Source organism: Dendrobium catenatum, unplaced genomic scaffold, assembly GCF_001605985.2.
Source record: "Dendrobium catenatum unplaced genomic scaffold, ASM160598v2 fragScaff_scaffold_231, whole genome shotgun sequence".
NCBI classification, from domain to species: domain Eukaryota; kingdom Viridiplantae; phylum Streptophyta; class Magnoliopsida; order Asparagales; family Orchidaceae; genus Dendrobium; species Dendrobium catenatum.
This window is the reverse complement of record NW_021318693.1, coordinates 3,976,058-4,047,278: the sequence shown is the minus strand read 5'-3', so window position 1 is coordinate 4,047,278 and position 71,221 is coordinate 3,976,058. Positions and strand designations below refer to the sequence as shown.

The 71,221-nt window shown below is 36.4% G+C and overlaps 2 protein-coding genes across 4 annotated transcripts; one reads left to right on the top strand and one right to left on the bottom strand.

Moving 5' to 3' along the window:
* Positions 1-1,758: 1,758 nt before the first annotated feature.
* LOC110098012 (U-box domain-containing protein 44) lies at positions 1,759-23,779 on the bottom strand. 3 transcript variants are annotated; one of them, XM_020824720.2, is made up of 6 exons: positions 23,284-23,425; positions 23,086-23,218; positions 22,424-22,990; positions 12,390-12,696; positions 10,741-11,205; positions 1,759-3,575 (listed from the first exon to the last, which is right to left on the bottom strand). In XM_020824720.2, the coding sequence occupies exons 2-6, from the start codon at positions 23,206-23,208 to the stop codon at positions 2,482-2,484; spliced, it is 2,556 nt and encodes an 851-aa protein (XP_020680379.1). In that variant the 5' UTR covers positions 23,209-23,218; positions 23,284-23,425; the 3' UTR covers positions 1,759-2,481. The 3 variants fall into 3 exon arrangements, with proteins under 3 accessions (XP_020680379.1, XP_020680366.1, XP_028548950.1); XM_020824707.2 differs by having other exon boundaries at positions 22,424-23,218; positions 23,284-23,779; XM_028693117.1 differs by having other exon boundaries at positions 22,424-23,198.
* A 7,007-nt stretch (positions 23,780-30,786) lies between these two features.
* On the top strand, positions 30,787-68,528 carry LOC110098029 (clathrin heavy chain 1). The gene is made up of 30 exons (XM_020824731.2): positions 30,787-31,054; positions 31,300-31,504; positions 45,684-45,772; positions 45,907-45,985; positions 46,093-46,220; positions 47,017-47,115; positions 47,223-47,331; positions 47,841-47,920; positions 57,650-57,877; positions 57,952-58,017; positions 59,794-59,910; positions 60,598-60,795; positions 61,013-61,129; positions 61,248-61,307; positions 61,819-61,905; positions 62,080-62,163; positions 62,242-62,376; positions 62,458-62,520; positions 62,595-62,699; positions 62,776-62,888; positions 62,977-63,229; positions 63,352-63,488; positions 63,605-63,883; positions 64,001-65,003; positions 65,092-65,577; positions 65,867-66,037; positions 66,117-66,302; positions 67,616-67,738; positions 67,818-67,928; positions 68,016-68,528. Exons 1-30 carry the CDS (start codon positions 31,010-31,012, stop codon positions 68,181-68,183), a joined length of 5,124 nt encoding a protein of 1,707 aa, XP_020680390.1. The 5' UTR covers positions 30,787-31,009; the 3' UTR covers positions 68,184-68,528.
* Positions 68,529-71,221: the final 2,693 nt, after the last annotated feature.

The window sequence follows — 71,221 nt, the reverse complement described above, 5'->3', positions numbered from 1 at the left end:
ACAATTACAAATCTTTCTCTTGTTGAATCAGAGTTGAAAGCAGTGATATTCAATGATGATGATATTGAAGGCCAAAAACAAACCTCTAAAGCTAATCCTAGTAGTTGAAGCTTGAATGCTTGATGTTGTAGTAAGTGATTATTTGCTTATATTTTTGTGATTGTATTAGATACTTTGTACTAAATATTTCATATTATAAGTTAGACAAGTTATCATGTCATTCATTTATTATTGTTTGTCATTTTTAATATGATATTACATTAATATATATACACTATATAAAAAATGTATCGCCGTGTCCGTGCCGTATCCGTGTCCTATATTTTAAAAAAAAAGCCGTGTCCCGTGTATGTGTCGTGTCGTGTCCGTGTTGCCGTGTCCGTGTCCATGCATCATAGTGGAGAATTCATGACTTTACAGATTAAATATATTGATACATCAAGCATATGATAATATTATATATATAGCATATTGATACGACACATGTACTCGCATGATTCATCAAAATAGCATAATGATAATATAGAATAATTGTTACAATTTTCTAGATTTTTTTATGGATTTTAGTGATATATTATTCCTAACTTTTCATTATTTACTTATCATGTTGACTTATGTCATTCATTGATTGAATGGTAGATAGCATATTGATTTCATTGCCTTGCATTGAATATTTTGATAGATTTGAGTAACCTATCGGGCTTTGAAGTTCATTATTATGGATTTCATATATTTCAGGTTAGGGAATGAGTTAGAACTTTGTGGAGTGTGATTGCATGGAAATTCAAGTCTTTCTTTTGATTTCTTATATTTTGTTTTATTCTTTTATAGTCAAGAGCTTATGAATCAATGATATAAATGATCACATGGCTATTGTAAATCAGATTTTGATGAAACAATATATATTGAAAGATTTTGATGTAGATGATTCTTAGTTGCTTCCGTTAGACTGATTTATAATGAATAAATTTATAGAAGCTCTGATAGATTAATCAAAGGTAAAATAGACAATTCTTCCTATTTAGATCTTAAGACGTCACATTAACATATTTTGATATCAACCCAAATAATTACTTGTTGATTGCATTTCTTGTTACAAGTTTATGTATTATTATAGCTAGCTAAGATCATGTTAATTTTACTCATTCATTGATCAATCATTTATTAGCATCATATATATTGCACATCTACATTCATGTAAGGTAATACTCTTGTCTATGACTTTTCTTATCTATTGTTCATATTATATAGAATTGTAGTATAAGAGTTTCCAATTATTACTTTTGAATGACACTTGCTTGTGATATTTACCAACTATATTTAAATATTGAGGCACACCCATTTTCTTATTGTTTATTTATTGATACCATTTAGATAACTAAAACATTATTCATATAATTATAAAATTGGGGAGATTGCAAAGAATGCTTCATTTGAGATAATTTTTTTTGTTTTCAACGATATTTTTTAATACAAGTTTTTTTAGGAGCAAAAAAACAATTATCAGAAGCTATTCCAAACGAAATCATAATTCGTTGACCATTCAAATCTGATCCAAAATAATCAAATTTGAAGCGCAAATGCCTAAATTGAATAATTAAAAATAATCCCATATTAATAATCCAAAACCTTTTTGTTATTTTTCTCAATCAACAATCATAAAATGACCTATTTTTCTATCTTTAAAGTGCAATAAGCTTATAAACCCAACACACAAAGAATTAGAAAGAACAAATAAAAAGTTAGATGAGAGAAGCAGAATTGTAATCACAATATATTATAAAGAAGAATTTCTTATAGGAACTTTTAACTGCTAACAGATTGAAAATGATAGCTGGGCTACTTTCTTACAGGTAAGAATCTTTACAATTGCCAGCAACGCCATATTAGCAATGAAACAAGATTAGTCTCTCCATGGACTCCTCAAATTAAGGGCAAATTATTACGTCCGGTGTCCGGATTCATCCGGACATCCAATCAAGACGTGCCACGTCACCCAAATACACCGGGCCCCGGTGTATTTGGGTGACGTGGCGCGTCTGGATTGGATGTCCGGACGTCCGGTGACCAGAAGTAATAATTCGCCCAAATTGAGAGCTTCTCTCTCAAACTTATTAATATTCCTAAACATTGTTTATTTCAGATGAACAAAAATATACAAATTAAATACTAAACTGCACCATAAAATAATCTTCTCCATCCTTACATCTCTACCCAGCAGAAAATCAGATATCTACTTTTGAGCAAAATCTTCACACATTGCTGCAACCAGACGCCATTATCATTTTCATTTTTAGTTCTGAACTGAGACTGAGGTTTCGTTTGAGACGGCTTTCTTACTGCTTCTTAAAATAGCTTTATAGTACAAAATTTTTAATTTTTGTATTAAAGAGCTGCTTTAAGAAGAAGCAGCAAGAAAGCCGTCCCAAACGAGGACTGAGAGTGCAAAATTTACATCTTGTTGGCTTTACTTTGATGGCTTCATCTTGAGAATCTATCCCCAATGCCTGATATTTGATTTAAATTTTGAAGGGCATCCTGAGCATAGGCTCTTGTGTTTGCAGTTCCATGCTTGAGTGCTTCTACCAATGCCTTGACCAGATCTGAATCCGTAAAGCACAGTTCAGCCAGTTTCTTCTTTTGCAAAAATCTGTCCAACATCAACGCCACTCTTTCCTGAAGCTCTCCTGGAGCAAGTCCTTTGAAAAGAAGAATTGCCTCCTTGAAAAGGCCAAGCTCCTTTAGCTTTTCAGCGGCTTTTTCAGAAGTCTGAGTGTTTGGAATAAGTGTTAAAAGCGCTTCAACAGCTGCTAACTGCACGTCAACGTTGTCATCATCCATCAGATCAATCAGCTCCTTGATTGCATTTGCTTTCAGAAGGCAGAAAGAACTACCATCAGTGCACACCACACTATGAAACGGGCATTGGGTAGGAACCATAGGAGGCTTGCCACAAAGCAAGACAAAGTGAGCGAAGCACCCAGTAGGAGCTTGAAGTTCTGAGTCTCTACTTGCAGATGAAAGGCTAGCTGATTCAGATAGGTACTTCAAACCAAGAGCTCCAAGACGTTTTGCTCTGTGACTTGAATGGTTATTGAGTTGTTCCAGGAAAATGGCCATGAAGTGAGTTTCTTGAATTAGGGATATTATTTTTGGGTCATGATTCCTTGCATAGTGTAGAAGGAGACTGAGAAGACCTTCTATCATGTTTCTAGAGTCCTTGGAGTTTTTTCCAAGAGAATTGGAACTCTGCATCTTAACCTGACTGGCTGACCATATCAGAAGATCTGGACCTAAGATGTTTATCACCTCACTGTCCGAAACTGGAAGGTTTGAAAGGATACAAGCAATATCAGTTTTTTCACCAAGTGGGCATTGAGCATTCAGTAATATTTCTTTGAGAAATGAAAGTTTTCCTGAAGCCCTGAACTCTTCAAGAGTAAATTGCCCCATTTTTTCTGATAATAGACTCAGAAGCTTATAAGAATGAGCTCTACATGGCTCATCAGAATGCTCAAGAAATTGCAGGACTGTTTTTATGCCATTGCCACTTTTTATATGTGTGGCTGCCGTATCTGCACTAAGAAAAAATTCAATATGAAAAGGACAAAAAATGATAGAAAGCCAAAGCGGTAATTAAAAAAAAATCATTACGTGGACATTACATCAATATAAGTAGCTTGCCAAAAAGTCAAGTCAATAGAAATTAATGAAAAACATGTAACAAAGTTTGAATGATATGAGGGCTCATTTGGGCTTGGAGATCGAGAGCACAGTTTAAATTTTGAGATTATTTTGACTTATTTTGTGCAAGAATATCATTATACACAGGAGGTTTCTGTAGTTTCAAAACCCATTGTGATTAACAATCACATCCATGAAAAAAAAAAGAAATCTAACATTTTATCAGCTAATGCATCCAAAAAAGTGATTTAGGACGAATTAATTCTCAATGCTCATAATCCCATGGAGCCCTGGATCCTAAACTAGAGAGACAATTTCCGCTCCAGCACATATTAAGAGATCACGTGATTGTTTGTTTTGTTGAAAAATAAATACATAGTAAATGGATAGAGTGTGAAAGAAATATAATATATTTGAAATATTTAGAATTATTTGAATGAGTGTATAACAAATGCATGTGATTCCTTATTTTTGTTTGATTTGAAGTAAATGAATGTAATATAAAGCAAAACAATAGTGGTGGTCAATGGACTGCGAAAATGGGGAGGGCAACAATGGCAAACGGAAAGCAACAGACTGTGAGCTGCTGCTACGGTCAACAGCGAGCGGCAGTGGCAAGCGACGGCGACCATGGGGAACCGATGGTGGCGGTAGCAGCAGTGGCGGTAGCAGCAATGGCGGCTTGTGGAAAAAGTGAAGCCATCTTATAATGTGTTGGAATTCAACAAAAAATGTGTGAGTTTTGAATATTAAAAAATAAATAAACTACGGAGTGAATTTAGATTCGCCCAAATTTTATTCTGCATTCCTTTTTCATCAAACCAAACATAAAAATTATTAAAACCCCTGCATTTGAAATACTTTATGCTTATTTTTAATCAAACCAAACAACCTCTATGCCTCCTTACTCTACAGGAAACTGAAAAATAATTTAGAAATCAATAATCTTTAATTCAAAACCACCAATAAAAACAAATGGAATCTTCACAAAATTAGACATTTTAGGCTTAGAGAGGATTTTGATCTCCATTATATAACCTGATGAAAGAAGGAAGTAAGTCTTCCTTTAATAATTTCACTTGAAAGGTAATCGAGAGTACCATGGTGATAACAAATGGCAGGAAAATGCTAGACTATATATACTTATGGCATTAAGAACAAAAGAAAAAACAACATACTCGAACATTCATACGCATGGCATCAAAGGTTAGAGCATGAGTAAGAGAAGTACGAGGATTCAACATTTAAATTTGATATATTTGGATTTTGATTTTTATGAGCATGGTAACTTGGGAAAGTAAATGTTTGGTTTTAAAAAGATGGAAAAGAACCTAAAATTCCAAAATTGAAGCTTATAAAATTGGCATATGGGGACCGTTCCATATGGCATACCTTATTAGATCACTTAACCATATTACCTTCATTGATAACTCCACTAAAAAGGTATATGATTTATTTTCTAAAAAATTAACTTTTTTATCGTTAAACTTCTAAAAGGTGGAAGAGCGTGGTAGAAAAAGAATCTCTTACAAAAATCAAATTCCTAAATACAGTCAATGTAGAAGAGCATGATCAAAGAGTTTTTGCGTGGCTAATGAGAACCATATGGAGGGAAAAGTTCCGAGAACACCACAGCATAATGAGATTTTTTTAGAACATGAACATGATTCTAAATGAAAAAGAGTTAGCAGAATGTGCTTATATGAAAGATAGCGTAGTACAATTGGGAAGATGACATAAGAACTATTGCTTATCCAATTAAAGGACCATAATTCACATGTACTATGAGCAACCTAAAGAAGCTTGGAGTAGCAAAAGGATAAACCTTTTTCGTTAAAGTTTTTTATGACTTTCTTATGCATATATCAATAAGCTAAATCCTAAATTTTAAAAATATTATCTCATTGGATATTTCGTTGGCAATTTTGATTAAAGATTTTGGAATGTTCAAAATCATAAGATCGCCAAAAACAACAATGATATATTTAAAGAACTAATAATGTAAAAATGCCATACAAAGTTAATTTCTATATTCTTACATTAAAGTTCTATATCCAACTGAGAGATTACCAGGTTGGAGCCTACTTTTCTACAAATACTTACTATAACTAATCCCTAATATTAGGCAAATCAATTCATATTTCTAAGAATGTGTTAGCATTTCATCATTTGATGCCAAGGATTATAAAAGATGAAAAGATTTCAAAAAAAATAAAGAAAAAATGGGAACTAAGAAATAAAGGCCATAGAGAAGGAAAAAAAGTGATTCCACACAAAGATAACATTTCTATGTCATGGATTATAAAAATAGTCACTATACCACCGCCAAAAGGTGTTAGAGACAAGCAAAGTGATGTTAAATGCAAATATGATGGTCCTAAAGAATACGATGTAGTGTTGAAGGTAAGCATGGTAATACAAAAAAATATTTTTATTGATATAAATAATAATATGAGTTAAGGTTATGAAATACTAAAAAATACATGAGTGTTGAGCCACTCATCCTCATGGCTCATGTAAGGCATTGCACTTCATTGATTGCAGAGATATTTCGCTTCTTCACTTCTTGGTTCTTTAGGGTCGAGTGATCCGTGCAGGGATACATCTTGCCTCGCACCCCTAGGCAAGACTCCAATGCTTCCTAATCTCCAATAACCTACCTCTAATGGTTGTAATCAAATCATCTAGGGTTGCGGACCGACTCTCCTTTCACTCAAAGACCGTCACCCTCCCCTCCTGACAACATTCACATTTCCTTTATTCTAGGTCTACTCTACTCATGACCTCGCCTCCATTGGGCTACACTGCTTAGGTATCTCTCCTTACTCCCAACTCCTCCTTAGCAGTCTCCCTTCTTGGCTGATCCTAGGGATTTTGTTGTTCCCTTGGAGACACTATCACCGCCCCCCGCTCCAGTCTATCAAGTCATCACACAACTCCTCATATTACTTGCACCTCTCATTCTTTTGCATATGTGGCAAGTAGTTTATCGAATTCATAATTCTTCTTCCCAATTCCCATTATTTTTTCACCAAGTCTCAAATACACATTTACACAAGCAAGCTTCTACTTTCCAAGGCAAAATTATGCTAATTTTCACTAATGTTGAGATATATGAATTTGCTCCACCATTTTTCTCTATTATGAGCAAATTCAAGGTTGGTCAACCCAATAGGACATCATTCTCAAACTCATATTAGATTTAAGTTACTTAGTGAATATTTAGCTGGTCATATTGAACATTTTAATATCATTATAAGACTTTCTTTTAATCAAATTAAATTAGACTCTTCTCTCGCCATACCTACTGTCAATGACTTTATAATGTGAATGCTAAAGTGGTTTTCCCATTTTTGACACTTCCAAGGAACCACCTATCACCCCTATATGGATAGCTTTTCCTAGGTTACATTATCATTAATTTAATCAATCCGCTTTACACTATTTGATATATATATATATATAGACATTTATGAGTGAAAGCTGCCTAAACGTCCTTTTAGGCCACAGTGATCAAAATCCTCATAGAAATAGAGGTTGTTTTTCACTTCAAAAGAATGTGTGGATTGGCACACAATCTTGTGGTTATTATTAAAAGATTAAATTTGTAAGCATCTCTCACTACTGCTCCTTCAACAAGATCTTTAGTCACAATTATTCTGATTACTTCAATGTTCATTCAAATTTAAGGAAAATAAACGTTTAGGCTCGAGGTACACCAAGATGGTCACATCATTCATTCTCCCAATGGTTGTTGCCCCTTCTTCAGCTTAGGTTTGCATTCAAAATTAGGGATCAATTGATTTTTCTTTGGAAGCTGAAACTACTGTGCCTATCATTGCTAGTCATACAATTATATTTTCTACATCACTTGCTAATAATATAATGGATACTAATTGATGTAAAACTTACATGCAAGGATGATCCAAGTAATCAGAAAATACGGAGTTCCCGTGACTGTAGGAAGGCTTGGGAGGAAGTATGTGGCATTTAAGAACCTTCCTGAACATGTGATCAGCAACCTAGAACGTCCGGGCAGCATTTGAAGTCCTTCCAAATGGCTGGACAGCAAGAAAACATGTGCAAACTTCCCTGGACAGCGAACCAAAACCTTCAAGCAGCTGGTACGAAAGTTTGGACAGCACGCCTTGACCTTATGAACCTTGGCAGCAGCTCTAGGGGTGATCGGATCTCAGGACAGTGCATAAAATCTGTCCAGAAAATTCTGGACAGCAGTTTGGCATGAAGAACTACTGCGTTCCGGCTTTCTGGATACAGAAATTGAAAGAGTATAGCAGGAAAATTTGGGAATAACAATGGGAAATAGACTTGAGATTAATTTACTTGCCTAAGTGACAAGATTAATTAAATCCCAAATCAATTTGGGGGAGAGAGAATGAAAATTTGAAATTAATTTTCAGATTAAGTGGAATTGGCGGGATGAATTTGAATTTAAATTCAAATTCAAATTTTAATGGGGATAATTAAATTGGATGAGAGGGAATTGTGGGAGGTACTTAGGGAGGCTTAATGAGGGGGATATTAATGAAATTGGAGAGAGAAAGCTCATGGAGAGGGGCCGGCCATAGAGAGAGAGGGGAGAGGGGAATTATGGCAAACTAAGTGGGGCCCACACATTATTCAAAGCATTAAAAAAATCTGAATTAAAATTCAGATTTTATTTCAAAGAGGGGTTTCCTAATTTAAGTGATAGTATTTGGAAAGCTTTTGTATTTCAAATTTGAATTTGAAATTCAATTAATAGCTTTCTTAATTACTTGGCCTTATTTTAGGGAAGCAATTAATGCCCTTTTGAAATTTGAATTTCAAACATGTGGGTTGGGTGAGGGAGGGGGGTAGAGGAGTTTCCAAACATGTAGTGAATATTAGGAAAGAAAAATAATAACTCCAATTTGATTTATGTTGAAATTGGATTCATAAAAAAAACTTTCCTAATTTGGGATTCCCTATATGGAAAGAATTTGAAATTCGAAATTTGAATTTCAAATATGATGGAGTGATGGAGAAAGGGCCGGCGGGTGGAGGGTTGGAGGCGGGTGGAGGGTTGGAGTCCCAAGGAGGCTGGCGGAGCTGCCGGTGGCGGGATCGGCCTGGGGTGGCCGGCGGTGGAATTATGGGGGCCGGTGGAAGGGAATTTGGGAGGAAGAGAGTTTGGTTAGGTAGAGAAGAAATAAATTGGGTTTAGGAAAAAGAAAATCCGGAGCTACACACCTCGAGCAACACCTCCAATATAACTCACAAAGAGATCTACAAGCGCCACTTCCTCAAGAACTCACAAAGAGATCTTGGTAATCTCTGAACTCACAAAGAGATCCTTCTCCTCTCATGAACTCACTAAGAGATCAAACAAGTAGAATAAAATTTCATTAACAATTCATCATCCCATTACACAAGAAAGAGCCTCTATATATAGGCCTAAGAAACTAAAATAAGACACATATGCCTCTATGGCTTACATAGGACGACCCTCTTAAGTGAGGGTAAAAGCGAAAAATTTATAATAAAAATTTAAAAATTACAAATAAAATATAAGATAACGTGGGACGATGACAGCCGTTGATCTTCAGCTCCTCGGATAGACATGGTCGGTTAAATGTCCGCATCACTAATCCTACTAATCTGAACTTGCTCATCACCTACCTATTGACGAAGCTAGTGGATCTATAGCTAATCATAATTTATAGCATCCTTTCAAGTATGATGGGAACATTCTAAATGATGACGCGCTAGTGGATATAAGAGTTCATATCTTGTTCAACAGACGGTGTCAAAATAATAAAGAAATTTAAAGTCACTCTCTTATTTTCATAAGGCTTCGAATAAGGCGGTCCAAATGAGCATTTTTAAAATTATAATGCATGCTTGTGATCCATGCTATCTTTATTTTATGTTAAATATTTTTTTTTCCTCTGATAATTTTCGTTAATTGCCCATGTTGCGCTGATATCATTTTCTAATTATAAAATTACGTTTTAAAATTATTAAAAAAAACTTAACTATTTATCATTTCACTCATAACTCCCTAGTATAAAACAAAATAGAACACCTGATTAAAACAAAAATACAAAGCTAATCTTCTTATTAGGTCATGAACACCAAACTAGCGCCATTCCAACTTGATGATTATTATAAATTTTTGTCTACTGTGTGCTACAATTCTCGTGGTTCATTAAACAATTTACCCTTAGTACAATGCAGCTTTAATTTTCCTCCTTAAACAACACGAATTGAATAGCCCTTCAGGCTTGTTTTATATATTTCCACTTATGTTATAAAGCTTTTTTCAACCATTTTTGTAATTTAGTTATCTTTCGCATGCTTATGTGTGTTTCAGGCGCTGCACATCAAAACATTTCCTCCAGTACCTTCATATTATTGTTTCTAAGTTCTTAAGTAGTTAACAGTCAGGCTTACCTTAAGTTTGTTTATTACTTCAGTTACGTTTGCATTAACTGGCTTGTAATTTATACATTTCCGCTATTGGTATAAAGTTCTTTCCATTATTTTTCAATGTGGTTTTCCTTTCAAGCTAATCAAGCCTTTGGTAAAGCAGAGTTCTTCAATAGCACTAACTTGGTTTGGCAATGTCTTTTGCTTGAAATTATCCATCTGAGTTCATTGAAACCAATGAACCTTAAGGCCATTCAGATTGAAGCCCTTGATAATGGCATTTTTGTGGAGGTTTGGCAATTTTATATCAGGTGGAGTGGGAGATTCTAGGCATCTTGGAGAGGGACCTCTAAACTTTCATCTTTATAATTCAGAACCAATTACAATAATAAACTTGGGAATATAAAGTCATCATATTTATACTTTTTTGCGTAAAATTAAGCTCATGATTTTGAGAATATTATGCAGGCCATATTCATTAATTAAATGTCTAATAGCCTAGCTCAAGTATCCACCAAAGTTTTTGAGAGGAAGAACATGGAACCAGATTTACTTCTTAAACTAAAAACAGTCTATGAATATGTCAAAACACATTTAATGTCTAAAGAATTTTCAAGACATTAACTACTTAGCGATCAAGCATACCTGAGGCTTTTGGAGAAGTTGTGACTCCACAAAGCGTAAGAAGAATAGCAGCTTGAAATTTGCTTGACACAAGGTCTAAAAGTCCCAGAAGTTTATGGATGATGAAAGCTGACTGCATTTCATGACCTTCATTGTCAGCAAATGATGACTCCCAGTGCCCAGGATTCGATACAATTTTGGCAATTGTTAATGCTGCCAACTCCTTCGAAGAATCACCCAACTGTTTTGTAAAGAGAATATTTGTAAGTGCTGGGAGCAGACCCTGACTGACAAGGACGGCAGCATTATCACCAAGTGATGCTAGATTGCAAAGCGCTTGCAAGTTTGGTTCCATTCCTTCAACATCGGAATAAAGCATGCCTACCAAAACTCTACCTCCTTTCCTAGCAATGTAGTTTTTGCCGCTGTTTGTCAAATTCATCTTCCCCAAAAGTTTCACAACCTCCATTTTAACATCTTCAGAACCTATATTTCAAACAAAAGGGTTAGGAGATTTGATCAAGCCCTTAGCCCAAAGATGCTAAAAAGAGATGCAGCTAAACTAGTAGGGTTCAAATCTGAAGAAGGTTTTTATCAAACCCAGCCCACAAGTTGTTACAAAACTTAGCCATGATAATGATGGCGCATAGGAATCGATTGAAGCCAATAAATAAATAAATTAATTAATAATAAATACTTAAAAATCTATCTGAAAAGTTAAATTCCTTGAACTTTGTTGCTAGGATGACACCTACTTTTTTAGTTGTTTACAAAGTGTACAACTGCCCATGCCAATCATAGCAGGTTAATAAGGGAAAGGTTGAGTTTTTAAGTGATTATTGCAGCAATAGTTAAGAAAATGTTTTGATTTCTTCTGAAAGTTTAACAGTTGAAACAAAATTAAATATAAATGTTTATTCATCCATGGCTCAAATGAACAGAAAGGTTACATGAATTTCAAACTTAAACATTTGAACCAATCATTGAGGCAAGAATCAAGCAAATAAAAAAAAACAAATTGCAAATGATGTTCAAGGACATGAAAATGACTCAATGATTTTGAATCCTTAAACTATATGCTACAGCTTAATGTAATAAAGAAAATTGAAAAATCCATCATTCCTAATGATTTTCTTGGCGCAAAAATTACTGGTGGTTATAAAGGGTTAATAAACCACTTTAAGAAATTGTACTATCTCGAATACTGCTTAATTATGCAAGATTTTAACCGAAAGAATAGGACAGGCCTTAAGAAATACTTTCATTGCCAGTGAGGCTTTAAGAAGATTTTTATTGCTGTAATCGAAGCCTTAAGCAAAGCTTTTGTTCCCTTTAAAGTCAAGAAAGCAGGAGAAAGTAGCGTTCTATTCCATTGTAATCTATTCACACAAAAAGTAAGGAATGCCACGAATCCTTTTTTCAAGCTTTTTGTTTTCAGTGAATGGGGATTTCCCTAAAATATGGGAGGAGCTCAAACCTCCTTTATGAAATTAAATGTATTCTTTTAATATAAATGATGAATCACACATAATTGCTAAAAAATAATGAATCGATTCAAGGATAGATCTTATTTCCTACTGAATTCAACTTTATATTCTACATTACAAATGAACACGTTCCAATACATGTAAAACCTTAAAAGACAAATTACTAGAAATTTTAGGGCATACCTTCACAAAGTCGACTAAGCAATGGTTGATATCTTCCTTCTTTAGATAGATATTCAATATTTCCTTCAACTTTTTCCATGTTTTTGAGCACATCCTCAGCTAAATTAGACAATGCAGGTTGATTTGAATTTCCAGCGATGCTCGTGAGAAGATATAAAGCCCCTTTCTCTAAAGCCAAGTTTGATGAAAATTCCTCATCAACTGAGAAGTCAAGCAATATTCTTAATGCGAACTCTCTTTCCTTCTCAGAAGTTTCGCTAAGGCTCCGTATAGCCAAACGAGTGATACCTTCTTTAAGCATTATAAGCTAGATGAAAAGTATGATTATCAGTTTTGATATCATCTAAACTTCTAATTATGAATAAAATTAAAATAACCTGAATTACAGAGAGAAGTAAAAGACAAAATATGTACGTTCAAAAAAAAACGTGTGGATTTGGGGATATCTAAGCATGCAACTTCACCCCTTTTTTTTGCTTAGGGCTCATTTGTATGCTTGTAGATAAAAAAAATTGATTTAGGAGGATTTTTTTGTTTTTTTTTTAGTGCAAAATAAAAGTTCTCACTTTTAATGATATTTTAAAGAGGTTAGTGAAGTTGAAATTTCATCCAACCAAATTATAGATTTAACAAAATTATGTTTTAAACATGATTTCTAGCTTCAAGCAGCTAAATGAGCTCTTAATTCAATTTCATTTTTGTCAAAAGGCAAATAATTAATAGAAGGATTGTCATTAGTGTAACAATGAAAGAATGCACAGTAATATGCATGCATTAAAAATAGTAATAATAACAAGTTTCAGTAATAACCAAACAATGTCAAGTAATAGATTAGTTTTATCATCTTTTTTTTTTTTTCCAATTTGACTCTTTTCTTTGTTTTTGTTTATGGATAACGTCTTAAGAGTTTTAGAAACCTTTGATAGATAGAAGAATAATTTAGCAATGGTTACTGGTTGAATATGGAAAGCCATACATTTTAGTTAACTTTAGTCACTAGTTTCTTATTCAATAACATGATTTCAAATAAGGAAATAAAAATTAAAATATTAAGGAATGCCACAGCTTTTAAAGGCGCGCTGAGTTTGACTCCAGATGTGGTGATAGTACAAATTTTATTCATGCCTGATTTAGAGGATGGGTGTATTAGATATTAGCAGTGAATCAATAAGTGGTTTTCCTCAAAGATTTTACTCCTAGAACACTGGATGATCCCATTGGTCACAGCAAAAAAAAATTTTAAGAAAAAGAAGATAAAGAAAATAAAGAAATCAGTCTCTATAATATTGAGAAAGTGATGTACCAAGCATATCTCTCATTAACATGCTTCGGAGATATGAGAATGGTGTTGACCTCGATTTTCGTTCGAGTGCTCTCGAGCACCTTCGATCGACTTAATTAGACCTCGTCGAGCCCAATTCGAACTCGAATCGATCCGAATTGATTTAAATTAGCCTCGATCATGTTCAATCAAACTTGAGTAATTTGTTTTGACTGCGACGAGTTCAATTCGACCCGAATCGTCCCTTAATTTGAGTTTAATTTGATTTAATCAAATTGATCGAGCCTAGTCCCCTTGTAAATCAAGCCAATTTGAATCAAGTTCTGATGCGGACATCGGCACGAAGATTTGGCGCATCTATCACAGGAGGCGTCGTAAATCGACGGCTCTAATTTAAATTCTCATTTATGAGTTATTTTATGAATTTTAGCTTTTATTTTATGTTATTTCCTGTTTTACCCCTAGGTTAGTTTATTTGAGTGTTGTGGCCCAAGGAGCAATTTTATAATTTTGATTATTCTCATGTTGTGGCCTATATATAAGGCCTTAAGCTATTGTAAAAGGATGATGAATGATGGATATGAAAAATTGTTTTCCACACTTGTGTTCTTCTTGTGAGAGAGTGTTAGTGGGATTCCTATGAGAGGAATCGAAGTCTTCACCAGCCGCAGGATGGATCCGGGCTCGTGATTTGAGATCCCTTGTAGAGGGAAATCGTATCACCCACCAACCTTGGAGACGGCCAGGTTTGTGGTTTTCTCGTTGTTTTTTCATCTTCACTCACCACCCTCATTCTTCTTCGTCACATTCAATTCATCCACCAAATTTCCCCGCTCTTCCCCCACAACAAGCTCCACTAAAATCCTCACCATAGCCGCCGGATCTCACCCCACCCGAGCTTCACCCGATCCCACCCTCTTGGCCGCCGACCACCTTCCCCCATTAGCTCCTCCACCGCCGGCCACTCTTGTTTGTCTCCATGAATGAGGAGTCAATGTCACCTTAATGCTTGCCTAAAGAGTGCAAATAATTTAGGAAATTATTTTCATCCTTTGAAATTCGAATTTTGAATTTCAAATAGTTTCCTAAATTAGAAAGCTATTTTAGGAAAGTATTGAATCTCATTCATGATGTAATTCAAACTTAATTTGGGTGATTTAATTTTGGGCGATTTTCAAATTTTCAAATTCCGGAAATCTTTCCATATGGCAATATCTATTTTTGGAAGAGTTTAAAACCCGTAACTTGCTGCCAGAAGAAATTTCCAAAGGCTCATGCATTGATTTTCCTCCCTCCTAACCGAAATTGTTCAAGGCTCAAGCTCTAATTTATTTCCTAAACCTGTAATTAGATTTTGGAAATAAATTCTTCCCTAGTCGTTAATTCCCTTCCCAAAACTGAGAGCATATTCGGGAATTAAATCCCTATTTTCCCTCCACATCCACCTTAATTAACATTTATTTCCTTTTCTCCCCACTTTGATCATAGCCGAATTCCCTGAGCTTTATTTCCAATTTTTATTTCCCAAATCAAGTCTCTGATTTGGAAAATAAAAATTCCTTAACCCACCCTGTCATCCCGCCGTTCCCTCTCCATATTAACTTGCCTCCCAGTTGCTGTTTTACCCACAGAAAATTGTTGTCCAGCAATTCCTGCTGTATCCTGTCCACAGATTCCTGCAGCCACCAACTGCTGTCCTGCACCCCGGGAGGTCTGAAATTGCTGTTCAAAAGCCTCCAGCAGCCTTATAACAGCTGCCCAAGGTTTATTCAAGCATTGGAGATTGCTGTCCAGAATTTTCTAAGAGTCAAAGTTGCTGTTTAGACCCCTTGGTTTGCACTTCAAGACATTTAGGATCCAAGCAGCCTACCCGTTTCTACATCAGTTTGGTATCAGAGCATGGACTCGGATCAACTTGGACGGACTTTAGATTAGTTGGTAGGTCAACTGGGCGCCGTTAGTCAACAACTCAAGAAGGATCAAACGGACTAGCCGACCTCCACCGTCAAACAATCGAACGATTCGATCACCTAGAGCGAAGCAGGACTAACCCACCGTTTTATGCAAAAACCCCTTGATCAAAGGATCGAAAGAAGGCACTAAGAGACAAAGAGATAGTGGATAGAGTGGACAAATGGATGGACGCCAATGAAGCCTTCAATTTCCCACTCACTGTGCAAATCAAAGAGAAATCTAAGGTGATCAAGGAAGAATTAGAAGAAGAAGATGAATTGGTTGATTCCATTACAACTCCTACAGAAACAATGGTTTCTTCCAACCACGTTAAAACTCCTACAACGGAGAATGTTGATGAAGCTCTAGAAGTGACTTCCATAGAACTCACGATTGCTCCTATTGCGAGTGAAGCCACCTATGAGAGTGAACAAGTTCCTGCATGCGAAAAGAAGTGCGACAGTCTGGAAGGTGATCCCTTGACTATGGATAAGGAACTTGGCGAGCTAAAGTGCAACAAGCAAGTTAACCTTGTGGACAACCGCGGTGGTTTGAAAATATTTGCAAATAACAGTCCGGAGTTGTACATGAGCAGTTGTGATGATAACTCGACGGAGTCGAGTATTCTCCCACCTGGGGAGAATGATGCGGACATCGGCACGAAGATTTGACACATCTATCACAGGAGGCGTCGTAAATCGACGGCTCTAATTTAAATTGTCATTTATGAGTTATTTTATGAATTTTAGCTTTTATTTTATGTTATTTCATGTTTTACCCCTAGGTTAGTTTATTTGAGTGTTGTGGCCCAAGCGGCAATTTTGTAATTTTAATTTTTCTCATGTTGTGGCCCATATATAGGGCCTTAAGCTATTGTAAAAGGATGATGAATGATGGATATGAAAAATTGTTTTCCACACTTGTGTTCTTCTTGTGAGAGAGCGTTAGTGGGATTCCTATGAGAGGAATCGAAGTCTTCACCAGCCGCAGGATGGGTCCGGGCTCGTGATTTGAGATCCCTTGGAAAGGGAAATCGTATCACCCACCAACCTTGGAGATGGCCGGGTTCGTGGTTTTCTCGTTGTATTTTCGTCTTCACTCACCACCCTCATTCTTCTTTGTCACATCTAATTCATCCACCAAATTTCCCCGCTTTTCCCCCACAACAAGCTCCACTAAAATCCTCACCATAGCAGCCGAATCTCACCCCACCCGAGCTTCACCCAATCCCACCCTCTTGGCCGCCGACCACCTTCCCCCATTAGCTCCTCCACCACCGGCCACTCTTGTTTGTCTCCATGAATGAGGAGTCAATGTCACATTAATGCTTGCCTAAAGAGTGCAAATAATTTAGGAAAATATTTTCATCCTTTGAAATTCGAATTTTGAATTTCAAATAGTTTCCTAAATTAGAAAGTTATTTTAGAAAAGTATTGAATCTCATTCATGATGAAATTTAAACTTAATTTGGGTGATTTAATTTTGGGCGGTTTTCAAATTTTCAAATTCTACTAATTTGAAATTTGAATTCGTTCCTAATTTAGTTCATCTATTTTTGGAAAGTGCTTACTTGAAATCAATTTGAAATTTAAATTCAAAATATGATTTATTGTTAATTTAAATCAATTTGAATTTTAAATTCAAATTGGATTTGGTTAATTACTTTCCTATTCATAAATTTACATTTATGCAAGCATGACACCTCACCCCAAATTCCCTCTTGCCCATTAATGCCGCCGGCCCCTTCATTGGGCCTGGATTTAGATTTATTTCCTTAAGCTAAGTCTCTCTTTTGGAAATATTTCAAAACCCCTAAATCTCCTCCCTCTCTCCTATTACTGTCGCCCCCCTTAGATTTATTCTGGAAATCTTTCCATATGGCAATATCTATTTTTGGAAGAGTTTAAAACTCGTAACTTGCTGCCAGAAGAAATTTCCCGAGGCTCATGCATTGATTTTCCTCCCTCCTAATCGAAATTGTTCAAGGCTCAAGCTCTAATTTATTTCCTAAACCTGCAATTAGATTTTGGAAATAAATTCTTCCCAAGTCGTTAATTCCCTTCCCAAAACTGAGAGCATATTCAGGAATTAAATCCCTATTTTCCCTCCACATCCACCTTGGCAGTAATTAACGTTTATTTCCTTTTCTCCCCACTTTGCTCATAGCCGAATTCCCTGAGCTTTATTTCCAATTTTTATTTCCCAAATCAAGTCTCTGATTTGGAAAATAAAAATTCCTTAACCCACCCTGTCATCCCACCGTTCCCTCTCCATATTAACTTGCCTCCCAGTTGCTGTTTTACCCACAGCAAATTGCTGTCTAGCAATTCCTGCTATATACTATGTGTTGTCCACAGATTCCTGCAGCCACCAACTGCTGTCCTACACCCCGGGAGGTCTGAAATTGTTGTTCAAAAGCCTCCAGCAGCCTTATAACAGCTGCCCAAGGTTTATTCAAGCATTGAAGATTGTTGTCCATAATTTTCTAAGAGTCAAAGTTGTTGTTTAGACCCCTTTGTTTGCTCTTTAAGACATTTAGGATTCAAGCCGCCTACCCGTTCTACATCAAGTTCACATCCAAACTGACCCAAATTTGGCCTAATTCAGCGCAATCTAATCCTGCTAAAATCTATTTGACTTTCTAAACAATTTGAATCCATTTACTATATCAGGAAATAGTTTCGACAGTGCTGATCTCCCTGAAATTGGAATCTGCCATCATCGCAGTGTTTCAGTCGCGTGCCATCTCCGTTTAGACAAATGCTCAGCTGAATCTTAGTGGCGCAGAGCGAGCATAGCCCATTTTTGCGTCTGAGAGAAGCTGGGGAGCGGTCCTTGAGCAGCAGGATACGACTTCTCTCCGTTTTTCTTGGGTGGGACGGGTGAAGACAAGGGATTCGAAGCCCTTGCTCCCTCTCCCTCCCCCTCTCGGTCGCCCTCTCTTCCAAGGCCGACGCTCCCACTCTCTCTCCTTCGAGGCATTCGCTCCCTTTCCCTCCCCCTCTATGTTCTCTCTCTGGTTCGCAGAAGCACGAAGAAGCCCAACCTCCCGCTCCCTCTCCCTCTCTCGCGTAAGTCAGGGGAGACCGAACCCAAGGCACGTCCGATCTCCCGACGGTAGCCAACCGATCGTCCCCGGATTCGCACACCCGGACCACGCCCGACGCCGCCTGGACCGAACCTAGCACCTGGACCGCTCCTCCCTTCTCCTCTTTGCAAGGTACATCGGGTCTTGCACGGTCAAGAATCAAGCGACATTATTTGTTTAAGAGCTTTTAAGTGGCAGCGCCACAGTCAGAATCAAGCGACATCATTTGCTTAAGAGCTTTTAAGTGGCAGCACCACAGTCAGGTATAATTTCTGCAACTTGTAAAGTAAACTCCTAATTATATATCGAATCTGCTACACATCACACACATCTTGTTAATAGGTATTTTAACATGTTTAGGTAGCTGACCGTAGATTAGTGCACTAACGAAGCTTTGGCCCTATAGCTCCCCCCCCCCCCCCCCCCCCCCCCCCCACCCCCCCCGTGAGCCCTAGAAACCCTTCTGGTCACCTTAGGCCTGTAGTGTAGGCCCACCCATTTGTGCTATATGCATCGTTATTTTTCCCACACAAAGTGGGCACTGCTAGGATGTTCCATTTTCTTCCGGTTTTGGGTATGATACCCCCCACCTTCTGTGAGCTTTAGATACCATTAGGGTCATTTAGGCCTATAGTGTAGGCCACCTATTTGTGTCATGGGCATCGTTGTTTACCCACATGAAGTGGGCATCGTTGTTTTCCCACACGAAGTGGGCACCGCTAGGATGATTTTTTATTGTCGTGTGATGCGGATAACTTGCCTGGAGGGTACCCTTGGTGTGTTTATTTACTTTTTCTGTACTCCGGATGTCATGCATGCATTTTGCACACTTTGTTTTACATTGTACCTTACTTACATACATGCAGTACATCAGTAGACCTAAGGATATTCTTACTTATGCATCTGCTTCATGCATCATACACAGCGCTAGGTACATTCTTTTGCATATTATAATCCCTGATTGAAACCTTTTAAACTACAAATCCTTGATTCCTTAGGATAGTCTTCCTATCTCGTACGCATATAGGACGATTGGTTCTGTTTAGGATATTAGCCGGCTTCCTTTTTCAAGCAAGATATAAGTTTATGTTGCATTAGTTAGGCCGTAAATGTTAGTGTCGTGTGTACGATACTACATCTTTTATAGATTTAAGATCTAAGGCTAGTGGTGCAAGTGTACCACTGTACGCCTTATCGGTGGGTAAGCTTTCTTCCCTTTCAGAAGCTATAAATCCTACTCATCCGCGTCACACAGATGACGCCACCTCCCTCTTCCCTCATGCATGTTTGAGGTGCAGCGTCCTTTCTTTTTTTCCAATTTTCGCTTCCTTAGACCGGCCAAATGATGATTGAACCACGTATGGATGATTAAGCTAAATTGGGCATCTCTTCCCCTTTGATTAGGAAAGCCAAGATTTTTCTCTTCGTGCTAAACCCATTCAAGAAGATAATCTAACATCCTTAATCGAGAGTTTTCTTAAACCAAGGTCTAAGATGTAATTAACTACGGGGGCTTACGCCTGTAGGAAACCGATCCCCACAATCAAATAAACCTCATTCGAGCTGATGTATTGAATGGGGAAAATCTCGTGAAATTTTGGGTTATATATATTATTATCCATCGAGGTGTGTAGGTGAAAGTCACTATCCTCCATGGCTAATTGTATGTATAACTCTATCTGCTCTTCCATTGGCCTGCTTATGTCGAGTATAAAGGCCTATGATCATTTTGTCCTACGGGATAGTGCGGTCGTACCCTTTGCATTCGAACCCCATAAGCAAAATCCTTTCGGAGACCCACAAATGGGCCTGAAGTAGTGGAGCGTTGCCTAAATCGTGACCTGGAGGTCATCGTTCATGGATTTGAGGGTGGGCCGGAGCACTGGTGTGTTGCATTAATTATGACCAAGAGATCATCGATCTATTCATGAAAACAACCTTTTTTTGCAATGCAAGCTGAAGTCCATATGCATCAACCTCAAAATCCTATATTAATGGGAGCTTCATAGGCTGGCTACACCCTTCTTTTATCTTTACCATATAGATATCTCTATAGCAGAAAAACTCAAAAAAAAAACTCAAATTTTATGCTAAGACATTTTTCTATATGTTAAAGTCAAATTTTGTAATGTTTGATTATGATCAAACGGCCCATCTCTTTCTTCTTTATCATAGAGGAATGGATTATAATTATATTTTAATTCGATTGCATGATATCCTGATTTCAGCAAGTTCAGAAAGAATTACTAAAGAAAAGCTTTTTGACGTTAAATTTTGATTTTTATTTTTAATTATTTGGTGGGACCAACATCCTCTTATGGCACCATTTTGTATGAGATTAATGGTTTCAGGTAAAAATAAAAGTTTCATGGTATCATTCATTGAAAAGTAACAAAACATAAATAAGTATCAAAATAATAATAACCTCCAACTAAAAATGACCTTTGGTTGTATCCGAGCACGCCACATTATTCCTACACTTTGCATTGCAGCAAGTATAAGAATATATCTCTATAATACATATCCCCGAAGTTTAATTAAACTTAAGAAACTACCGCGATATATCTTCTTAAAAACCTCCGATGCTTAATAAATTGAGCTTAAGTTGTTATTGGATCAGTAAAGGAAGATTTAAGGTTTCATTTCAGGAAAATCAGGGCTTAATTTACGTTCAAAAAGTGGGAAGAATTGGTCATTGGTGTTAACTGGCATAATGTATGGTTTTGGATGATGCAACGTGAAAGCTAACTTCTTCACCGTCTGTTTCGACCAGAGAACTGGATGTAATGTCTAAAAATTAAGTTATGAATTACATTTGAGAGCTCTCATAGTCAAGAGACGCATTTACCTAAATTATGCAGCAAGCAAGCGAGTCAAATCATTCTGGTTAGTCAAAGACATGATGAACTACAAAATGTTGCAATTTCTCTTCTCTAGCACGGAACGGTAACAAAAAAATGGGTTTTTAAGCAATTCAACCGAAGGAACTTGTGAAGGCAGACCAATGCAAACAGCAAATCACCATTACAAAATTTCAAATCACCAACGAAAATAGAAAATCTTATTGCTCCAAATGACTAATAAAGCAACTGAGTTGAAAACTCCTTTCCTCCAAATCAAATAATGGATAGTCAAAGATTAAGGCCTCTTTTGTTTCGGCATTTTTATTTTATTTTTTTCCTTTTCTGTTTATAAATGGAGAAATTATTTTTTTTTCGCTGTTTGGATGGGACGCTTCTATAGAAATACTTTTTAGAGAACTTCATTTTTCTACTATTTTGATAAGCTTTTTAATGTGTGCTTCTCCATTTGAAAACTCCATTCTCTAAACCATTATTTCTAAAATTACCTTTTACAAAAGGAGAGGAAGAACCAAACGCAGCCTAAATAACTATAATATAAATGGTCCAAAGGAAGGATAATTTCAACCATCATATCACATTATTTAGCATGTACTGATTTGAAGAACAAGAACGCGATATCAAACCAAGTGTTTGTGAGTTCTCATACGTTCAGATTTTTCTTATAAAAACAGGCAGAAAATACATCAACACCAGATGAAGGGCCAACATTAATGCAAAGTATAAGTAACAATATCATATGAGAAGCTTCTAAGGAGGTGATTAAAATGGAGTGATGGCATAGGGAAATTTTGAAAGAAAAAAAAATAGTAATGCAGACTATGATCACAAGTATTACTATGCTGCATACCTTGCTCTCTTCATCCCTTGCCATGCTATGCAATGCCATGAGTGCTTTCCACCGCAAGTGTGACCCCATCATCTTCGATTGTTCCTTCAGCATTTGAATCACAAGATTAACAATACTAGCATTTCTCACCCTATACCTACTTTCAGGATGCTCCTCCGAGATTCTGTATATACTATCCAACACCTTCTCCACACTCTCCGCTGAACTAAGCCCTCCTTCACCAAGGTATTGCAATGCAACTTTTATCTGCACTTCAATATTTCGATTAATCCACTCCTCAATAGCCCCAGCAAGCCCAATATTCCGCTTGAACTCCAATGAGACCTGCTCCTGGCCGGTCATAGGGCAGGTTGGAACTCTTCCATCCTCCCTGCACCTCTCAAACCATTTAAGAATGGCGGAACGATCATAGTTCTGCGAGGACTCCAGCACCACAGGATCCTTCATAACCTCCTTAGTAAGAGGGCAAATGAAGCTCTTGAAGGGAGGGATCTGAGCATTCTCTTCAAAATCCTCGTCCACAGATGCGGTCGTGAGGCAGGTCTCAGTCGACCAACTATCAAAGATCTTCTCAAGAGACATCAGGATCTTGCGCTCAGTGACCGAGCTCAAGCCAGATGAAATAACAGATCTAAGCTGCCGGATATGCTCGGAGAGCTTACCGTGGTCGCAGAGGTCAATTCCCAGCGCTCGGGCGATGTCCATGATGATGGCGCTCTGCACCGCTTTACTGCTCGACCGCACCTCCGCCTCCTTCTGCAATGTCCGGTAAACCCTGTCCTCATTCTCCGTCAGCTGTGCAAAAACTACTATGAGAACAAGAAAACAAAAAGGAGAGGAGTCAATAGCGAGAGTTTTACTCTTATATCCGAGCAGGCAAAATCGCGGGAGAGATCGGCGGCCTTCTTGCGGAGGTCCGGGAAGGGAGAGAGAGGGGAATCGAAGAGGTTGAGGGAGGAAGAAATGGAAGAAGCAAGGGAGCGGAGGGAGGCGCAGAGGGGTTCGCAGTTGATAAGGATTAGGATGCGGCTTGGACGACCATAGGCGAAGAGTGGGGCGCGGGAGGCTTCGAGGTCGCCGGCGATTCCGCGGATGGCTGTAATGACCGGCGGGGACGAGAGGTCCGCGAAGGCGGCGACCTGTTGGAAGAGCAGTTGTAGACGACGGACGAGAGCAAAGAAGCGGCGGGGAGGGTCACACGTGAAGTCGTCATCGTAGGAGCATATCTCAGCGAGCGTGCGGTTGATGAAATCGAGGGAAGCCGCCCCCTCAGGCGGCGGTCGAGCTGGCGGCCGGGGGTTGCTAGCGGCTGATTTCATAGGATATCACGACGCTGGAGTCGTGGTTGGCGAGGGGTTGGGTCTCCTAAGATGGACGAGTAGGTGCGGCGTCTTTCTTTGACTTGAGTCTGGAGACGTACCATTTGCTGACAGTGTTACTCCAACGGGTCAGTGTGGAACTGATTTTGGGAAAGTTTTGAAATTAATCAATTATTTTATTTATTTAGTTTTTTTTTTTTAGATTTTGAGTTCATTTATTTTTAATATTTATTATTATTATTGTTATTATATTTAAATATAATTTAAAAAGATAAAAAATAATAACATAATAAAATTTAATGAATAAAAGATACTTTATTTAAATTTGAATTTATTAATTATAGATGATTGTTAGTAATGACCATCGATTTGATGCTTTATTTTTAGATGATGACAGCCCGAATGAAGTTGTGAAAAAACTTCAGCAATAGTCTGGCGAGTGCATTTTCTTCAATCGATATTATTAAATGATATATTATCATCAAGATATATTTATTTCGTCCATTCACGAGAAAGAAAGGGTCAATTAAGTTTATCCCCCAAATAATAAAATATCATAAACTTGAGATCTATTGTAACTTATGAGAGGGTTGGAGTTTTACATGTGCACTTTCTTTTTACATGGAATTTACATTTATTAGAATTCTTCTTTATATTTTCTTAGTGAAACCATTACCTCTTGTTGCGTCCAGGAGTATTCGCGGCGGTAGAGAAATATCATATTTAACGTCTTAGCATTGTACGAAAATCCGGCACGCAATCAGATAATGAGAGAGGGTCTAGCATTTATGAGGCACCAAGATTTTTACGTGGAAAACCCCTGTAAAAAGGGGGAAAACCACTGGGCCTAGCCCAGTTTGAATGAATCCACTAGTATTGCAGTCAATTACAAATGAGGCCCTTCCTTGGTGAAAGGTCTTAACTTGATGTACATCTTATGGAGTACATTACATTATGTAAATACAAAGAGCTACTATCGACGTATTCGCTTTGTTAGAAGGACTGCAGTCGGCGTGCGACGTAGGTCAGGAGGACCGTAGTCAAATGGCGACGGAGGACTGTAGTCGGCGGGCGACGGAGGTCAGGAGGATCGTAGTCGGCGGGCGACGGAGGTCGGAAAGACTATAGTCGGCAGGCGACATAAGTTAGGAGGGACCGTAGGTCCGTATTCAACGGGCGACGGATGTCGGAAAGACTGTAGTCGGCGGGCGACGTAAGTCAGGAGGACCGTAGTCGGCTGGCGAAGGAGGTCGGAATGACTGTAGTCTAACGACGAGATCAGTAGGACAATAGTCAGGTAGAGTCCAGCAATGGAAAAGATGCATCTTTCGCATAGACGATCCAACGAAGTCCGAATAACCGGTAGAAGTTCGGCGTCGGGTAGAACTTGGCGAGAGCGAGGTCTGACGTCGGTAGAAGTCCGACGTCTTTGGTGGCAGAGGAGAAACTCCAGCTTCACTTGGGCGAGTTCGGCGTCAGGAGGGAACTCTCTTGTAAATTGGGAAGAATTTCAGCATCCCTAGAAGTTGGCGGAATTTCTGGCATTCTCCCGAAAATCCGGCAGAGTTCTGGCGTCTTCAGGCGGCAGGAAGAGCTCCGGCGGTGGTCGAGAAGGTGAGGAATCTCCTTTTCCCTTTCTCCTCTTCTTTCTCTCTTCTTCTTGGTCCCTTTGGTGTAGAATGAGGCATCTATTTTTAGTTTTTTTGGAGTGGCAAGCCGTAAATAGCGTGAGATTATGGGCGAATTGGAGAGTGTTTGAAGTGCGGCCGATATTGAATCCTTTCATCATGCACCGTTCGTGGCATTTGAACCTTATTCAGAATGTAGTCTTAATTCAAATCAGTTATTCTATCATTATTAAGGGTCAAAGTGACTTTTTCATTGAAGGAGTTTTCTATAAGTTAATATTTTATTAAATACTAGACCTTAACAATAGTTAGGACTATAAGTACGCTGATATTGGATTTTTCTGGATTTAGTTATGAAGGTTTGAAGTTTTGACCAGATTTTGACTTAAAGTTGACCATTTTGTTGACTTTTTGATTTTAACTGATTTTTGAAGGTTTAAAATTTTTAATAAATACTAGACTTAATTATGAGTTGAATGCAATTGAGTTTGATCAATTTTGAGTTTTCTTGAATTTGTTATGAAATTTTGAAGTCCTTGTATTATTGAATTTATAAAATTACTTAATTAGAGGGTTTTTCTTGATTTTGCTCCAAATGAATTCCAAACTCCTTGAAATCCACTCCAAAGGCCAGGAATGACCCAAGAAGAGATTCCCAAGTGTTTGGGAAAATTTTGGAATTTTTAATATTTTTTAATTAATTAAATTAATTAAATATTGAATTTCACTTAAAATTAAATTAAAGCCAGATTTGCTGTCAAAGTGAGTTGGTTTCAATTTTCATTGATTAAAAGTTTAATTCTGGTCAGTTAGAGGGATTTTTTATATTTTTTGAATTTAAACTTGATTTATTAGAAGTTTTGGCAATTTTAAAGCTTAATTAAGGGGTTAACTTTGACTGGTTTAATTTTCTGACTTATTGAACTCCAAATTTGATGAGATTTGAACCTAAGGTTTATAATGTCATTAAGTTTAATGTTCTCAAGTTTCACCCCTATTGGTGTGTGTAGAATTTCTTAAGATTTTTCTAAGTTGACTAGACATTATCCTTAATTATTTTTCCTAGGTGACACTGGTGTTCAATTGGGCTTAAAACTTTGGTCATCTAACCCTGACACTATATTACATATACCACAATGAAATGCAAGCCTAGTCCTTAGTAGTGTGTGAGTTATAAATTTTCAAAGTTTTGGTTCAAAATCTGGCCAAAAAACTTTGAAAATTTAATTCACCAAAATCCAGCCATTAAATTGCATTAAGAAATTTTATGGCATATGGGTAACACACTATAGTGTGTGCTGTCCAAATTTGAGAACAATCAAATCACTTTATTCAGAGTTATCAAAGAAATTCAATTTTCATTAACACCTTAATAACTCTGTATATAGTGGTCAAATTTAGTTAAAATAAATTTTAAAATAAACTTGGGATCAAAACGGTTCTAATGAACCCAAGAACATCAAATTTAGACCTAAAATGGATTTTTTTTGTGAATTTTTAAAGTTCTGAGCATTTTAAATGATTTTTAAATTAATTTTTAATCAATTTTAATCATTGGGTGGCGTTCTGATAGGTGGCAGACATGCGGCGCGCATCGGCGCGCCACTTAAACACGTCGGACGGTCAGATCGACTGTCCGATTCACCGCGGCATGATCTGACGGCTACGATCGTGCCATGTAGACGCGCCTCTTCTCAAGTGACCCGAGTTCGAATCCCGCTGGAGACGCGTAATCTGAACCTGGTGATGTGGCCGATTATGGGCCATCCGATCGCGCAGAACGTGCGATCGGACGGCTCTGATCGAACCAGAGCCACTCTAGTTCAAAATGAACTAGAAACTTCAAATGCCCATAACTTTCGATCCAACCGTTGCAATTTGATGAAATTTGAAATGTAAGATCTAGATATCCTAATCTTGCAATCCATGGATTTTCAAGGCTCCATGCATTGAGGATATGGAGATATCAAGGTTTGATCATAGAAATTAAAACACAAATAACTTTCTAACCAATGGTTGGATTTTGACGTTCTTGGGCTTGATGGAAATCTGCTGCAATCCTCTACAACATTGTAGAAGACATTGAGAGTTGATTCTTGTCGGATTAGAAGTTATTCTCGAAAAGCTTCTTTCTCTCTCCACCTTCTTCTCTCTTCACCAATGGGGCTTTGGAGGCTTGGATTCGGTGGAGGAAGGCTTGGAAGTGCTAGAGGAATATCTGTAGAAGATTTTTGGAGAGCTTTGAGGGTTGGAATAGCTCTGGATCAGAGAGAGAGCTAGGGTGAGAATATCAAGCAATTTAGTCCTTTTCCTCATATTCAAGATATCTTGGCTATAGGGGATGGATCTGATCGACTTGGAAGCCTCCTTGATGCATGCCATCTGTCTCCAGGGCACTTAGAAGCAAGGAATAAAAAAGGACAAAGTACACTTATGTGGAAAGGTGAAAACGTCCTTTGAGCACAAGGGATAATTTAGATTTGATCTAATCCTAATCTAAGGATTAAAGTTAGCTTAAGAATACTCTATAAGCTATTTGAAACTGCTGGAGTGAAGTGGATTTGAGGTGGCATGTTCATTAGGGCAAGATTGACCGTCTAAGCCTTTTAAAGCTTTATATTGACTGTTTGACTAGTCAATATGGTCAATAATGCTGAGGTGGCAGCCAAGAATAGTTGAGGAGCTGATTAAAATAACTTGAAGAGGGTTTGAGTGTTTGACACTTAAGAATTAAGGCTTGAATATTTTGGAAATGATTTGAGGTGGTTTGACCAAAGGTTAATGGGTTAACTTGGTCAAAAAGGCCATAACTTAATTCATATTAGATTCAGAGAAGTTCAAAGCATATGATTGAAAGGACTTGGAAATTTGACAGGCTTTATTGAATTGGGATTAAACATAGACCTAAATGGGCCAAGTTTGACTAAATATGGGCATAGTTGACCAAATCAACTAGTGATTGGGTCGAACAAGTATTGTTTGATATTTGAAAATTGTTGGAAGTGGTTCCAAACAATTTGGAGGTCGTTTGGTTTGAAATGGATATTTGAATCCTATAGGGGTACTTTGGTCATTTTGACACCTGGTCAACTGGGGGTCAAAATGGGTCCACCAAAGTACATTTTAATGTTCAATGGGTCATGATTAAGGGTTTAGAAGTGATTGGAGGCTTTGGAGAAGACTCTAAGGTCAGGATCTACTGGGTGACAGGTCCAGTGACATAGGCCGTAAATATTTGAAGGTTTTACAGCCTTTGAATTTTGATTTAGTTTATGGGGTTAGAGACTTCAAAATGGGTTCAAATTTGGAGGGTTACCTCCAGAGATATGTCTTATCACTTTACAAGTGATAGACTCTGAATCAGAGGTCATTTGACTGAGTTTTGAAGTGTTTGAAAAATCTCTGAAAAAGGTCTTTAGGGCAGGGCCTTTGGACTTAGGATTTGGGTTTGAATTTTGGATTTGATCTAGATTTTGAGTTTGTTTAATTAAGTTAGAGTTATCTAAATCATTTATGATTATTTGGAGGATCATAATTGATTGGATAAGGTTGAAGTTTGATTAGAAACAAGATTAAGGTTTGAACTGGATATTAAGATCTTGAACTGGACTAGAGTCTGGATTTTGATTGAGGTTTGATTTGAATTGAGATCTGGGTTAGCTTAAGGCCAGGATTGGTTTGAAGTCTAGATTGATCCTAGAATCTAAAGGGATTCTAGGGTCTAGGACTTAGAGGAGTCATAGGTTCTAGATAGGTCCTATGATCTAGGCTCCTGAAGAATCCTAAGACCTAAATACATCTTAAGGTCTGGATCTAGGAGAATCCTAGAATTTAAATTGACTTGAAATAATCCTAGAGGCTAGGATAAATCTTAAAGTCTGAAATCTAAAAGAGTCCTAAGATATGAAATAAATCTTAAGATATAGATTTATCTGGAGGAATCCTAGGATCTATCATAGAACTTAGGATCTAAAATCTAGAAGGATCTTAGGATTCAGGAAAATCCTAGGGTTTGGATTAATCTGGGATCAGGATTAATCTAGGGCCAAGATTGGCCTAAGTGACCTCATACAAAAATGAGGTCAACAACCCGCAATGGAGTCACAATCGGTAATGACAAATATGAGGTTGCAGTTTCCTTTCAACACGACATTCATTGCATTGTTCTTCATTACATACTTTCCCATCAAGGGGAGGAGTTGTCAATCTCCTCTGATCATTATAAGTTATTCTCTTAGCTTCTTGAATCATACAGAGACTATTGTAGTATTTGGAAAATCGCTTAAATTTTCTTTCGATATGGATTATATCATTTTTATTGGATGCTATAGATGCGCAAGCCTCCATATTTTATCTTTCAGCATTTTTGTGTTTGTTTGTGAGTTTAGGCAATTCGGTAAATATATTTGGTTGTTTTGGGCAAGTTTGTACCAAAAAAGTCCCTCTTGTAAACCTTAGGAGATAGCAGTTTAAGTGATGATTGGCTCCACATCCTTCACATCAAGCACCTCCTTTTAAAATTGAGTAATGAAACTCCTTAATAAATCATTCTGTTCTTGCCTCATTCATTGTAAGGCTTGAAATTTTTGCAACAACATTTGCAAATTAGTGAATTACATAATTAATAATTTTTAAGTTTGGTGAAGGAAGTAATGACACAGAGTGACATATATAGTAACCAACTCAGTGGCAATTTGTTGAAGGTAGAAAAGAAGAGCCTATATTTCAATGCATCGTTGATATCCAAAGAGAGATAGTTGACTCAAAGTAGGTAACATGGTCAATAAGATTTATACTTCTTTTTACAAATTTAGATAAGGGATTTTAAATTTTGTAGGAGCCTTAGCCTCAACAATCTTCCTCAACTAGGCATTGACAAATGAACTCCTCATCTTGATTTTCTTTTTGGCATGGTTCGACTCGATGAATTCGTCACTCAATCTTTGAAGAAGCTATTGACTTGAATTCCAGATAAACGAGTAGTCGATCATTATGTCATCTTAAGAAGTAATCCTTCATTGAATAGTTGTTACACTCGACTTTATAGATGGTAATTGACGTTAGAATCAATTGTTAGCTATTTATTCATTGAGGTAGATTCTTTGATCATTTGTTATAATCATTTGTATAAGACTAGTTCTTTGATAAACCACAAGTATACCATAATACATATATTTATATTTATGTTCATAATTAATTAAAAAGTAATTTAAAATAATTATAATGAATCGGGTGGACCCCAGTCAAAATAATTTCCATTTCTCTATACTATTTCTTTTTCTTTGGGAGAAATATATTCCCACATTCTGCACTCAGATGCGGATTGCGTCGTGATTCGTGAACAATATACACCGTCCGATCATTCAAATCTCTCATTCTCTCGTCTATTACTGCTGACGATTCATTTCGCGAATTGACGGCGAGCAACGAGACTACGAGAGAGCGGAGAGGTCACTTGCTCTCTCTCTCTCTCTCTCATATATTTTGCCGTCTTCCTAAGATCTGGCTTCCACTACTTCGCCTCGCCTCGCCTCTCCCTCCCTCTTATGTCTTCTTCTTCTTGGAAGATCCGGAAGGCTTAACCCCACCTAGATCATACGCCGGAGATCTAAACGTACTTGCCCGCTGATCCCATCACCATGGCTGCGGCCAACGCCCCGATTACCATGCGGGAGGCCCTAACGGTGAGCTCTTAAACCCATCCATTCGTCTCCATCGCGTGCGCTCTTTCATATGCAAATAGAATGAGTCGGAGGTCATCGTATTAGGCTTGTTGCCCCTGGCATGGATCTAAAATTCGTGCCACTGGGAGAATCCCTTAGATCTATTGAGATCTCGATCGCTTGTTGCTGGACTGTTTTGTGTTCGGAAGTGTTAAGGATGTATTGTTTAGATGACTAGGGTTTTCTTACGGGTTTTTTGTTTGCAGCTTCCCAGCGTTGGCATCAACCCACAATTCATTACGTTTACACATGTGACCATGGAATCGGATAAATATATATGCGTTCGGGAGACCTCTCCGCAGAATAGCGTTGTGATTATTGATATGAGCATGCCTATGCAGCCCTTGAGGAGGCCGATTACTGCAGACTCGGCTCTAATGAATCCTAACAGCAGGATTCTTGCCCTAAAAGGTTATAGCTTTTCATTTCTCATTTAGAACTGATAAATATTTGGGATGATGATTTTTATAACTATTTGCAGCAATTTCTATCTTTTATTTGGGAGATAGAAGGTCATGCTTTTTTTGCTGGTTGAGTGCCTTACAGCCTTAATTTACTAGTCGGCTTTGTATTTTGTGCATCTGATCAGCTGAACATCAATAATTTCCCCTTTTTTGTGAATGTCAATGAAAAGATTTGGGTGTGATACGGATATAATTTTACCATGTTGTTTATACGTAGAATTTGATAACTTCCACTGCATCTCTTGATTTATTTTATTTTTTAATTATATAGCATTCATGTAGCCGACCCCACATAGTGGGACAAAGGCTTGACGTTGTTGTTGTTGTATTCATCCATAAAGTTGCCTATTTTCATCGGAGTTCTATCTGATTCTTACTTTAATTCATTATCTCAAGTTCTATACTTGCACGAGAACATGTGCTCATCGTTTGAGATAATGCTTTGTAGTAAAACAGGATGTAAAACAATGCTAAAATGCATTTGAACATGTTAAAGAACTATTGTAGCTGATTATTATTTTTTGGGAAGATTTTACCCTTTTACTTGTGAGGCTTTTATCTCTTCTTTCTAGAATTGCATCTTGAACCCTGAACCCTTATATTACCCATATTGCTCGTTTTAATTAAATTTTGAAGCATCTAACCTAATTGGTTCATATATTTTATTTGTTTGAGTCCTCTTAGGCATTGATTAATTTATCTAGATTTTACCTCATATATTTCATTTCACCAATATTTAGATATATTTCCACACCATCTAACCAACATACCTCTTGGTTTCTTGCAATGTCTTATCAATTGAGCATTTTTTTTTTAATTTTGCATCATTCTCAAGTCCACTAGACTATCGATATGTCCACTATTATAAATATTAAAACTTTAAAATCTTTAAAACTATCATTGGTGAGGCACTCATAAAACTATCAATATGTTCATAATGCATGACCAGATCTCTAGGGGTATGCTTGTTATGGAATCCATTATGGATTCCAAGTATATTTGTTTCTTTGATGGACTCTTTCATGTAAGCTCGAGTGCTTGACAAAAAAGACCTCTTGTATACTTACAGGCTGCTTGAACATAACTCTTTGCAATAGTAAATGTTCTAATTAGCTTTGTTGTAGTTATAAGTTTAGCTAGGCTTATTATTGCAATTGCATAACCAACTCATAAGGAATGTCTTCTCAATTATCCTCTTTTGGTTTTCTTCTTGATATTTTTTTCTCTTGAGAGAACTAATCCATAGGGCACTCATAATTTTTTTCTTTGAGAGCTTAGAGTATTATTCACCTCTCTGTATTGGGGATGTAAACTATAAGACTAAACCACTTAAATTCTTGTCTTTATATGCATTATTTCTTAATACTTGTGCTAGTTTTTGCTCTACGCAATTTTGAATAACTTCTTTCAATCATCTTGCATTTCTTCAAACTTGGAACTAGCAATATTCCACTCGTTTATCCAAATGGATGAAGACTTTTGAAATTCAAATTTGGTGCTCTTGGTGAGACAAATCAATTCAAATAGAAATGAACCTTTGGAGACACTTTCAAAATCAATCAAGACAACTATTGCAAGTAGACATTATATGCCTCTCAATTGGTAGATAACACAAGCAAGTCAAAAACTAAACAAAAGTTTTGATGTCTTAGTTTAGAGAGGGATGAGCCATGATCATTATGCACTTTCAACCATTCACAATGGATTAGGTGGAACCTATTACGCCCATCCCAATTACGGGCAGGAGTCAGTCGCCTGGTTTAGAGGAATCTGACCCAGCGGGAACATGGAGGGAGTTTCAGCCCCCTTTGTGGGGCCTAGTAAAGCTATTATTCATTATGTAAAAAGGAGGAATTAAGGGGAAGTTATTTTGGGAAGTTTTAATTACAATTGAGAGGAAATTATTTAGGACAAGAGATCTAATTTGAATTCAAAATCTAAGAGAGAATTATTTAGTGATAGAGGATTGAATTGTGAGGGAATTAGAGGAGCCTATATAAGGGTAATTATGTTGTTATTTTGTAGTATGCAACTTATTTTTTTGCTGTAACTTTTTTTGTGAGTTTCCTATTGACATTTAGGGTTTATGAGATAGCCGATCTACCTCTCGAATAGTAGATCATTGTATCTTTCTTTCTTGTGAAGTGATAATAAAAAATTAGTCTCTATCTTCGTGTTCCTACAATTTTCTACGTGTTATCTTGCTGTTTTTTACTTCTAAGCTGCATCAAATTAGTTTCAGAGAGAGGTATTTGGAGAAATAGCAACAAAGAAGGTGGATGCATTGGAAGGCTAGATGGAGCAATTCAAATTCGATGTCGAGGAGAAGTTCTCAACCATGGAAGAAAGATTTTCATCTATGAAAAACTGATTTGGATGGGTGGAGATGATAAGGTAGCTTATGAAGATGCAATCCAAAACTCCACCGATGGTTCCGATTGCCAACCCCAACGTAGAGTCGATCGAGATTCTTTTGGCCGAAACCTATGTTGCACCGATACAGATAGGACGACACGGATACAACACGATACGGATACCAGACACGTCAATTCTTAAAAATACAGGATACGGTTATGGCACAAATATGACAATATAATTTATAAATTCAAATAATTTGGTAGATTTTCTCAACCAAAATTTAGAGGCTTATTATGGTGATGTTCATATATTTTAGAATAAGGATGAGTTTTAATTAGTAAGAAAATGAATCAACTTTTTATCACACAAAAAAGAGATTAAAAGGGCACATAATCCTACATATCATATTACACATGTTTTCTTAGTAAGAAATTAGAAATATCTGCAATCTCTAGTTGGAGATGTCAATCAAATTTCAAGCATGAAAATATTTGATAAACTCCTGTTAAATTGCTTATTTTTAAGAATAATGATGAATGATAATTAATTAGGAAGTAATAAAAGGGCATTTTCATGATACAAATAGGAGATGAGAAAAGCTTAATAATCAGAGTTGTACCAAAAATATGTTCTTAATTGCTTAAACCAGAGAGCATTGGAAGGGCCATAGAAATCCTTTTTCAGAAATTTTTTTTGAATCTAATGTTGAGAGGTAAAGGAAAGCAAATATGTTATTTTCATTTCTCTTTTACTTAGAAATGAGAAGAGAGAAGAAGTTCATTAAATATTGTTCCTCTCTGCATTTTTTGCATTTTCATGTAAAAGTGAAGTAGTGAACTAATATTTGGTTTTCAGAAATGAGGATACAAGAAAATAAACTAAAAATCTCTATAGGAAAATAAAAGCTATTAAAAAAAATTCTATGGGAAGGACAACAGAGAAGATGAAAAAAACGAACCTTCACGTGAAAACGAAGAAAGGCACGGGCTCGTTCGGTAGTCTAGCAGCTCGCGTGTTCCTCCATCGCCTTCTGCTCAATTCGTCTCATGGGCTTCATTGCACGTGTCGCCTTGTTGGTTTCACGCTAAAATGAAGAAACGAAGTATGCGCCCGTCAGCTCCATTGCTTGTGTCGACGAAGGATGTATCTTCACTGCCCATTGGCTTCACTGCTCTGTTGGCTTCCCGTGTGTTGCTCCTTCAATGACAATGAAGAATACGCAAGGCCGCTTGCGGAAATGGAAAAGCCTAACTCAAAGCTCTGATCGCGGAAATGCTTAAGCCCTCACGGCCGCAAAAATTAATAGGTAATACGAGCGGGTTGCGGAAATGAATAGGAAATACGAACAACACCCGTCATTTTTTTCATTTTTTAACAGGAGGTGGACGCCGTGCTCATTGTACTGCTCTTTGACCACCTTGAAGAGTCAATCAAGCTCCTAAATCAACTTCTGCATGTGCACGCCACCAAGCTTGCCCCAATGCCCACAGGGTAAGGCTTCTCCTATCTTCTTGAATTTATCAGAAATTTTTGGCCATCATTGAAAATCTTCCTTGCTTGGTATGATGTTACCATGCCCACAATGGGATGTTATAGTCTTTAGCAGGAAGGTCTTTCTATCTTTTTTGAATTGGCATGGGTAAGAATGTAAGATTGTTGATGTTGCATTGCCTTCCTATCATGAATGTATTAACTACCAATGATGACCTCACAGATGTTCAGGGGAACTACCTCACAAAATATCTTGTTGATGTTGTTCTTTTGTGATTGTGAATTTTATTTGAAATTGATGAGTAATCTTCATCTATACCTTCTAGATCAAGACCAAAGTATCAGGGCTTGGATTGGATATGGTGTCTGACCCTCTGTCCTAGAATTGATAAAATGAGGTTCTTTTGACTGTCATTATTAATGGCGGTGTTGATCAACTCATGCTTAACTTGTATTGTCAAAGTGAATAACTCATGTATTTGCATTGGAAGATGACCCAATCCTTGTATCCTTCGATATTTCCATTGGAGATAGAGATCAACTTGGTATTCTCCACTACAACAATATTTGATATTTCTTTCCCATAATTTTTTTTTCAATTTTTCAAGGAAGAGTTCATGGTGCAACTTCCAATAGTATTCCTTTCAAGCCAAGTATCTGATAATGGTTATTGAACTTCACATAGGCATTTGCTTCAGGGAAGGGGCCGGCTTTGGTGCATTGCCTGCCTTTTTTCTTAAATCTTACTTTGGAGAAAAATAACCGAATTATTCTTTGATCTTCTCCCATCTTGCTTTCTTTATTCACTCTACTATCATTGCTATTATATGAGGCTAATTAAGATCAGTGTTTGAGAGCAGGTGAGTTCATTTTCCATTTGAGAGTGAGGCTTTGATGTGTTCTTCATCAATGTTTGTATGCTCCCAGGATTTGCTCCCAAAGTGATTGCGTATACCTAAAGTAAACCTTGTTTTGTAATCATGCATAGAATGTCCTCGGCTTTACCTCAGGTTGCACCACTTCTTCCATTGATCTACCATATAACCTATGGGATATAACTCATTGTGAATCAACCTATTAAATTATCCTTAAATTACCTCTTGATAACCAAGCATTTTTAGAGGAGCATTCTACCTCACAAAAGCATAATGGTTAAGTTTCAGTCGGGTAAAAGCAAATGAGTGTTGTACCCATATAAGGTGAAATAAGTCTCAATTTGGTCAATCTATATGTAGGGGGTGGATATTATTAACTATTTCATTTCGTTCCTCTTCTTTCTTGATTTTTTGCAAGTATCTAAAAGAAAAAAAAAGTTCTCTATAATCTTGATATCTTCTCTTTTAATGCACTAAAGAATGGGATTCTTATAACAACTTGATTAGATGCTAATCTCGTAATGCCAAGCTATAAGTCTATAATGAGATGTTAGAATGGAATATGAAAATGATCTAAGAATTTTTCTTTAGGAGCCTTAATGATCCATGAATCAAGATACAAATATCTGAATTGAGTTTTTGTTGAAGAAGACTTCTCTCATTGTTGTTGGTCTACTTGTTCACGACATGTTCACTCTCTGATTTTTATTTTTTGCTTCTTGTACAACATGTTATAGCTGACTGTGTACAACAATCTAGTTCTCTTCCCTTTGTTGAACATCAAGATGTCTTATTGTGTTTGATTTTGGATTCTTGAATTTATAAATCTAAAATGCTTCCTATTTGTTTCTTGCATGTACAAGAATAGGAAGATGGTCAATGTTGGTTATTGTGTTTACTTTGTGACTATAGGTTATGACAATTGAGATAGAGGACAAAGGAGAGCTGGCTAGTGGGGTGCTTGCACTTTTAGAGTGGTGGCTTTTGGATGGCAAATTTTAAGAGTTAGGAGTTAGGACTTGTGGCTAGAAGAGAGAGAGAGAGAGCATGAATTTAATTCAAATCTATTTAACATTTCTAAATTACCTCCACAAAAGAAGAAAACTCTAATTTTGAAATTCAAAATGCAAACTAATCAAGAATGAATGTAAATTTTAAAATTCATCTCTATCTTTAGTTGATTGTACAATAATATTGGCTGGTTATGCATATTCTGATGAGGACAACAGTAGGAGATTCCGGAATGTCCATCGCTGGAAGCATCGTAGATCGACGGCTACGATGAGGAGCGTATATATTTGATATTTTATGTATTAGTTCAGATTTTCTTTATTTACATTTTTACCCTTGCTTGTGTGTTGAGTTGAGTTCTAGCCCTATGGGCATTTTAGTCATTTTTCTTTCTTTCTCTATCAGGCCTATATATTAGGTCCTTGGTCTTGTATTTGGATGATGAATGATTACTAATGAAAATTCAGCTTTATTGTTCTTGATCTTTTTGTGAGTTCGTGAGAGGACAAATCCTAGGAGATGGTCACGCATCACCCGTTAGCCGCCGGTGGATTCCGGGACTCGCGGTTAGTACTCGTAGTATTTCCTTCTTCCTCCTTCGTTGGCTTCCATCATCGGCCACCCTCTCCAAGCTAACCCAAAACGCCGAATTACTCTTCCTCCACCTTCCCTCCACCGACTTTCCCCTCCCATGGATCTAAAATTGATTATCTTGCCTCTTTCCAAAAGTGGAGCATGAAGATTAGAAGGGAACTCCCATTCAAAATTTGATTTCAAAGTCAAATTTTGATTTCTTTCATAAATTGACATAATCCATATTAGGAAAGTGCTCAAATCGTGGATCTGATTAATTCAATCTCCACCCCACCCACCACCCGTCGGCCACCCACATCCACCCTCTAGCCCCCGGCCCCTCCCCCGCCAATTGATCAACTTTCACACCACCAATCCCCCCATCCCCTTACTCCACCGCCGGCCACCTCAACATTGCCTTCTTGATGATGATTTTAATCATCATTAACAATTACCTTAATTAGCCCACTTATTTCGGGAGAGAATTTAATCCAATTTAAAATTCAAATTTGGATTTCAAATACTTTCCTAAATTAGCCTTTTCAAATTATAAAAATTTTCAATTTGAGTATAATTTAATATTAAATTAGATTTGAATTATTTATTCTCTTCCCTAAAGTGAACCAAGGAATTAGGAGGCATTAATTCCCCTCCCAATTCCCCCCACCCTCATCCATACCGCCGGCCCCCCTTATGCCCAACTTTTGAATTCAAAATTTGAATTCTAATCATTCCCTCCACCCTCAATTAATTCTCTTAATTTCCTTGGTAATTAATTTTAAAGATGATTTAATAACCATAATTCTCCTAACCCATATTTGAAGTTGAATTTGAATTTGAATTTCAAATTCTTTTCCCTCTTCATTTAATTAAATCTGTAATTAATTTCATATTTGATGCTCTTTCCATAACCCCAAACTTAGACTCCACAAACCCTAATTCCCTCCGCACTTGGCCGGCCCTCTTGCTTGCACACCCTATTGGAATTCCTCTCATCCCATGAGCCCTCTTGCAAGATGAGAAGTCGAGCATCTTCCCTCCGGATGTTGGTGGATCACCGATCGTCTACACATAGCCCCTCATTCAGCTAACTTTCGTTGGATCTCTACCCCGGCTTCCTCTCCTTCGTGGTGGCATCTTCCGGATTGTGGCGATTCTTCTTCCGCTAATCCTTAAAGAGTGCGAGTGAAGGAAACTCGAGGTGAATTCTCTCTTTGTTACGTGGTGGATTGTTTGTTTGTTGCACTACTTATTTTTGTTATAACTTGGATATTTTTTTGATCTCTTGTCTTCTATTGTGTGGTTACTTGCCATCTCAATTTAAACAATTTTAAATTCTTAAAATCTTTTCAAAGTGAAACATTAAGTTTAAGTTGCAACGCCTAATTCAATCATTATAAATTTCTACGTGCAATTCTTATGTGGTTTCACATCATATTCTATGGTCTTTATTGCCATTCAATTCGCCATATTTTATTTCCTAATCATTACCATGCATTAAATTGATGATTCGTCTTCAATTATGGATGCCAATTGGCTTATTCTTAATTCTCAATGGTGTAATATGAGATTCATCATCACAGTCAATCTCTATTAAGAGATCTAACTATCAAAATTCCAACGATGTTGGTCCCTTTAATCTCGTCATGATTTGATGCTCAAATTATGACTGTGGATAATCTAGTTAATCATTCCTCACCGGAACTCAATACAACCTAATTCTTTTTTATGTTGTTTGGCCATATGTACACCCATAATTTAAAAAGATGAAAACTTTTACCACATCTTATATATTTACTTTAACTTTTCATGACAAGTTAATCATAGCAGTATTAAGCTAAAAATGTTGTTCATTCTTAAAATTCAATTCGGATGGCCACAATTAAATTTAAATGGATCATGCTCTATGATTTGTCATTTGTTGAATCTAGTTATCTCTTATGAGGACACGATAAGGTGCCTTGAATTACCCAAAGAACACCATTTGGATTTCCCAAAAAATTAGCTCGATAACACGATCTTCAACAAATGAACATTATCTCATCAGAACAATTGTTAATGGCATTTGCTCATTAAATAAACACAATGATCCATAAGCAATGATCATCAAATGATGCAATTAAATCATGTAACCCCACTTTTTCGAGTTATTATAAAAACATCTATTTTATAGAAGTGTGTTGAAGGTTGAAGTGAATAAGAGAGGATCCTTGGCATGAGAAACATCTATTATATAGGAGTGTGTTGGAGGGTGAGATGAGAAGAGAGGATCCTTGGCATGAGAATAACCATCTCGCAAGTCGCAAGGAATATCTTCTCAGTTTCCATCTTTCAATAATCTTCTCAACATTTCTTCCCCTGGGGGAAACCACCTCAGGTCCTCAGGACATTTGTACTCTTTTTTTTTCCTTTCCTTATGTGATAGGGTATGTATCTCACAAGATCGAAACACTTAAATTCTTTTTTTTTTTTGTTATGTATTATCTCTTGATTCTCATGCTAGTTTTTGTTGTAGCTAGTTTGATATAACTCTACTCAATTGTCTTGCAGTTTTTTAATCTCTCAATGAGCAATCCTCCATGCATTCATCAACATAGAAAGGAAAGATTATGATGCATGCATGCAGAAGGCATCTTATTATGGACAAACAAATCCTTCTTTAGTCAATCTTTTTAGCTTTTGAACCCCATCCACTAATTAGCCTTCTATGCTTGGGCCATATTGTGTAATAACATTTTGTTATTTTGAACCTAATGAATCTCAATTTTCTTTTTTCTAGAAATATGCTAGAAATGTGTGATGAAAAGTGGTAGATTGCATTTGCACCTTCTTTATTGCTTCATAAGCATTGTCAACACACTTAGTTTTGCTCGTCCATCTTTGTGAGAGCATTTAGGACTTCACACTAGACTAAAAAACATTAACAAATTGCCAAAGGAATCCTTTGATTCAAGAATCAGGATCCTACCATGACTAACATAGTGTTTTTCACTTCGTTATGCTTATTTGTTAGGTTTTTAGTGTAAAGGAAACTGTGTAATGGAAACTAAACCTCCCTATTCTAATGGAAAATATATTTATTGTGCCACTGATTGCTTGAAAAAAAAAAAGGAATAATTCAAATTATTGTCTCATAATATGTTTTTGTATTGTGAGAACATCACTTTTGGTGAAGTTAACTTAATAATGAATCAAGAAATGTTGAATATTCATATTGAATGCTTGTAATCCAATATTAAGTTGTTGTTTTTTGCCTAGCTATTGCACATCATTATTGCTGCTGCCTAGCTCCTACACTTCGGTGAAGTTGCAACAATACTTATTTGCATACTTGTACATTCAATCGTTGTGTGCACTTAGTTGTTTCCTTCTTTGTACTTTTGGTCCCTACCGTGCCAACCTGTGATATTATTTCCAGCATTTGTTGATTATGGGTCCCATGTCCCAAGCACCCACTTCTATTAGATCCAAATGCTTTTTGAGGGTTAATGAGGGTTATTTCTATATTTGGTTGAGGTAGTCAATTACCTCTCTTTTGCTTGAATCATGAATCAAACCTTTTCCATGTCATTAATGGCTTTTTGGTAAGTTTCGTTATATAAATCTACAGCTTATGAGAACTTGTGATGTCACAAAGAACAATTGTAATCTCTCTGATTTGCCTCTTAAAACATTATAGGCCCTATTGTCCTAACTGCACTTTATTTTTTAGTTCTGATTTTCTTTGTTTTTGTTATTATGTTGTTGTTCAGCTTGTTAATGGTTTTGACTTTAGAATTTGATTTTGATACTCATTAGCTTCTTATTCACTTGACCTTATTCATGGTTTTTAGTACTCTTCCTTCATCTCAATAATTATTTTAGAACCCATGCATATCATTAGATATATTTAGGATTCAATGATTCAACCTTACCACGTGATACTTGCATATCAACATAGTTCAAAGTTTTCATATCTTAGTGGTAGTATGCTAATTAATGCACTTTAATTTTTTTTTTGTGATTTTAGATAATGTTGTATAGTTTGCATGTATTTTACCACTTTCACACATTGCACCCTTGCATCATTCTTACATTATTTTTTTCTTGGTCTCTTAATATATGACACTTACTATGAATCCGCTAAAAGAGAAGCAGGACGAGTTGTCCATAAATCTAAATTTGTTAAAATCAAATCATAATAACATGACCAAAGAACAAGCACTCATGATTCTACACTTGCTCTTCTTACACTTATATTTAGACAAGTTTACAAAAAAGAGGCAACATGGTTATAAAAAGCAAGCCAATTATCAGGATGACTTGTGCATATGGGAGGATAAAAAAGGGCTATAGATCAATTGAGTCCAAAGCTCATGAGGTGTGATTTGGGCACTTGCTAAATCCCGAACAGGAATTAGGCTTATGGTCAAACCTAAGTTTTAGGATTGAGCTCAAGCAACCCATAGATTTAATTGAGCTCAAGTTGGGCTTAATTACAAGACCAATTCAACTCGATATTGAGCAGGGCCCACATTAGGCTAGTTTGATCAAGAACTTATATTTGGCACAAGTTTAGTCCTTAGAATTTGATTGAATTCACTATGAAGCTCAATTTAAGAGGGCTAACTTGACTTGAGGCATATTTGAGTAAAACCAAAGTGTAATTGGGTTCGTGAATGGGTCCAAGGTCGAGTTAATTTGTTATATTTGAATCAAAGGACCTCATTATGGCTCGATCAAGATCTAAACCAAAGTTTAATGAATTGATTAGTTTTAATTAATAGATTGGGTCAAAATAGAGGGGCCGAAGTATTTCTAACTTATTTTGAAACCTTTTAACTTTGACCAAGGCTTGGGCCAATGCCATGATCAATTAGGCTTGAGTAGAGAAAGTTTGGCCAAATTGACTTGGAACGAATTTACTGTGTCGATTGGGGCTTCAACAGTGCAATTGGATGCATGGGGCTGAAAATTGAGCCAAGTTGAGTAGTTTATGTGGTAAAAATAGCCCGATTAAATGCAGGTACCCCTTTAATGAAGGGTTAATTGACCAAGCCATTTAGTTAAGAAGGTCAGTTGATCTCTCTGGACTCACTTAAGCTAAGTAGGTCAACTTCTGCTCAATTGAGCCCATTAGGTTTGTGGGGTGTGGATTAATGGGATGCTTGATTTGAAAATGATTGAATGAAGTATGTTAGTCATTGATATCTCCTCTACCGCATAGAGGAGATGTTCGCTCTAGGGCCGACAAAGCAGAAAGAATGTATTGTCTCCATGTGGCAAAGGAAATACCATCATCATAGGGCTTTAAATTGACTTTACCCTTAATATGACTAAGTCATGGTTTATTGAGAGTATTTGGGTCACAAGGCTTGTTCAAGCTGACATATTGAGCCTATTTGGTCCTTTTGGATTTGTCATGGTTGTAAATGAACCAATATGCTTATCAAGATACTCATGTCCTAGCTCAGTTAGAGTTCATTTATAATCATTTAATTAACTAATTGAATAAGCTTGAATGCTTTTATAAACAATCAATTAATAAATGAACAAGCTTGAACAACCTTAGGTTCGATTTAATTGTAATCATGAACTATATCATTTAAAGCTTGAGAATAAACTTATTAAGCAATATGATCTATGCTTGATAATATGCTCATTTAATTCTCGATTATTATTTTATTTAATATGTGATGATGTGGGAGTCTTGTTCATTTCTATTTAAAATTACTTCTATTCATAAACACAAGCTGCTAGTTTATGCTTTCTAAAATTTTTGTTTAATTTATAGTTCATTTAATTAAAATCTCATTTTTAAGCTCAATAGGTTGCTCATTAATAAGCTATTGAGTAGTTTTGCTCGTTAGTAAGCTCGATAGGCTTGTCATTAATAGGCTCGATAATGTTTTTTTAGTTAACTAATAAGATACTCAGTAGTTTTGCTTGTTAATAAGCTCGATAAGACTCATTTAGTTAGCTAACGAATTGAGCTCAAACAATCATTATTTTAAACGAGTAGAACTTGAACATTACTACAAATATTCGATTCGAGTTTGTGCTCAAACTAGGTTTTTGCAAGTGAGCTCAAGCTCAAGCAAGCTTCTGTCGAGTTAGCTTAGCTCAATTTATTTGCATATTTACTGTTAGGATTATCCCAATCAACTAGTACTAGGTTGGGTCAATTAAAACCCAATAGAGATATCAACCAAGTTTGTACTTAGGCAAATGAACCCCCATTGGGTAAGCACAGTGTCTCAGTGTAGACGACACTAAACCTAATAGAACTACAAGGGTCATGAAGGTTGTCCAGTGGTTCAAGATTATATCGATCCATGCATGGTTATACTAATTCAAGCAAGAGGCCATAAAAGCTTAGCTGGGTTATTCCATAACATGATCAGGGCTTAGTGGACCCTGACATTTTCATAGATAAAAGTAATTTCCACTTCTAGATGTGGAATCTTGGATGTTACTTCTATGAGGGTTGTTTGGTTGATTAATATATATGTATAAGCATGCATGTAGACATGCATACTATGTAAATATTAATAAACTAAAAATGGAATCTTAATTTTTTTTTTAAAATTTTTATCCATTATAAGTGTAAACTTATATAAATGATAATGATTTTTTTTCCATACTATGAATGTTACATTACATTATTTATGGCATAGAGTATATCATATAGGATGCTATTATGTATGCATCACAATGATATAAGCATGCTATTTTTTTACTATATATTACTCTATATAATGTAAGAGTATCACAACTTTCAAATATATATGTATAAATATGGGCTTGTTCGATTAGGTAGACCAATAAAAATGGAGGGAGGGTCATATACTCTTACTTGAGGAGAATTTTTATTGGTCTAACTAATGAAAGATGGTATGACGTGAGTATAATTGTGGGTTTCATATATGTTTACTTCCATCTCTTCTTACTTCTCACTTTTACATGGAGGTGTATTCATTGTTTGGTTAAAACCAAAAATAAAATCAAATCATTCTTATTTGGTTTATTCGGTTTTGCGTTGAAGTATTGATTGGATTATTGATTATAGTTTTGACTTTATTTGGTTTTAATGTTTTAGTTTGGTTTTTATTTTTTGTAAAATCGATCAAACTAAAAAATTGAATTATATTGATTTATTCAAATATTAAATCAATAAAATCCACTAATTATAAATAAATAATTGATAATAAACAAGTGGCATGAGGATCATTGTGGATATTCTTTATTTCACAGGGCAAAATCATACTCTAACTGAACTGACCAACCCAAAGTTTTGTTCGGTTCAATTTGATTTGAAAAAGTTTGTTCAATTTGCTTTTCTAAATTTTAGGACTAAAATCATTTGGTTTTACTGATATGAAAACCAGACAGAACAAACAGATAAATTACACTCCCCTACTTACAAGCAAACAAACAATCCCTTGGCACAATCAGTAAGATTTAAACTACTTTTAAATTTCCTCTTCTTCTTTTTTGTTTGAAGCACGTAGCATTTTCTTTTTGGACTGGAGGGCGGCAATAGCTTTAAATGCATATTATGGTAATTTAATTATGAAAATGATTCAGCACATCTAGGAAACCATAAGTTGTTCCGTGTCAAGTTAGGAAAAAAAAGAGAAATAAATTATCATATCCACACACATCTTCAGGATATTTGTGAACAAGTTTGATATGCAGGGAATGTGTTTCTTATGCTTAATTTTGACTAATAGGAGACTATTTGATTTTGCTTTTATTTTTTACTTTTTCCTTCTGATATTTCCGTTTTGGTTTTTGTGTTTGCCACCTGTTGACCATTTAACCTTGTTAAATATGCAGCTCAATTACCTGGAACTACTCAGGACCACTTGCAAATATTTAATATTGAGATGAAGGCCAAAATGAAATCACATCAAATGCCAGAGCAGGTAATGTGCTAGTGGCTTTAGATAAAAGATTTCTGCGAGAATCTTTTTTTATAAATTCCTGATCCGCAGTTATTCTACATACTTCATCTTCTTCATTCTGAATTAAATTATTTCTTGTGTCGAGAAACTTTTAGGTTGTATTTTGGAAGTGGATAACACCTAAGATGTTGGGGTTGGTTACGCAAACGTCCGTATATCATTGGCCAATAGAAGGTATAATTTCTAGTTTAGCATGGCCCTATGCTGTATGGCTTCTACCAGTATATGCATTTCCTTCAGTTCTGACAGTATGATAATAATGCATGTTATATTTGATTCAGGCGAATCTGAGCCAGTAAAAATGTTTGACCGGACAGCTAATTTGACAAACAATCAAATTATAAACTACCGGTGTGATCCATCAGAAAAGTGGCTAGTTGTTATTGGCATTGCACCTGGTTCTCCAGAGGTACATTAGTAAGAACGCTGTTTACTGGTTTAGTTCAATTATTAGTTGCAGTGAGAGAAGAGATCTAAAGGTGAAGCTTCTTAAGACTGCTCTGGGAAAGCTTTGTTCTGTTGGATTCCAGACAAACTTATCTCTCTTTTTAGAAATCCGTGAAAAAAAGCTAGGGATACAGCCAGAAATGCATAGAGATTTGGTTTGAAAGCTATTTATGTATTGTGGTACCCTGGGATTAATTTTTTGTGCCTGACTAATTGTCACCTTGTTTATTACCGGTTTGGATATTTCGTGTCTGTATTGCACTCTTTTAGTTTTGCCGCCCAGCATTTTCTCTGTCTATTTAACACGTTTCACATCTGCCAGATCTCTTACATTTACAGTCCGTCTGATTTGAATTTTCTCTGAAGTCTTCAACATTCCACTTGTATTTTTGAACTTCAATAGCAAACATTTTCTTGCTTCCATCATGTTCTTTCCAAAGCTTACTTCCTGCCCTTGTTTGCTGGCATCATGCTTCTTTTAAATCATGCAGAACACATATAAGATGATTTAGGCTTTGTTTATTGAACATCCATGCAATGTCATGTGAATATGTGTATTGGGTGGCACTGTGGCAGTATTTATGGTTTATATTTAGGACTTAACCAGCATATCTTTTATTATTATTTTGCTTAAACATGTTAGCACAAGGTTTTTGGTTCCATTGGCATGTATTGAATTGATGTCATATCGTGTGCTATGACTATCTTCTCAGCTAAAAGCGTTCCTTTTTTTTTTTTTAATTTATAAAAATTTGCAGAGGCCACAACTAGTGAAAGGAAACATGCAGCTTTTTTCTGTTGATCAGCAACGAAGTCAAGCACTCGAAGCACATGCTGCATCATTTGCTTCATTCAAAGTGAGCAATTTTGTTTCTCTGTGTTCGGTGTTGGAAGGTTTTTACTGTTCATATGACAGCATTTGTTTCCCTTGGTTGACTTGGTTTTGGTGGTCATTCTTGCACAGGTTGCCGGAAATGAAAACTCATCGATTCTTATCTGTTTCGCCTCAAAGACCCTCAATGCTGGTCAAATAACTTCCAAGTTGCATGTGATTGAGCTTGGGGCCCAGCCAGGTACCTGCTTATCCTAACGCTCCTATCTTTTAGCTTGATATATTGTTCTTTTCTGGCTTCTCTCCTGGAGGAGTATAATTGGATGTTGATATTAGGTTGACAACCATCATAAACTTTTGTCAAAACCATTAATGAATCATATTTCAATTGATTACATCACCGATTCTGAGTAATTTGCTTTCTGGATTTTCTGCGTTTATCATTGTTTTTCACCATTTAATATTGGCAATGGAGTTTTGCATGTTGTCTTTAGTTAAATTTAAGCAGTTTCTTGCATTTTGTGAGTTGTTTATTATTATTATTATTATTATTATTATTATTTTTTTTTTTTATAACATTTTGTGAGTTGTTAGCTCTTGCTAAGGCCGTCTTTCCCTTGTAGCATTATGCTCTAATCTCTTTCAATAAGAGTTGTTTTGCTGCCTATTTTGACATATACTTCTGCAGTTATGCTGCTATATAGATTTCGCTTGATAGAAAAAACACTCAAGTTTTGGGTATATGTACAGGCAAGCCAGGCTTTTCCAAGAAACAAGCTGATCTGTTCTTCCCACCTGATTTTGGTGATGACTTCCCTGTGGCCATGCAGGTACAATTTTCAGTTCTGCTGATACCAAATTTTGTGGATTTTACAATTTAGATTGCTACCCATTGATATTGTCCATTGATGATTGAAGTTGACTTGCTTAATTAGTTATCATGATCCTTGAAAATGTTAAAAGTGATAATAAAAAAAAAGAATTTCTTGATGGTTCTTTACGGTGGAGACCATGCATGTATGGATTCATGGATTTTTTGGTGTGAAGGGTGGTTGGTCCTATGTGTCAATATCTTTAAATTGTTAACCAGTGAATGCAATCTATTTAGTACGATGTTCTTGGTGTGCTCATAAACCAGAAGCCTATTGAGCTTACTAGATACAGATTTTCATGTGCCGAGCGGTTGGTTTGTTGATGGTGAATTTAGATTGATTCAAAACATCTTCATTCCGAATGATGACAATCTGGAATCTTCGTTTCTCAATCCATGATTTATATTATGTTGCTTTTGATTTTCTTTAATTTGCTTGATTTCTCTTCAACCTTAGTTGCAAGATTTGGTACTATTGTGATTTGATCTCGTTTTAAGTTACAGAAAGAAGTAAGTTTCCCATATAGGTTGCGAAGTCTACTAAGGTGTTCTTTTCTTGTAATTAGATAGTTTTGTTCTTATAGCTGGTTCCAGACGAGATACTTGTTGCTTGATATCCTTCAATTATTTGTAAATGAAATTGGTTTGATATTCTAATTGCTTTACAAATTCTCTTTTCTCTTATAAATGCAGCTTTGACATGATTTTTTTATACTTCACATTTTCATGATTCATATGCACTTATGTGCTGGTACTTGGAATATGTTTGTAACGATATATTTAGACCCCTACTGAAATTTTTTTATGCAACTTAATAAATTTGGATTATTTTTTTACAAATGTTTAGGATTTATTTTCATTAAAATTGGATTTTGATTTTATGAGATTTATTTCACGTTAAATTATCCTTTCATTAATTTTAGGTAGTTTGGGTAACCTTATTTTTATAACTAGGGGGAGTTTTGCCTTGTAATAAATCAATGAATGCCATGATAAATTATTATAGGTTTTTTTCGTCCCCCTTCTCGGAATTTTTCTTTCCTTCTAGTATTTTATATTCTTTCTTCTTTCAACTCTTTTCTTTCTTCCTTTAAGTGATTTTTTTTTTCAACTGACTACTTGCCACTTTTTTGTCCACCTCTTTGGTTCTTCTTTACATTGGATTCGCTTTCTTCACTTCATGACTTACATCACTCTATATTAATTGGTATCAATTACCATTATCTTTTTTCTTGTCAATTTTGTCCTTGTTATGTGATCCAAATTCTCACACCGTAGCTTACCATACACACCCACATGTTGCACTTATCGCTTCAGCTCAAGTCTCCTCTCTCTCTCTGTGCTTCTCCTATGGAGTCTTCTGCTTCTATGCTCGCCTACATCAAACTTCCACCCACCCGATTCTCCAAATACAATGATTTTTTCATCTTCTTATACTGTCTTGTCTTTTTGTTGCCCCCATTCTATATCAAATGGTATTATAGCTTCATCGTAATTTTGTTCCTCTTCGATCCCATCCCTGTGAGAAGATTTTTATTTCAAGCTTATATTAAACACCTCTTAGATTGAGTACTGCCACCAGTAGGCAAGATTGATGAAAGTCCCTACAAATTAAGTTTACCAGATGTTTACTCTCTATAAGAGGCCTATTTTGAAAATCTTACTTGATATTCAACTGGAGTTGTCTTGGCTCCATGAAACAAAAGATATTTTGGAGAAGACTCATACAGGTGAGTGTGGAAAATACTCAACTTTTAAAAATTTGGTAAGGTGTTTTGGAAAAGATTCATTATGGTGAGTGTGTAAAGTTGATGTAACGAAAACTAAAGTATTGCAAACAAAAAAAATAACTTCCTTCCAAATGTCAAAACACACACACTATACAAGACACAACAATATTATTAATAACAAAGACACTACAACTTATAAAGCTTGAGAAGAAAGATACATGTGGAGTGGATACCATGGAGAGAAGAAGGAGATTAGAAATCTGAGGCGAATTAGAAGAAGAAGAGGAGAAGAAGATAATATATAGCTTGCGAGCTATTACAAAACCCTCAGGGATACCAAGATGATGTGATACTACCAGGAGTTAGCGAGAAATTAAGAAGAACAATTGTCTAAAGCTTTCCAATTATAAAATTATCATTCACAACAAAGAGGTTTTATAAATTCGTAGTTTTTAACTTGCTTAGGCAAAGAAGTATACTTTTAGAATTAATCAAGACAACTCAATCAAACTCCAAAGACAGGAGTAACATTATGAGTGCAATAATAAAATCCGCAATTTAATAATGAGAGGTTCACCTTGAGGACCTCCTCACTCATTCACTTGTGGGGTTAGCGGAAGAAGATGCTCCACACTAGAGAAGAGATCACCACTTGGAAGAAGGAGCCCAAGAACTTCGTTGTTGGAAAGGTAGCCGGCGACGAATGGACTGGTTGATGTCCCACGATCGTCCACGATCCGGTTGGGAGGTGTTCCTCAATTGATGGTGCCAATGTGAAGATGATGCGTTCAATGTAGCTTTCCACGGAGTCGTCAATGTCCAAATTTAAATCGAAGAAGGGGGATTGAAGAATGTCCGTCCTTCCTTGATTATCATACACGAAACCGTGATCAACGTTGGGATCCGCCATCCATGGACTAAGAGGAGCTTCTTTGTTCTTTGTGGCCTTGAAGGGAGCCGACTGTGGGAAGGGAGGAGGAGAGTGGTGGGGTCGGCAATTAGGAGAATTGGGGTGGAGAAGGAAAAGGGAGAGGCGGCTATGGTTGGGTCTAGTGAGGTGGAGGGAGAGGTTTAGTAAATTTGAAATTAAATTCAGATTTCCGCGGGGGGGCGGGGGGGGGATTAATTTGAATTTCAAAATTATCCCAAAGAGGCAATAGGGGCCGGCGGTTTAGGGGGTAATTAGAGGAGTTAATGGAGATTGGAACTTAAATTGGAGAGAGAATTGGCTTTGGTAGGGGGCTGGCTATATAGGGAGTGGGGTGGGGTTTGTGGCCAGTGGCTGGAGAGGGGTGGAGAGGGCGGCGGGTAATGGGAAAGGGGAAGGGGTGCCGTCGGGTTTGGGGAATAGGGAGGAGTTGGCCGACGGGTCTAGGGGAAGAAGGGAGGAGGAAGAAGATTAAAATAAAGAACCAAAAGCTCACCCGGTTGTGGGCTGTTGGGTATTTTGTTGGCCTCTCCTAGGCTTCACCACTCTCAAGAACTCACAAAGAGATCAACAAGAACGCAAACTAGAATTTTCAATCATCAAAACATCATCCCTTTTACAATAGAAGACGCCACAATATATAGGTCTAGAGAAATAATATAACAATGACTCAAATGCCCCTTGGGCTATAACTTAAGCAAACTCAAAAGAAAGGGTACAATCGTAAATAACAAATAAATAAACTACAATACATAAAAGCATCAGAAATAAAGACCGTGAATCGTAGCTATCGATCTACGATTCCTATGCTGATAGTCTTGTCGATAACGTCTGTCAATGTCCTCATTAGTTTCTTTCCAAAAACCTGTCAATGTCCTCATCAGTTTCTTTCCAAAAACCAGTCCATATATGCTCTCTCTAACATCAGCCAACATCCCATATATATAGGGAAAGGAACCCAATAGTCACCCAAAGCAGCCGCCCCAAACAGTCAACCAAAATAGAGGAAAAACAAAAAAAAGGCGTGACCAGCCCAATAACCGAAGGGACAAGCAGCACAACAACTAGCCTGAATCGGAACAGCCAGAAACCCAACATAAACTAAGGAAAAGGCACGGCCAGCCTAAGAACCGAATGAACAAGTAGCCCAACAGCCAACCTGAATCGGAACAGCCAGAAACCCAACAGAAACCAAGGAAAATGCATGACCAGTCCAAGAACCCAAGCAATCAATTGCTCAAAATAACAGCCTCCAATCAGCCAAAACACCCAAAACACCAAACAACCAAAGAGAGATGGGGCAAGCCCATTAGGAGAAAAAATAACCCACAAATAAATACCCATTTGAAGTTTTTTTGCCTACATCAATTCTCCATTGGTGGAGAAATCTCATCTCCTTATGAGATGGTTTTAGAACCTCCATCAAGCGTAGACTGAGCCATATCCAACTCCCGAATTAAAGCCGCGTACTTTCTTTGGATTTTTCTCTTTCTTGCTTAAACTGGGCCTGAAGAAGTCACTTTCTCTTCTCGTATTTTTCTGTACACAAGCTCATTCTCACCTCAATTTTATATAATTCATTTTGGATCGGATCGATAGAACTACCTTGGAACAGAACCCAACAGCTTGTTGGAATTCTTTCTTCAAGATTTGTTGGAAGATTTTTACCATCAACAGATTCAATGCCTTCTTGATGAGGTTTCATTATGATTGATTTTATTATTTTTTTATAAATAAAAAGACTCACACACTAACCAAGAGCTCTGTTACCAAATTGATGTGATCAAAAGAGACTTAACACCAAAAGAGGACACTTAAGAGAAATCAGGACACAACTCAATCCAAAACTAAGTGAACAAACCACTGACAAAATCCGACCAAATGCAAAAAAAATTAAGTAGCTTTAGGAAACAACAAAACTTAAATTAAAGAGAAATGCCCTCAGAATAACCAACAAGTGGTCACCTCACATGAAACGATAAAATAGTAAAATAAGGTGCTCTAAGAACATGCAAACTAGAGGTTCACCACATTAATCCAGATCCAACAACCGTCACCACTCCTCCGGTAAATACCAACAAACTGACCAACAATACCAATCTCACTTGTAGAAGACGGATACAATGGGAGGGTAACTTGTGGAGAGAAAACTTGGTAGAACACTTGAGAAGAAATAAATAGAGAAGAGGAAAGCTCTCAAGCTTTGAAAGAAAACCCTAAGGTTTTGGAGACAAATAAGGTTCAACAACTCCCTCCAACAACAACCAACAGCCAATATTAATAGGGAAAGGAAACTAGCAAACACATAAAGCAGCCGCCCATAACAGCCAACCAAACAAAGGGAGAAAACCCAGAGAAAAAGGCACGGCCAGCCCAAGAACCCAAGCAGCCAATTGCTCAAAATAACAGCCTCCAATCAGCCAAAACACCCCAAACATCAAACAATCAAAGAGACATAGGCCAAGCCCATTAGGAGAAAAGACAGCCCACAAATAAATACCCATTTGAAGTTTTTTTGCCAGCATCTAAGTGTTTAAGGGAATGATACTTTTGGCCAACATCAAACAAGATGCTAAAGAATTTATTAAGCGTTGCAAGAATTGCCATCTACATGGGAATTTGCTACTTCAATCGAGCCAACCATTAGCACTGCTACATTAAACAATTTAGGAATTGGTGTAAAACCTGCAATAAAAGAGTGCACTTGTTGGATAGCTAAGAAATGGAAGGAATTCCGATACCGAACAAGTATACAACAACAACATCAAGCCTTTATCCCACTACGTGGGGTCGGCTACATGAATCCTTTTTCTCCATTGTGTCCTATTAAAAGCCAAATTCTCGTTTAAATCTAATAAAGAAAGGTCATTCCTAATATTTTATAACCAAGTAATCGATACCGAACAAGTATACTGAGTAAAATATATCTTCTATGTTCTTTATTCCTCTCATCCGCCTATAAATACATCTCAATGTATTACTTCTTTTCTTTTATGTATTTGGCTAATACATAAAAAAGTGGCAATACTATCATAACTAAAAAAGGACAAAAGCTGTTACTAGATAGTGGTAAGGGAAACAGAGCATAAACCAGTGTAGGTAAATTGTTCCTGCTCTTTATTAGGGGTGTCAATATTTGACACGACCTGAAAATTTTGGGTCCTAGTCAACTTGTTTGGAATTGGGTCAGGTTCGGGTTAACCCGAAAATCCAATATCAACATGAAAGTGACCCGGGTCCATATCTGAATCATGCTCTGCCTCTGCTCACCTTGCAAATAGAGATTGCGCGTTGCTTGCAGGTCGCGTTGGCCCCCATGGCGTTCACGCTCGTTGCGTATGCACGGACGCACATGCTTGCAAGGACGCACACACTCGCGACTTGCCTCACCTGCTTACCTAGTGCTCGCACACGCGTCACGCTAACGCTCGCCTCACCTTGCGCTCGCACTCTCCTCACCCGAGTATGCGTGTCAGGTCGGGTATGGGTTTAGATTTCTATCCCGATTGTGTATTCAGGTCAGGTTCATATTGGAGCAATCAATGGTGGGTCAGTTTCGGGTTGAATCCGAACCCGATTTGAAAACCCATTTTGGCACCCCTACTCTTTATAATGCACCGCATCATGTCGCCCCTTTTCCAAAAGAGTCCATGATCGGTGTGATGTTAGCACTAGTATGCTCGTTTGGAGACCAATATGAATATATATCAGAAATTTTGAAGTTTGTGGAAAAGTAAATATGAGGTGGTAGTTCGACAATATATGCATTATCATTAACGCATTTGAGAATGGGAATTGGACCAATGTTGCGTGGACTTAGTTTTGGGTAAGTTCTTGATGGAAATCGTTCTCTGCGAAGACGTACCATTACAAGCTCTTCGAGTTCAAAAACATTCTTCCGCCTATGTGAATTTGCAGCTTGTTTTCAAATTTCTTTGGATGTTGTTAGCTTAGTTTTTACTTCCTCTAAGATGACCTTGTACTGCTTCAGTCACCTTATCAGCTGCAATGTTTTTACATTTGGGAAGGACTGCAATGTTTAGGAGGTGATTAAGCGTTCTAGTGTAAACAATGCTGAAAGGATAATGGCTGGTGGATCGATATGTCATAAAATTATAAGCAAACTCAGCTTGTCCTAGAACATCTTCCCATTGCTTTGGATGAGTTTGCATTAGACAACACAGCATATTATTAAGAGTGTGATTAACTAAATCACTTTACCCATCAGATTGTGGGTGTTATGCAGAACTGAGTTTGATTTAAGTCTTCTATTTTCGCAATAGTTCACTCCAAAAATGATTGATGAACTTTATATCTCTATCTAAAGGGATGCTGCAAAATAGAAGAAATTCTGAAACTGAGAACCATTATATTAATAAAATATCTTATGTGTCCTCTCTTCCTCCCCTCTGCCTATAAATGTGTCTCTAACTATTACCTCTTTCTTTTTTGTATTTGTTTAATACTATCATAACTAAAAAAGGACAAAAATTGCAACTAGGTCGTGGTAAGGAAGATAGAGAATAAACTAGCAGAGGTAAATTTTATTTTTCACAGAAGTTTTCCAAATGATTGATCCAATTTGATATTTTTTTTTAAATTATACCTCCCATAAGGGTAGTAATATAATTTTGAAATTCATGATAATCATTTTCTAGATATTGAAAAGCCTAACTTACAAAATTTCTTCTAAATTGCGCTTTTGTTATTTTTTGAATGACTAAGCCATTTTATCCTATTTTTAGCGGATGTGATGGCGCAATCATAAGTTTTGATTCTTATTTGATGTAAGACGTTTTAGGGTCTAGGATTTATAATGCAGTTAGAGTGATACAATGAATGCAATTCACACAAAAGTAATTAAGGATTCGTTGAAAGACCATTAATCACATAAAGGTTTGCTTTTTTTAGGTGTAAAATAAAAATATTTGAATATTGATATCAAATGATAATGCTATGATTGAGTAATTCGTTGAAATAAATGAGAAACTTAATCTTAAAAAACAGTGAGTTTTTTTTTCCACCACAAGTGAAATTCTAGTTGAAATTTGACCAAAATTAGGACCTTGCAACACCAATAACAAAATAATTTGGAAGAAATGGATGAAACGAAAGAATTTACGAAATAGAATGCAATCCAAGTCTCGTGTTAGTACAAGCATGTTCCCCAGAATTCGCTTGTTTGACTTTGCACCATGCTTGAGAGGATGCAAGTCTAACAATCAGGCACTAAATTTAGAAGAAGTATGAAGTTTAATTCTTCAAAAGCTAGCTCTCAATCTGTAAATGCCTCAGCCTATTTATCATATCTCTACATAATTCGAGTACATTAGATAAAGCCAAATCACAAAATCTTTGATGGGATGGTTGTGGCTGGAGCGAAGAAGAAGCTGCACAAACAGGATAGATAATGTTGTGGAACAAAGTCTAATGGAAGGGCCAACGAGTAACTTCTCATGTTCTAATTCGATAGACACGAGCAGCTGCTTCTCAGAACACTTGTGAGGTTGCAGTAAATAGGATAGAAGCAATTAGGTTAATCCATGTTCTGTTGTCTAGCAGGTGTGCTGTTTTGCTATGTCGTCTACTAGGTTTGCTGTTTTGCATGAGAGAATACATGTAAGACCGCTGATATCTGAATTGACACATTGAAGGGGCAAATGAGGCCCAAAGTTATTAGCAGGCTGATGAAGGTGAAAAAAGGCCCAGAATAACTAGTAAACCCAATCATCAATCTAGCAACTAATTCAGCCCAATTGAAAATTCATGACGGTGGTCGAACTATTGGTACAGAAACATAGAGCTAGTTGCTGAAACAAACCACACCAAAGGACCAACAGGGAACCCACAATATTGATGAACTGAACCAGATTCTAGAACTGGGTCTTATCAATTAATTTAAGCTTTATCAAGCATCTATACCGTTCTATCCAACTATGAGTCCAACTAGCTAATTCAGTAATAGGAAAATCTAAAGGAGACATCCCATCCTTATAAATATTTCATCATAATTATGTCCAAAAAATAACTGAAAATGAAAATTACCAAATGTTTCTCATGTTATTTATTTGCCTGATGTTTTCACGGATGGTAAACACAGAATCACAGATTTCCTTCACTCAAGCTGAAGTAGTTTCAACTTTGTATTTTTCATATTTTCTTTTTGTAGATCATATAAATAGGCTCGGAATGTCACTGGGCTTGGGAATAACTAAAACTTTGTATGCCAACAAAAAAATTGTGCAACTTTTAACTTTGTTAGTCTCTTTAGAACATTCTTAATTGGCATTATGGAAGGCTAAATCTTGTTTCTAGGGAAAAGTCTATATACAGCAATAATTTTCTGTAAGGAAGCTCATTTATATACTTTGTCAATTATATTAAATCCGGATACCCTGACTCCTTAAACCAAAAATTTAATGCTGAATAATATTTCTAGACGGGTGTAGATTTGGTTTTAGGGTTTTCCACATTCTGAACATTTGCAGTTCTAATATTTGAAAATTTTGCTGCATTTGATCAAGTTCTAAATTGGCATCAATTTTAGTATGTTTCTTGGATTTATCCTGTTTTTAGTCCTTTACTTGCATAAACTAAAGTTAACAGTAATGATTTTGATGAATTCATTAAGGTGACCTCGGATACTTTGGAGATAAGGTGAATTGTGATAGTGATGAAATACGTAACTCACTTGCTTGGGTGTTTTGAGAATATAATAATGAATAAAATATATATAATTTCTGGGAATTGCTACTTTTTAGCGCTGGTAGAAGGCTTGCATTTTATCCTTGGCTATTTTCTTGTGTGAATGTTGTTTGTTTTGTGGGCCACTTTTGAAACTGAAAAGTTTTAGATCTTTACTTTTTTGAGTATTTTCCTTCCAGGTTGAGTTTCTTGTCCCTTCTTTATTGTAGATCATAAATGTTTTGTGGTTCTTCACTTCATATGTGTTGCATTACCTTCACACTGTTTTTTTATATTTTTTTATAACTCCTATGAAATCTTAAGCTTTATAATTTTATTTTGTCAGGTGTCATCGAAGTATAATTTGATATATGTGATTACAAAACTTGGCCTCCTCTTTGTATATGATTTGGAGACTGCTGCAGCAGTTTATAGAAATCGAATAAGCCCAGACCCTATATTTCTGACTTCAGAAGCTTCTTCGATTGGTGGATTTTACGCCATTAATAGAAGAGGGCAGGTTCTGCTGGCAACTGTGAACGAGGCAACTATAGTGCCTTTTGTTAGTGGCCAGGTAACCTCTTTAATTTTACTTTCTCTTTTATAATCCCTACAGCTTACTAATATGTAAATTTGGTACTTTAACAGTTAAACAATCTTGAACTTGCCGTAAATCTTGCAAAACGAGGAAACCTTCCTGGGGCAGAAAACTTGGTGAGTCATGATTTCTTTGTGTTATTCTAGAAATTGTTGTACAGAGGCTACCTTTTGTATTGACTTAATTTTTAATATTTCACGGGTCTAGTAACTTGTTTCCAAAATACATTGCATTAGACATCCATTAGATGATTGGTCATGAGATTTCATAAATGCTTACTTGAAGTTCTCAATGAGTTGCTATGATGCCATTGCATTTTTTATCTTATCTCACTGGTTACTCTTTTAGTGTTATTTCTCTGATATGCTTATTCATTTACAATAATATTTGAAGCAGGATGTCGATTGTATTTTGCTTGTCTATTGGCTTAATTTTGTGAAGCGAGATTCTCTTTTCCATGAAATGGCAAGTTTAAACTTGTAGCTTATGTAGATCATTTGGTAGACTCGGGACAATATTTTTGTTATGACTCAATGTGTAATATCTTACTGTTTTGGCATTTTTCTAAGTATACTTGAAGCTCGATTAAGTTTCATGAATTATAAAGAATCCAATTCTACATAATCTAAATTTTGCTACTGTTGTTTTAGATTAGAAGAAAATTGTTAGTGTAGAGGAAGAGCCAAAAAAAGAAGGTATGGGTTAGACACATTTATTTGCAATGTAGGATGCACTGACACTTTGATAACAAATGCATGTAATGTTCGGAGTGACACAACATTAACATATGTTGGGCACGGCAATAAAGGCATGCCTTCAAGAAATAAAAATAGTTTCAAATGCATGTTGACCTAATGGGAACATAACTGGGAAATGGAAGGAACATAACTTTTTATTTATTTGTTTTATTTTTTAAGAAGGCAAGGAGAGGGGGGGGGGGGTGTTGGCTATATTGAATGATGGGTTTCTCTTTTGCTACAAATTGACATTATTTTTGTGGGTGAACAAGACTTATGTAGAAATTCTTTTTTTATCATGTAATAGAAGGTTGTTTTGTTCATAATTTATTAGCTTACACCCATTAAGAGAATATGATATTATTCTTGTTAATTTTCATATTTGGCTAAAACTATGTTATAATTGTTTTGAAAATTAAAATTTTTACTGCATATATCCATAAATGAATATATGTATTATAATATGATAAAAACATGTCAGTGACTTGCTTTTTTCAAGAGTTGCATGTCCTAGGGGTGTCAATTAATGAGCTAACCCACCAACCTGGTCAAAAAATATGAATTCGGGCTTGACCTATTTAATAAATGGGTTGAGTTCATGTTGGGTTTTTCGATGTTTATTAAAAGGGTCGGGTTTTCTCCATTAACCCACTTTTGACCCGTTTAATATTTTTTACTTTAAATTTTTACTTATAGGTATAATCTTATTTTTGTTCAAATATCCTAAATTTTATTGTTAATAAGTTATAATTTTTTTTAACCAAAATGGGTTTACGGGTTGGGTTCAGGTCATTCATGTTGTTTGCAGGTCGAACTCAGGTTGTACTTTTTATTAAACAAGTAGGATTTGGGTTGGACCCAAACCTAACCCATCAACCCATATTTTCACACCTCTAGCGTATCCCCATGTCTTTAGATGTACTCCAACCAATGAGGGAGGGAAAAGGGGGGTTTTGGGGTACGATCTAGAAAACATTTATGTGCGCTTAAATGGTTTTAAAACCTTTGTTGTGATGATTCCAAATTGTTTGATGAAGTCTGCATAGCATGTAATTCTTTCTAAACTGATGTCCAGTGTTGGTGCTAATTGCCTCGCAAAGTTGATATAGTAACATCTTAATGATTTTTCATAACTGCTCTGATTCCATGATTCAGGTTGTGCAAAGGTTTCAGGAATTGTTCTCTCAAACGAAGTATAAGGAAGCAGCAGAACTTGCTGCTGAATCTCCTCAAGGACTCCTCAGAACTCCGGAGACTGTAGCAAAGTTTCAGGTATCTGCTTATCTCACTTCCACAATTTATACAATGTACTGGAACATATCTTTGTTCATCATTACTGCTACTCTATGAACCATGGTTACCAACATGTGCCATTGTGGACACTGGTACGACTCGACACACTTAGTATATGTGATTATATTTGAGTGTGTATATATATTAAGAAATTAACATTTATGACCATATTCGTTAGCACATAACAAAATTTTAGAAATGTTAGGTGACAAAAGCATCAAAAGAAGCGAGTTAAGGGAGAATGATAATGAGGGAATCCATAATTAGACTGTCTCTATAGGTAATGAGTTACAGCAGAATAGATTATGTCTAATGTATTCACTTGGTGTTTAATACTGCCTAAGGGGCAGCCAAGAAGAGTTTACTTCTTTTTTTTTGGAAAAAGGCACATTTTAAGTGGCATGTATGGCATATTGTCTTTAAGTATCACAGCGTCCTATAGGGTGTTCAACGTGACAAGAAAGCCCTTTAGTATTCTGTTCTTTGCACATATTACTGCAAGTCAGCCTTATCTAAATTTAAGTTATGTTAGAATCATATTTGTAATGCATTTCTCTTTTTTTTTTTCCCTGGATGTTTGTTTCGAGAAATTTTCTTTTTAATATAATCTATTTCTTATTATCTAATTTTGCTGATTCATTGGTAATTTTAATTATTTTTATGCAGAGTGTGCCTGTTCAAGCTGGGCAAACACCACCCTTGTTGCAGTATTTTGGGACATTGTTAACAAGGGGCAAACTCAATGCTTTTGAGTCTTTAGAGTTGTCTCGGCTTGTTGTGAACCAAAATAAAAAGAATCTTTTGGAGAATTGGTTGGCTGAGGATAAACTGGAGTGCAGTGAAGAACTTGGGGATCTTGTGAAGGTAGTTGGAGTTCAATACTTCTCAAAAAAAAAAAAAAAAAAAAAAAAGAAACTACATTTCTATTTTTTATTTCATTTGTTGAAATTGTTCAGCCATCCCCCAATTTCTTGTATTTTGGGGCATTCTGGACTTGCATCTTGTTAGACTTTGTTGCTGATGCCATAAGGCCTCATGGTTTGTGTGAAACCTTGATTCTTAATTTTTTTGTTGTGGTTAGACGGTGGATAATGATCTAGCGCTAAAAATTTACATAAAAGCAAGGGTTACTCCAAAGGTTGTTGCTGCTTTTGCTGAAAGACGGGAATTTGATAAAATTCTTATATATTCAAAGCAAGTAAGTGATGCTACTTTTAAATTATGTAATGCAGCTGATTTAATATTTGTATACAATCAGAGAATTTAGGATTCAGATGTCTTTTCTTCACAATTAATGTGCTTTATGATGCATACAGGTTGGCTACACACCAGATTACCTTTTCCTTTTGCAAACTATTTTGCGGTCAGATCCACAGGTAAGGGATGAGTTTCTTGCACATCTGATAGTCTAATCATATATATTCCTCTAGTTCTAATAATGTGTGAATACACATGCAATTGAGATATGAGCAATTCCTGCTTTTCTGCTATGATTTTTTTGGAGGCAAAATAATGTCCTGTTGTAGTGAGTCAAATTTGTTCATTATATCCTTTCAAACTTAAGCTCTGTTGGCTTTTCTATTGTGCTTGGCTGCTTTTGCAGTACAAGTTGGTATCTAAAAAACCGAACTGGAGTATTTCAATATGTAAGAAGAAGGCTTTGTGAAACTTTCAATTTGAGAACACTGGCTTATATTGTATTCCATTAGTGCCCTCAGATAACAAGCTTCTGTTGGAATTATACTTTTTCTTCTCCTTCAATAAAACCCTTCTGTTGGAATTATACTTTTTCTTCTCCTTCAATAAAACCTTCTTCTAGTCCACTTTAGATGCTAATATACTGCTTTCTTATTAGCTGATTTGTTTATGAAATTAATGGATTGATAGGGAGCGGTAAATTTTGCTCTCATGATGTCTCAAATGGAGGGTGGCAGTCCAGTTGATTATAATACGATTACAGATCTCTTCCTCCAGGTACTTCAATTCTTCAGTTCTTCAATTTCACTTGCATACACAGTTTTATATTTTGATAGCTAGTACTGTTTATAGTAATCATTAAGATATTCCTAGACTGGAAATTTGTACTGAGTTTGTTTGCCTTATGCATTTCCATTCGTTTTGATAATCTTTGTTGTTTTTTGGGTGTAGAGAAACATGATCAGGGAGGCAACTGCATTTTTGTTGGATGTACTAAAGCCAAATCTACCTGAACATGCTTTTCTTCAAACCAAGGTGAATTCTTAAGGGACTTGTCTTTTGTATTTTTGGCCGCTTGGTAGATAATTTAGCTAAGATATGGTATTGCTTCAGGTATTGGAGATTAATTTGGTGACATACCCAAATGTTGCAGATGCTATATTAGCTAATGGTATGTTTAGTCACTACGATCGGCCTCGCATTGCTCAATTATGTGAAAAGGCTGGGTTGTATGTGCGAGCTCTCCAGGTTAGATTGCTTGCCTACTTGGGCATAAACTTTTTATTTTTCAGATTTGTCTGGTGATTAAAAAAATGGTGGTTGATGCAGCACTATTCTGAGTTGCCAGATATCAAGCGTGTCATTGTGAATACACATGCAATTGAGCCACAGGTATGTTAATTGCACTGACATTAATGCATCCTGCTGTATATGTTTATGCTGAACTGGTAACCTTTTGCCTCCAGGCCCTTGTGGAGTTCTTTGGAACACTTTCTAAAGAGTGGGCATTGGAATGCATGAAGGACCTTTTGTTAGTTAATTTAAGAGGCAACCTTCAGATAATAGTGCAGGTAATCGTTTGTCTTTATTTTTTTTAAATGTGAATTTGCTATGAAGTTCTTTTTTAACTGCAGTTAATGCTTCCAGGTGGCAAAAGAATACTGTGAGCAGTTAGGTTTGGATGCGTGTATAAAGATTTTTGAACAATTTAGGTCCTACGAAGGTCTTTACTTCTTCTTGGGGTCTTATTTGAGTTCTAGGTACACTTTTACTGCTGCTAAATATATATCCAAAAACCAGGCATAATCAAGGTAAAATTTGCTTATGCTTTTTTGGCAATTGCTACAGTGAGGATCCAGAGATACACTTCAAATATATTGAAGCAGCAGCAAAAACTGGACAGATAAAAGAAGTGGAGCGTGTTACAAGAGAATCTAACTTCTATGACCCTGAAAAAACAAAGAACTTCCTTATGGAGGCCAAGCTCCCAGATGCAAGGCCCTTAATAAATGTATGTGATCGCCATGGATTTGTTCCGGATTTGACTCATTACCTGTACACCAACAACATGCTGCGGTACATTGAAGGATATGTTCAGAAGGTATGTTTTGTACAGCACAACCTGACTTGTGCGTTTAACAAATGATGAACTGCATCATTAAAGTTGCATTGATTACCCTGTGCGTCAGCATTTTAAATTTTATTTGGTTGTAATACTTGTAGGTGAACCCAGGGAACGCCCCAATGGTTGTTGGGCAGCTTCTCGATGATGAATGTCCAGAAGATTTTATTAAAGGTCTTATTCTTTCTGTCCGGTCCCTTCTTCCAGTTGAACCTCTTGTGGAGCAATGTGAGAAAAGGTTTGTCAACTCTTTTGTTCATGTGGAACAATTTAATCACCCTGACCAGAAATAATGTGATCTTTTTGAAACTCTATGTCTAGTTACTAAGTTATCTTTTTGCTATTGTTATGTAGAAATCGCCTTCGCCTTCTTACACAGTTCCTGGAACATCTTGTGAGTGAGGGAAGTCAAGACGTGCACGTTCATAATGCTCTAGGAAAAATTATTATCGACAGCAATAATAATCCAGAGCATTTCCTGACCACCAATCCATATTATGATTCCCGTGTTGTTGGTAAATATTGTGAGAAGCGGGATCCTACTTTAGCAGTTGTTGCCTACAGGCGAGGACAATGTGACGAAGAACTTATCAATGTTACAAACAAAAATTCCCTGTTCAAGTTACAAGCTAGGTATGTGGGACTTCTTCCCTTGTGAAATATTTTAATCTATTTGAACTGGAACTGGTTTATTTTTTTCAATAATTTCTTATGCTTGCTAGGATGAAAGTTTTCTTCATTCAATGCCAGGTATGTCGTAGAAAGAATGGATGCTGATCTCTGGGCCAAGGTTCTTGAACCTGAGAATGAATATAGAAGGCAGCTTATTGATCAGGTTGTTTCTACTGCTTTACCTGAAAGCAAAAGCCCGGAGCAAGTATCTGCAGCTGTTAAAGCTTTTATGACTGCTGATCTCCCACATGAACTTATTGAACTTCTTGAAAAGATTGTGCTCCAGAATTCCGCCTTCAGTGGAAACTTCAATTTGCAAAATCTGCTGATTTTGACCGCAATTAAAGCTGATCCGTCGAGGGTCATGGATTACATTAATCGCTTGGACAACTTTGATGGGCCTGCAGTTGGCGAGGTCGCCGTTGAAGGACAATTATATGAGGAAGCTTTTGCTATCTTTAAGAAGTTCAACTTGAATGTGCAGGCAGTGAATGTCCTGTTGGACAACATCCGAAGCATAGAGAGAGCTGTAGAGTTTGCTTTCCGGGTAGAAGAAGATGCTGTTTGGAGTCAGGTTGCTAAGGCTCAGTTAAGGGAAGGACTAGTGAGTGATGCAATTGAGTCATTTATTCGTGCAGATGATGCAACACAATTTTTAGATGTTATTCGCGCTGCTGAAGATGCCAATGTATATCATGACTTGGTGAGGTACCTATTGATGGTGAGGCAAAAGGTGAAGGAGCCTAAGGTGGACAGTGAATTAATATATGCATACGCTAAGATTGATCGTCTTGGCGATATTGAAGAATTCATTCTTATGCCAAATGTCGCCAATCTTCAAAATGTCGGTGACCGTTTATATGATGCGGAATTATATGAAGCTGCTAAAATAATATTTGCCTTTATTTCAAACTGGGCCAAACTGGCTAGCACACTTGTAAAGTTGAAGCAATTTCAAGGTGCAGTTGATGCTGCTCGTAAAGCAAACAGCTCAAAGACATGGAAGGAGGTTTGCTTTGCTTGTGTTGATGCGGAGGAGTTCCGGTTGGCACAGATATGTGGGCTTAATATCATTATCCAGGTATCATTTTTTCCATGCAGTTTAGACTGGTCATGCAAAGTGTTTCTGATGAAGCTTCACTTAATATTTATTGATCTCTATGTTGTAGGTTGACGACTTGGAAGAAGTCAGTGATTATTACCAAAACAGGGGATGTTTCAATGAACTAATCTCACTTATGGAGAGTGGACTTGGTTTAGAACGTGCACACATGGGCATTTTTACTGAGTTGGGAGTGCTATATGCTAGATATCGAGAAGAGAAACTTATGGAGCACATTAAGCTTTTCTCTACACGTCTCAACATCCCAAAGCTTATTCGTGTTTGTGATGAGCAACAACACTGGAAAGAGCTCACTTATCTTTACATTCAGTATGATGAATTTGACAATGCTGCCACCACAATTATGAACCATTCACCAGATGCATGGGATCACATGCAGTTCAAAGATGTTGCAGTTAAAGTTGCCAATGTTGAGCTTTATTACAAGGCTGTCCATTTCTACTTGGAAGAACATCCTGACCTCATCAATGATCTCCTCAATGTGCTAGCCCTACGCGTGGACCACACACGTGTGGTTGATATTTTGCGTAAGGTACACTAAACATCTTCTGCGGTTGGTGTTGGTCGGTTTTACTTAAAGGGATTTGAAAAGAAGCTTTTGCTTAGGGTTCGTTTGGGACAGCTTTCTTATTGTTTTTTAAAGCAGTTTTCTAGTACAAAATTAAAAAAATTGTACTAGAAAGCTGCTTTAAGAAGTACAACGAAAGCCGTCCCAAACGAAGCCTTAGTAGTATCTCAGTGTTAAGTAATCTCTTTCTTGGCTTTTTTGCTTGCTACTACTTGAGAAGCTTACCCTTATTACTATTTTTTTTTGGGCATAGGCTGGCCATTTGCATATCATTAAACCGTATATGGTTGCGGTGCAAAGTAACAATGTAGCTGCAGTCAATGAAGCATTGAATGAGATATATGTAGAGGAAGAGGACTATGAACGGCTTCGGGAATCAGTTGATATGCATGATAACTTTGATCAAATTGGACTTGCACAAAAGGTGATAATAGTTGTAATTTAGATCCTGAATATATTTTGCAAAAATACTTGCGTATTATTTTGTCTTGTTGTCGATGCAGCTTGAGAAGCATGAACTTCTTGAAATGAGGCGAATTGCTGCTTACATATACAAGAAAGCTGGAAGATGGAAACAGTCCATTGCATTGTCCAAGAAGGACAAACTTTACAAGGATGCCATGGAAACTTGCTCTCAGTCTGGGGACCGTGAGCTTGCTGAGGAGCTGCTTGTTTACTTCATCGAGCAGGTGAATAGTTACTTGCTATGTCTTACCTGTTAATTATTACGTCCTCCGACCGGACGTAGAGGAACGTCCGATCAGAGGCAAATTCCCGCCAAAAAATTAGAAATACCGAGTAAATACCGAGCAATACCAAATAATAACGAGGAATACCATTATGTGAAGACCCAATACCGAGTTATACCAAGCTATACCGAGCAAATACCGAGTTATACAAAAGTTGTACCGAGTTTTCCTAAAAAAAACTCGGTACAACTCGGTATTTCTCGGTACAGCTCGGTATAACTCGGTATTGGTCTTCACAGAGCGGTATTCCTCGTTATTATCAAATAATACCTAGCAATACCGAGCAAATACCGAGTTTTTTGGCGGGATTTTTGCCTCCGACCAGACGTTCCTCTACGTCCTTACACTGGACGTAATAAAAGTTCATTACTATGACACAAATTATGATTGTGTTTTGAACAGTTAAAATATTACTTTGAATATCTTCCGTCTTTTTATGCTGTAGATAGATATCTGGTACTGTTTAATTGTTCATTCTACTTAGTATAGTCAAATTTGAGCTGAGCAATGTCATAAATATCTCCAATTATATTAGTATGCATATTTGTAATCACATCAGTTCTCCATTCCTCGCTTAGTCATCGTGAGGGTTGACTTTATTGTTCTTTTTTTGTTGCTTAGTGGAATGTGTTCTTTAGATTTTTTTTCTCAGGACATTTTTAGAGTTTAGCCATTTGGACATAATTTTTGCCTTATAAATCATTCCAAATATATATATTTAGTTCTTCCAAATCTTGGTTGCCAACAGTGCTTTCTCTGTGGTCATCATTCATTTTCTGGTGCATTTGAGTGATTAGAGAAATAAATACAATAACTCTAATTTCTAGTTCTTGTAATGAGTTTGGGGCTTCAGCTTCTGTTGCACCCCTGCACTGGCAAAGTCAGGAAAACAATTACTCTGTGGTTGGTGAGCGGGAAAGCCGGCCCGTCCAATATAGCCATGCCAAACACCTTCCATGCTTGGTGGGCAAATTATTAGGTGTGGCATCTGGATTCGTCCAGAGGCGAATCCGAATGCGCCACGTCACCCCGACTCCGGTGCACCGAGTGACATGGCGCATCCAGATTCGTCTCTGCACAGTCTGGACACCGCATGTAATAATTTGCCATGCCATGCTGGTGCATCACATCGTGTGGAAAACTGTACAAAAAAGCTAGTCATCATATATAGACACACTCTTTTTTTTTTTTTATTTGTCTAAAATTAATATGCTGGGTGTTGATTCCTTTATTATATTTTCCTATTCTCGCAGGGTAAGAAGGAATGTTTTGCCTCATGCCTCTTTGTCTGTTATGAGCTGATCCGGCTTGATGTAGTCCTTGAACTTGCCTGGATGAATAACATGATCGACTTCGCCTTCCCATATCTTCTTCAAGTAGGCTTACATTTTCATATCCTTCGTCTTCCCTTCACATTTATCGTCCAATCATCATGATTGCCATTGTTCCATGCAGGTTATCCGTGAGTACACGGGCAAGGTGGATGATCTCATAAAGGATAAAATTGAGGCACAAATTGAAGTGAAAGCCAAAGAAAAGGAAGAAAAAGACATGGTAGCTCAGCAGGTATTTATTTTTCTTGGATTAAACAGCTTTGTATGAATTCCTTGAATGTGATGTGTATGGTGAAACTCTTGCAATTCAATTTCGCAGAACATGTACGCTCAGCTTCTTCCTCTTGCCTTACCCGCTCCGCCAATCCCCGGCATGGGCGGAGTTGGTGGAGGCGGCTTCGTACCACCACCGCCGCCAGCAGCAATGGCTGCGATGGGCATGCCTCCGATGCCACCATTCGGCATGCCACCCATGGGAAGCTACTAAGCACATGGCTTATCAATGTTGCAGAAATTTTCCAAAGTTATAGAAGCCACTTAAATACACACATTAAAGGTAAGGCTCAATCTTCTTTTAATGCTTCTTTTGGTATTTGGTCTCATTTGTTCTTTCCCTGTGTTATCTTATTATCCTGCTGTAGTGCCATTTGTATAGGATACTTCATACTTTATAGAACAATTTTGGTTATCTTGTACCAAGCTTTTGCACTTTTAGGTAATGTAGGACTGTGTTGTGTGAAATTCATTGGGATAGCTATGAACTATATTGTATTCAACATATTTAATTCTAGACTTGTTCCTATGAATTTTATATTTTTTAGTAGCCTTCAAACAAATTTTTATAGATGAAGTTGAATGTGTAACGGTCGAATTAAGGTTTGAATGCCCTAATTCATAGTGTTTGCATTTGTCTTAGTCCAGCTTGGGGAAATTATGGGAAATTAGGAATAATTTACTATGCCCTTTATTATCTGGAGAAATGAGGCATAACAATTTTTCACATGTATTGTCAATGTACATAAAGCATGAGTTCTAAATCATATGATTTATTTTAAGATTAGTATTGTATAAATTTTACAAAGATATGAGCTTTTGGTACATTTATTCAAATCTATTTTAATATTTTGTTGAGTTAATTATAGTCATAGAGTCTACAATTAGCAATTTTTTAATTCATATTTTCTAATATTTTTTATTTTCATGAGATTCTCTAATAATTATGTTATTATATAATGTGTCTACAACTAACATTGAAGACTCTGATTTTTATTTTATTAATTCAATTCATTTTATATCATCATTTATTGTATTAAGGTTAAGCATGTAATCAAACAAAATTTTAATATGGCCTTCTTCCATCTCTATTGAGCATGGAAAATTTTAGTTTTCATTTGATTACCCGATGCCTTTTTGTGGAAGGCAGTTTAAAAATTTTATTTGAAAGAGAAGTCAATATTAAAAAGATTTTGCAAACATTACAAAAATGAAATTAAATATAAAATAGTTTTGTAAAAATAACACATGAAAGCAGCAACCAAAAAATGACTTTGCTCTCAAATGAGAACATTATTACGTCCTCCGATCGGACTTAGAGGAACGTCCAGTCGGAGGTCAAATTGTGCCAAAAAACGATAAATACTGAGCAAATATCGAGCAATATCAAACAATAACGAGGAATACCATCATGTGAACACTTAATACCGAGCTATACCGAGCAATACTGAGTTATACAAAAGTTGTGCTGAGTTTTTCTTAGAAAAAACTCGGTATTGCTCGGTATAGCTCGGTATAACTTGGTATTGGTCTTCACAGAGCGGTATTCCTTGTTATTATCAAATAATACCTAGCAATACCGAGCAAATACCGAGTTTTTTGGCGGGATTTTGCCTCCGACCGGACGTTTCTCTACGTCCTTACACCGGACCTAATAAAAGTTCGTATAATGAGGCCTTCAGCATCTATGACCTACAATTATTTTTTCATTTTATTATATTACATCTATTTTATTTTTATATATGATAATCTAATTCATCAACAAAATATCCTTTAATTTATAAAAGTAATTGAACAATGAATTTCGATTAAAATATTTATTCTCCAATATATCCTCTCTATCTCTGCATAAGTTTCACTATTTTAGTTATAAGAGTTATTTAATGAGGATTAAATATAAAAACCTCACTTGAAAATTTACTTTTGCTCCTATATTTCACTAATAATTCACATACCTATAACATATTTATTCAATTGGTATGTATCCATAAAAAAAAAGCATTGGACCAAAAGTGTATAAGTTTATATTGATTATTTAAATCTCTAATCAAATACTTTTTATTCTTTATTTTTTCTTTGATAAAAAATATTTTACATTTATCTATTTTAATATATTTCATTTTATTGCATTACATGTTTATTTTATAATTCGATGATCATGAGATAAAGATAAGGATATTCCAAATGATAAATTTATATAAATAATGAAGAATTTAGAATTAAATCTATAAAAGGGCCTTTATAAGTCTTATTCGAAATCTAATAATGAATTTTAATTAAAATATTCCCTCCCTTTCTCATCTCTATGTATAACATCTTATTTCATTTATCTCTCATGATCAACTCTTCATCTCCTCTCTAGGCAAATTATTGGGTCAGGTGACCGAAGCCATCTCTCCGTTCGGTCGCCAATAGAAATGCGACATCTGTTAGGCATTTTTTTAATTTAATATTTACGCTTTATGTCTTTTCAGAGTTAGCGACCCGACCCGATAACGCTTTTCATTTGAATTCCGGAAAATAAAGAATGGAAACGCCGTGCGACATCTTCACTGTTACTCCAGCTCCAGCTCTGGTAAGCGCTCTCGGATTCCTCCATTTCCTTCGGTTCTGCATTAGCTTATTCCTGCCGGAGGTAGACGACGAACCTGTAGAAGAACATCAATCAGGAAGAGGTATGGTTGCGCCTAACTTGCGCTTTACTTGCGCTTTCGTTGCGTTTAAGTTATATGTTATATTTTAGGGTTTAGGGTTTGGTTATAATTTTACCATTGTTTGTTTAACGTAATGTACTGTTCAAATGTTTATTTTCTGATTTTTCACGCTTCTTCTCTTCGTAAATGGATGAAGCAAATAATACGAAAGGTTTACGCTATCTTCTAACTTTTAGGGTTTAGTAATAGTTGTATAACTAGCATATATGTTCAATGTGGTGTTCAATTTTTGTTTTTTTTTTCTGAATTTTAAACTTCGTTTAAGCTAAATAATTACGAAATGTAAGGTTGCGCTAAGGTTCCGCTATGGTTGCGCTAAGGTTGCGCTATGGTTGCGCTATAGTTGCGCTATAGTTGCGCTAAGGTTGCGCTACGGTTTACTTCATTTTTTGAAGAAGAAGAAACTGTAATGCAACAATAGCGCAAGCTTACATTTCGTAATTATTTAGCTTAAACGAAGTTTAAAATTCAGAAAAAAAAAACAAAAATTGAACACCACATTGAACATATATGCTAGTTATACAACTATTACTAAACC

What these genes read in the sequence shown, in the direction of transcription:
- LOC110098029 (XM_020824731.2), top strand. Translation starts at nt 31,010, where the DNA reads ATGGCTGCGGCCAACGCCCCGATTACCATGCGGGAGGCCCTAACG. An exon ending in TTGCACCTGGTTCTCCAGAG is followed by an intron (nt 46,221 to 47,016) that starts GTACATTAGTAA and finishes AAAAATTTGCAG; the next exon opens with AGGCCACAACTAGTGAAAGG. An exon ending in TTGAAGGATATGTTCAGAAG is followed by an intron (nt 63,230 to 63,351) that starts GTATGTTTTGTA and finishes TAATACTTGTAG; the next exon opens with GTGAACCCAGGGAACGCCCC.
- LOC110098012 (XM_020824707.2), bottom strand. Translation starts at nt 23,742, where the DNA reads ATGAAATCAGCCGCTAGCAACCCCCGGCCGCCAGCTCGACCGCCGCCT. An exon ending in CAAGGGATGAAGAGAGCAAG is followed by an intron (nt 12,697 to 22,423) that starts GTATGCAGCATA and finishes CTTTTCATCTAG; the next exon opens with CTTATAATGCTTAAAGAAGG. An exon ending in GCTTAGTCGACTTTGTGAAG is followed by an intron (nt 11,206 to 12,389) that starts GTATGCCCTAAA and finishes TTTGAAATATAG; the next exon opens with GTTCTGAAGATGTTAAAATG.